We start from the raw sequence: 67,050 nt of genomic DNA on the forward strand, positions 1-67,050 counted from the left end.
AGAGCTCATGAGGGGACATAGGGAAAAAGGAGTTCCGAGAGATAGGAAGGCTCAAGAGCATTAAGACACTACTGTGGTCTTCGTCAGGCCACGTGCTGTCGAATGCTGCCGTCATTGTAAGCTTGGAATTCTCTTTTTTGCAAGACCAGAAACCGCATTACACTAAACAATCCATGAAACATGCATGCGTTAGCGTTGATGGTCTATTCTTCAAGAGATGTGAAAACATTGTTTTTTCATTCTTAATGTGTACTGTACAGCAAAATTGGGCTCAGAGTCTAGAACAGAGGTTGGCAACCTTTTGCACTCAAAGGGCCATTTTGAGCCAGTTACCATGGAAAAGACACCACTGGGAGCCGCAAATAATACTTTTTGACATCTGAAACGACGATGTTAGCCTTATCCTTATATATCCTCCTGACTACCAGTAGTTCAAATTTGTCCTCTGTAGAGGACATTTGTGAACCTAAATATCTCCCACCAAATGCCTCCAATCGCATTAACTCCTTTTGTTACTCTAAAGAGGACATTCAGTGCTTTCCAATGATAACAAATTTGTAGGGGTTAGAAAAAGTAAGAAAATGGCTTCCCTCAGTGCAAGCACTTTTTATGGGAAGAGGAAAAGTAATACTTTTTATCGACCACATTTTGTCTTGAAATGCTGTTGGCATTTTAATTATAAGACTCTTATGAACACGTTAAAGTGTTGTTTGAGTTGTTTTAAGTGTATTTGAGCCTGTTTAAAAAATGTAGTGGGATTTCAAAAATTTCTTTTGGAGGAGTCCAATTACTTCACATAGATTGGGGAATGTCAAAATAAATGTGATTGGACAACATTTTTTTTCCTGGTAGTCAGGAGGATATATATATATATATATATTGTGCACTAAGTTGGACAATTGATCAATAAAATTATGCCTGATTTCACACCCCAAAAAGTCATGTGAACTGTCATTTTTATAGTATTATTGGTTGTACAATTGCCTCACCTGTATGTGGTTTTGGTCCCACCTGCAGCATAAAGTCTTGATGGGGGTTTGTCTTCGCTCAACACTAAACAGAAGAGATGGGATTTAGTGATTTTTTTTGGGGCATCAAGGTGGTTTCCCTGTGAAATAAAAAAAACGTGTCCGCAATCATACATCACTTAAAGCCTTTCTTGGTCACTTTACAAGGAAATGTGTTGAAAATTTAACATTTCAACTCTTGACAAGAACTGGAGTGCATGACAAAACTAGGCCGTTTGTGCTCATTAGGGTCATGGGGAATTGGAGCCTGCTTCATCCCTTCTTGGTGAGAGGACAGGTACACCTTGGACCGGTTGCCAATCAATTGCAGGGCACATATTGGCAATCAACTATTCACAATTACACCAAGGGACAATTTTGAGTCTTCAATTGACCTACCATGCTTGCCTTTGGAATGTGGGAGGAAGCTGGAGTATCCAGAGAAAACCTAAGCAAGCACAAGGATGAAAAGCAAACTCCACACAGACAGTCCCACTAACCACCTCCTGGATCTCCTCAATATGAGGCAGATATGAGCTGAAGCACTCATCCACCGCGCGGCTATATTCCATGTTTATCTATTTTTCGTTGATTGGTTGAGACACAGTTTGATTTGCCTGTCAAGGAAGTACATTGTCAAACTCTCATTTGTAGTTTTAGTTGCCAAATCTGGTTCTTGGATTCAAGTTTGAAAAAAACCCCAAAACAAAACCACAGCCCAAGCAAGACTTTCAAGCTTAAAACAGTGAGAACCTTTCCAAACAAGATTGGTCTCCCCCGCAGAACCACAAACTTAACCAAGGAATGTAGACATGCGTAACACACCACTTGGGAGGATCTCAAAGTCGTCCAATGAAGAATCATCGGTCTCCGCTGTTTCCACGCTACAAGACAATAAAACATCCGTATCAGATTTGTGAGTCTCTCTGTCAACACATGCACAGATGCACACGTGCGTGCAAGCACATGTGCACACACCCAAACACAATGATGATCAGCTTCATCCTGTTTGATTTGGTCTCACTGGCACACAATTAGATAGGTGACTAGAGTTAGGACGTTGTGTCGCTGTGCTCTCTCCTCGCTTGGCCTTCCTTATCTATGGCACTCTTGGCAAACATAATAGTTGAATCCAGTTAAGATCGAGGAGTCATATGTGGTCAATTGGGCTAGGTAAAGTTGCCCGCCCAATGTGGGCGTGGCTAAGGTACTATTAAAACAAGGAAACGGACCGGTGGAAGTTCCCTCCAAAGTTTTTATTGTATAATTTAGTAAAAGCACGCGTGCAGAATTGGAGGTAATTGCAGCACTCAGACAGGTTTGGCAGGCAAAGGTGATCACATTGTTTGGAGAGTAAAGTAAACTATTTTCTCACAATGTCACTGACTGGTTGCTCTGTTGTTTCATACTGTACACAAGGTGCGAATAGTTTACTTTCACATCATGACAGAAATACGGTAAAGTATTAGTCACAGAAGCGCACTCACCTGCTGTCTTCGTAAAGAGCTACCTCTCTTCTGCGGAGAGACTGCGGACTTGGAGGCTCTACGTTTCTGGACCGGACGCTACTTGTCAATGGCTCTTTGCACTTCAAGATGAACGTGGAACGTGGGCATACATGCAAACAAAAGTCAACATTTTAAAGCCGAATATATGTGCTTGATTAGAGGTTGGCTAAACACACCTAAATACGGTATCAATTTGACCAAATGCTTATTACATGGTTGATATTAGGACTTATTATATATATGAGGCAAGCAAAATATTAAAATTCCCTCTCCCACTGATTATCATGCAGCACAGTTTAACACCATTGAAAACTACAAAACAATAGTAAAGAGTTTAAACATCAGATTTCAACAGGCAGTCTGTGACAGTCAAAACTTTGCATTATTCTTTTTGCAAAGATTTTAGACGACTTGTGTGTCTTGTATTGTATATATTACACTTGCTCGACTTGCCATTAGTTTGTACAGTATCTTTAAAACTGTCACAATTGTTTCAAGAGTACTAGAACCCGACAATGAATCAGAAAAATCAAAAGATGTCAATGTCAAAAGGCTGCTCACTATTGTCAAGCTACTGAATGTGTATTATGCTGCTTGTGAATGAGCAACTATTTTTTTGACAGTTTTGATAATAACTTAGCTTCCGTTCACATACCTCTGAGGAAAAGGAATTCAGTGAAAAGGGATAAATTGCATCCATGCGGCAAAGTCTGCGCCTGTTTGGAAATGGTGAATCTTCAGAACTGGATAGTTGACACTCCCAGCCAACCCCCCTCTCCTTACGAAGTGAAAAAAGAAGAATGGCGTTTCATTCGGAATTCTTTTGCCCTGTATGCCAATGTAGTTGGGGTCCATAATTACTTTAGTGCTCTGCCATTCTTTGCTGTGTTCGGCATTCACACTAAAGGCTCTCTCCTGGAGCTCCATCATTTGAGACCTCAGGACGTCTTTCTCAGCCAGGATGCAGGCGATCTGGGTCTGGGCCTCATTTCTGGAAAGGTATGCCTTGGAAGCACAGAAAACCAATTCAGTTGGATAACTTGCCAGTTTTAAATAACACACAGGCACACACACGCATTTCTCACATGGTTTTCACAAATAGTGACTCGTCATGTATTAGTCCTCGGGAGTAGTCCAATCTACAGGATATGTGGTGGGTGTCTTTCTGGTGTTGGGTGTCTGAAGAATTATGTCACAGTTTCCACCCTCTACTGAGACTTTGAATAAAAATCGACTTGTTTTGAGTCCTGTCCTGAGGAAATTAGCAACTGTTGAACCCACAAACTGTGTGTTGAATCCCATCTCTTCAAAGGTTCAGGAGCCACAGAATATGTTGCTATTTATTGAAATAGTCACATCAGGGTTGTCACGATCCTGTCACACGATCAGAAATTGGGGCCGATCACGTGATTTTCAGCTGATCAGTACCCGCTGAGAAAGATCGAATTTTTGAATTTTCTACATTTCTACATTGTGGTGATATTGGATTGGGACTCGGTTCTGTCCGATACTCAAAATCAAGTGACTTGTTCCCGGACTAGGGTGCAAATAAATGTACAGTAATCATGACATCCGGAATTTACATCCCATGGGAGACGTTTTTTTTGCATCAGTCTTGACTCATGCGACTCCCTCCTAGTTGCAGTCAGAACAGGAGACATTCAACCATGCGAACACAATTCTACCAAAGGTGAAGCTAGATGCTTCTTCCTGTGATTCTCACTCGTGTAAGAAACTCTTCACCAAGTCTAATTATACGTGTCAATGTAGTGTGACAATCCGTAAAAGAGGCACATGCCACAGACGCACACAAAGCCGCAGACGCAGTCAAACATTTTTCGGAATCTGACGTTGATAATGCCGTTAACCAAATGAACTCGGCTTAACGTTTGACTCAGGACATTCCTGTGGGGGCGGTATTGTTTCAGTTACCGGTAGCCGGCTCATGACACAATCTGGAAAATATCAATGGCTTGCTCACTGACATATTTTCAGAAATACATGGACAGTTCACTAAGAAAGAAAGTAAATGATACAAATGGAAAAATAGAAAGAATAAAAATATTTAATATTGGTGTATAATCATTACTGGTATAATTATAATGAAAAAAAAAATTTCAAGCATGTCAACGGTGAGTGCTAACAAATGACGATACACAAATTGGAAAAAAATTTTAAATTAATTTGCACATATTTGAAAAGTAGCGTTAACATCGCTTATTTGGGTGGCAGGTGAGCTGAAGCCTATCCCAGCAGACTTCATTGTAAGGTGGCAAAATCATATTCTGGTGTTAAAAACTTGAATAGATGATTGACTGAGTTAAAATTGTTCCATGACTTCTAGAGAGAGGCATCATCTCTAATTCAATTTATCTTACGGTGTCCTGAAAAAGTCTTACTTGGTCTCTCTCTGTCTGCAGCTCTCTCATCTGATTCTGGATGACGGTGCTCTTTTGTTGGTACATGTTACAATCCAGGGTCAGCTGCTTCACTTGAAGGGTCAGGCATTCGTTCTGATCCAAAAGCTGAACAATGATGCACATGATGTCGTGAGAATTTTGTGTGAACATTACGTACACAATTTGACGACAAAGTCAACACGATGCTTCACTACATAGAGAAACCACGTCAGTGTATGATTGGCAACAAATGTATTTGCAGCACAAGTTCCCCGATTCCATTCCTGTGCAGTCAAGCGTTCACGGTTTGTCTCCAGGGCAATTAGAGCTCCGGCACATAGCAGTTAATCAAGAACTCCCAGACTCCTGAATGACATTTTCCATCTCACAAGCCACATTGGTGCAAAATAACTACTGACACTATGTTAACTGTAGCAATGTTCCTCTTAGCATGCGTTGATTTTGCATTGAGGCAGTTCCTTTTTATTCAAGAGTGCCATATTTCGTTGGACGTCTAGGAGAAAACACGACTAAACACACAGCTATTAAGCCTTCCTATTGAGGGGGATGAGGACCTTATTTAGCGCCCAAAGCGAGTCATGTGGGCTTGGGCAGCCACATGAGTCATTAAAAGCAGAGCATGATGGAAGCTTGAAGGGAAAAAAAGGGGGATTCAATGAACTAATCATACTCGCAGTAGCGTGAAGTGAAGCCACTGGCAGCCATCTTACGTTGCTACTCGTGAAGCACGCCTAACTGGAGTACATTGATTGCTCTGCAGCATTTTTACTTAATTTATTTTCGACATTAGTTCAAAAAATGGTCAACCTGATGGAGGTCTCTGAAAAAAGAGCTGCTGATAATTTTTCAAAAATGTCAAGTCATGCAGCCTCCTCCTACACAGGCTTCCCATTACATTCCATATCCATCCATTCATTTCTGATCTGCTTTGTTCTCACAAGAGTCGCGGGGCGTGCTGGAGCTTACCCCAGCTGTCTTGGGGCAGTAGGCGGGGGACACCCAGAACCGGTTGCCAGCCAATCGCAGGGGACCCTCAGACAAACAACCATCCACCCTCACACTCACACCTTGGGACAATTTAGAGTGTTCAATCAGCCTGCCACGCATGTTTTTGGAATGTGGCTGGAGAGAAAACCCACGCAGGCACGGGGAGAAGATGCAAACTCCACACAGGAAGGCCGCACTCACCACTGGACCACCGGGCCGGCATGCAAATTTCTTGACTAAGAAAACAGTGGAGTTCAAGTTATTAAAAAAAAAAAAAGGTGGTTGTGGAAATTCTGATTAGCTGGTCACTTCAGAGAGTCACGACCACATTGGCTCGTGATTAAAAAAAAAGGAGAAAAAAAAAGAGTTCCACAGTCACACTAATGAAACTCACCTCTTTTTTCTCTCTGTGCATCTGTTCATTTTCTTCTCTATAACACTTGAGCTGACCTGCGAGTTCCACTTGGCTATCTATAGCCTCAGCCAGGTCCTGAGCCAGAATATCCTGATGCGCCTACCAAAGGGAAAGTGTCGATGAAATACCATCACGGCAGATAAAATAGTTTTTGCCTCTCATATCCAGGTCGGGACTTTTTTTTTCTCACTGGGTTTAGTTTCTCTATCTTGACTAACTGGCAGCGCAGACTCCTGACTTCCTCTTGCAGCAGAGACGCCTCAGCTAAAGAGTCGCATCTCAGAGAACGCCGTTTCTGGAAGTCACTCTCTGTTTGGGCCTTTTGCAGTTCTGTTTGCAGTTGGTAGATCTGCCACAACACAGTACATAAGAAACATAAATGATCATCGGAAGGTACGGAGACAAAACACCGATCTTGTGTTACGTCATATCTCAAGGTATCCTGTTGATACATCAGCAGCAGGTGTCAATGCTAGCTGCGAATCTGACTTTTGAATGTGATGCATCTGAAACCAAATATTATGAAGTTGCCAATTTTAATTTTAATGATCGGCTGCTCTACTACTTGACAATCCATTCATTTGTTTCAACAAAGAGTCCCAACCACATTGATATTGAAGCCATTCATCCTGACTGAAGAAGCAGACAATGACGATGAGCATTCATAGACAGGACTAGGAATGGGAGCTACTCGGATTGGATGTTACCCATTGCCACATTGTAGAGTGGGATTCTGGTTGTTGCAAACCCTTTTAATCTTAAATTTAAAACTCTTTAGCATTTTAGGAGTTCAAACAGCTCAAGGCAGGCACAAGTGCAGCTCTACTGAACAGTTAAATAGATAAATGTATGTGAAATGTATACGAGTGTATGTGTCTGTGTGTCAAGCTCTTTGGGCAGAAACTGTATCATGTAGATCCACTGGTATATGTGTAGTGCACTCCTTGCACAATTTTAATCAAATTGGCTTTTTCATCTGTTGGAGTGTAAAGTGTTTGCTTTTGGCGGACTGATGGCGTGACGATAGATGGAGTGGCAGAGCGATGAAATTTACTGCGGGAAGCAATGCGGGAAGAGTGATTTTCATGGCTCAGCTTAAAAATTTGATGGACTGACAATAACGGACGGGTTGCTATGCTGTTGATGAATGACAAATGATGGAACAACAAAAATTGTATAAATTGCCCACCCTCAATCATTGTTGAACAGTAAACAATATTCGACAGCATCGTCATATCTAACACATTATTTTTCTCAGTGAAATAATCCAATTTTAGCTTCTTCACAAATAATCAACTTTTTCAAGGCAAGTCAATCGCAAATTTTTCTTTCCGATGACATGTTCCATGTGGCTCTGCGAGTCTCAAACACGGCATTCTGATAAATAGTGTGTTTGTTGAAGATGAGTTATAAAAAAATAAAATCCACCATTTTTTGTCCATCTCAAGGGAATGCCATTTTGCCACTTGCTGTCAACTGCAAATGACATCAGAGTTGCACAGGGCTCAGGTATGACCTGTCATGGATTAGCTTCAGAAAACAGGTAAACCGTGATTGACCGCTCCCTGAGATGGCTAATTTTTTTTTTTTTTTTTTTGATTTTGCTGCTTAACTCTTATTCCACAAACACAATATTAGAATGCCCTGGTGAAACTAATGGAGGTGCATCGAACATACTCCCAAGAAAAATTGGGGGTTGGCTTCCCCTTTAATGAAATGCATTGCAATGTGCAAGACACTTTCAAGAAGCTTTCAGCAACATTCCTGAGATTTGACATTAACTATCGAGTACAGAAGTGAGTAACATTTGACAACACTGGAATAGGAATGACACTTAAAACAAAAGTTTTTTTTTAACCTTGCATGCGTGTATGTGGGGGGAAAAAAAAAGAATAATTAACCGGTCATCAGCCACATTGCATAATTGCCTCAGTCAGTTTTCAATATTTTTCAAAAACAAGAAAAAAACCACAATAAATGCTGATTCTCATCCCAAACACTTCACACTCAGTTGTGAAACATTTGCATGAGAATTGCATCCAAAGAACTACATCATCTGCAATAAGAGAAGCAATATTGAGGTCACCAAATCAGGGACCCCCCAGTGCCCTCAGAAAATCTGTCAATAAAAGGTTTCAGAACAAAATCAGTGGGCAGCTTTTGTAGAGTGCAACTCTCACTGGAAACAAATCTGGCAGTACAGCCAAAATTCTCTCCACAAGAGCCTATGAGGGACACGGTTGAACACATTCCATAAAGTCCACAAAGCACATGTAGAATGGTTGGGGAAACTCCCACACACCCTCAAGAACACTGCTCCTCCAAAATCTGAGACTTGATTTACCAGGAAGGCTGAGGAGTGTGATTGCCCTGTAGTTGGAACACACCCTTCAGTCCTTGACATTCCAGAGACACTGTCTCCGACGTCGACGCGATGTTGCAGAGGCCTGTCAACCAGGAGAGCTCCCCAGCATCCACAGCCTTTAGGAACTCCGGGCAGATTTCAACCACCAATGGGGCCCTGCCACCGAGGAGGTTTTTGAAATAATTCTCTGGCATTCGCCTCTCGACTTCAGTCACTAACTTGAGTGTCGAAATGCACCCTCACTTGACTTTTCAGACACATTAATCACCTCTGCAAGATCCCCTTCTTTCACCTCAAAAACATTGCAAAATTTGGACCACACACTCAATCAGTCTGATGACGAGTAACTTGTCCACACAATTGTCTCTTCCAGGCTTAACTCTTCTCATATTGCACATAGAGAACAGTGCTGCCAGTATCCTGATGAAATCTAATTGCCGTCCCAGCAGTGCCTCAAAGGCCCTGCCTCCATCTACCTCAAAGAACTGCTCATTCTTCGACAGGTGGTCCACCTCTGCTCTGGAGGAAGCCAAACATCTCCACCCATTGAGGACCGAGCGTCGATCAATGGGTGACCGTGCACTCCGCTCCGCCGCTGCATACCACGGACCGCGGAGCTGCTGCTTTTAAGAGAGGCTTGAAAGTGTACCTTTTTAGAATAGCCTTTATTAGAACGCTTTTTTTTTTGTGTTTCTTACTTATTTCATTTGTTATATATATCCAAAATGTAAAAAGAAATGTTGCTACAAGTGTTCCGTTCTTCAATGACAACAATATCACTTACGGTTTTCTGCCAATGTATAAATTATTGCATAAGCATAGTTACGGATTCTATCAGATCCTGAGTTATGCTGCAACTTCCTGTGATGGCATTATGCATTGTTTTTGAAACAAAATAATGGATGCAGAAGTTGAGAATTAATTTAAAAATCAATAAAACATGTCCAGTAAGTGCAATACAGATAACATTACTTTAATTCTTCTCGATTGTCAGGGAAACACTATTTATGCTGAGAATAATCGTACAAATGTGACCAAATGAAATGGTGAAAAATGGTGATGGTTGCATCCGCAATAGTCTTAATTGCAGCCAGTAAAGTTGCATCCATCCACTTTCTAGACCGCTGATTTTAGTTAGCAGGAGCCCTTCCTCGCTGGCTTTGGGCAAAAGGCAGGGCTGTCCTCTCTCTCTCTCTCTCTCTCTCTCTCTCTCTCTCTCTCTCTCTCTCTCTCTATATATATATATATATATATATATATATATATATACCTGTATATATACAGTATATGTACTGAAAGGATTTTCTTTCACAGTATCGGCTTTCATATTGCTGTGCACTTTGTTACAGCTGCAGCGCTATATTAATCAGGATGTTGTGTCAGTGCTGCTTTTCATGGTTATAGATGATTCGAGTGAAGGTTTGGAATACGTGACTGCAAATACTGTAATGATGTTTTGTTGAGTGTAAATGAGAGACTGTATACATTTGGCTGTGGTTGAGGAAGAGGGGGTGCCAAGGTGCCACGAGCAAGGGGGGGACCCCGGCCGCTTGACTGGAGATCACAATCGGCACTTAAAAGGGCCCCCACAGCAGGACGACCACTTCCAACAACAGAAGACGGCCAAATGCGGAAGACCATATCCACATCAAAGGAAGATTCACAATAGAATGACAATTCACACCTAATCTGACAGATCCAGTTGATAACACCCGGATTGTCCTCTCAGACCATTTGCCCATGCCTGAAAGTACACACACACACACACACACACACACACAGAATGCCCTGGTGAAACTAATGGAGGTGCATCGAACATACTCCCAAGAAAAATTGGGGGTTGGCTTCCCCTTTAATGAAATGCATTGCAATGTGCAAGACACTTTCAAGAAGCTTTCAGCAACATTCCTGAGATTTGACATTAACTATCGAGTACAGAAGTGAGTAACATTTGACAACACTGGAATAGGAATGACACTTAAAACAAAAGTTTTTTTTTAACCTTGCATGCGTGTATGTGGGGGAAAAAAAAAATGTGCAAGACACTTTCAAGAAGCTTTCAGCAACATTCCTGAGATTTGACATTAACTATCGAGTACAGAAGTGAGTAACATTTGACAACACTGGAATAGGAATGACATTTAAAACAAAAGTTTTTTTTTAACCTTGCATGCGTGTATGTGGGGGAAAAAAAAAAGAATAATTAACCGGTCATCAGCCACATTGCATAATTGCCTCAGTCAGTTTTCAATATTTTTCAAAAACAAGAAAAAAACCACAATAAATGCTGATTCTCATCCCAAACACTTCACACTCAGTTGTGAAACATTTGCATGAGAATTGCATCCAAAGAACTACATCATCTGCAATAAGAGAAGCAATATTGAGGTCACCAAATCAGGGACCCCCCAGTGCCCTCAGAAAATCTGTCAATAAAAGGTTTCAGAACAAAATCAGTGGGCAGCTTTTGTAGAGTGCAACTCTCACTGGAAACAAATCTGGCAGTACAGCCAAAATTCTCTCCACAAGAGCCTATGAGGGACACGGTTGAACACATTCCATAAAGTCCACAAAGCACATGTAGAATGGTTGGGGAAACTCCCACACACCCTCAAGAACACTGCTCCTCCAAAATCTGAGACTTGATTTACCAGGAAGGCTGAGGAGTGTGATTGCCCTGTAGTTGGAACACACCCTTCAGTCCTTGACATTCCAGAGACACTGTCTCCGACGTCGACGCGATGTTGCAGAGGCCTGTCAACCAGGAGAGCTCCCCAGCATCCACAGCCTTTAGGAACTCCGGGCAGATTTCAACCACCAATGGGGCCCTGCCACCGAGGAGGTTTTTGAAATAATTCTCTGGCATTCGCCTCTCGACTTCAGTCACTAACTTGAGTGTCGAAATGCACCCTCACTTGACTTTTCAGACACATTAATCACCTCTGCAAGATCCCCTTCTTTCACCTCAAAAACATTGCAAAATTTGGACCACACACTCAATCAGTCTGATGACGAGTAACTTGTCCACACAATTGTCTCTTCCAGGCTTAACTCTTCTCATATTGCACATAGAGAACAGTGCTGCCAGTATCCTGATGAAATCTAATTGCCGTCCCAGCAGTGCCTCAAAGGCCCTGCCTCCATCTACCTCAAAGAACTGCTCATTCTTCGACAGGTGGTCCACCTCTGCTCTGGAGGAAGCCAAACATCTCCACCCATTGAGGACCGAGCGTCGATCAATGGGTGACCGTGCACTCCGCTCCGCCGCTGCATACCACGGACCGCGGAGCTGCTGCTTTTAAGAGAGGCTTGAAAGTGTACCTTTTTAGAATAGCCTTTATTAGAACGCTTTTTTTTTTGTGTTTCTTACTTATTTCATTTGTTATATATATCCAAAATGTAAAAAGAAATGTTGCTACAAGTGTTCCGTTCTTCAATGACAACAATATCACTTACGGTTTTCTGCCAATGTATAAATTATTGCATAAGCATAGTTACGGATTCTATCAGATCCTGAGTTATGCTGCAACTTCCTGTGATGGCATTATGCATTGTTTTTGAAACAAAATAATGGATGCAGAAGTTGAGAATTAATTTAAAAATCAATAAAACATGTCCAGTAAGTGCAATACAGATAACATTACTTTAATTCTTCTCGATTGTCAGGGAAACACTATTTATGCTGAGAATAATCGTACAAATGTGACCAAATGAAATGGTGAAAAATGGTGATGGTTGCATCCGCAATAGTCTTAATTGCAGCCAGTAAAGTTGCATCCATCCACTTTCTAGACCGCTGATTTTAGTTAGCAGGAGCCCTTCCTCGCTGGCTTTGGGCAAAAGGCAGGGCTGTCCTCTCTCTCTCTCTCTCTCTCTCTCTCTCTCTCTCTCTCTCCATGTGACGAAATTAAGGATCTACACAATTTGAATATAATATTTTAATTTGCTGCAGTAACCAACATCGTTGTCGTCCGATGAAAAGCATGTAAAAACACGAGGAAAACATTGTGTAAAATACATTGGGACAAAATGCCAAAACAAAAATTAAAATGAGAAAAAACAAATATATACAAAATAGAGGGAAATGCACGCACGCACACACGCACGCACACACACACACACACAAAGAGAGGAACACCCTTTTTGGGGAATTGTATTAAAGGTGGGTCAAGGAAAAGGTGTCTTTGTCACTCTGCCTCGCTACCCTCGTGGTTAGAAGTTGATGACCCATAGCTCTGTTTAGAATAATTGGCTTGATTTATGCTGTATTAGACTATTTGTTAGCCTTTAAATACGTTTATGTGTTCCTGACTCAATACACGTGTGCATGTGGTCATTCCTGAGCCCATCAACGAGCACCGCGGAAATCCACCAATGTATTTGATTACTGGTCAAATAGTGTGGAAATTCCGCCTTCAATATAAACACACACACACATGCTTTGGCAGCAATATTAATTTACTTCAAAAAAAGTAGTTCTAGTGGTTCCATGATTACGTACTAGTAAGCAGGTTCCCTCTAGCGCCACACAAAATGAAAACTGAACGAAATGTCCAAATTGTGTGAAACATAACAGTGGCTTAATTTTTCATTTTTTTTTTTAGTCAGCACAGTCCATCAATTAAATACAGTACAATATGTTTGCAATTAATGTTTTAGAACTGTTGGTTTTCAAATATATCTTAAGATAGAATTGTACAGACATTTTTAATACACTAATATATTTTAAATGAATCATCATTTAAGAGTAGGTTTTCATTTTCCTGAGTTTTAGCTGGATGCTGATGTTCAAATTCTGCAAACACACTCAAATAAAATATGTACCGATATACAAAGTAAACATTTGGGTGGCATAAGTGTCAGAACACCCACAGATAGAGAGATTAAAGCACTTTCTCAAAGTTTTTAACGACAGATAGCAAAGTAATGATGACAGACTGCGTTGCACACGGGTGCATTCTTTTGATGTTTGACATCAAGATCACCATCACTCTTAGTTTATCGGCCAATATCCCCACATGGTTTTGACAATCGGATTTGGGTAAGTGAAAACTTTCATTGTGATTTATCATTGTGAAGATTATGTTGATTCTGAAAAGGTATTTGGCACTTGGGCTGCATTCTTGGCAGAGTAGCGAGCATGAAACATATTTTCATTTGTTTTCTGAGATGGCATGCATCCAAAGTCAACAAGTCTTTATCATCACATCTAAAAATAACTCATCATGGACTCAGCAATTGTTCAAATTTGATCTGTGACAGTATCGATAGATGATGGTGTGTCGCTATCGATATGACAGAGCAGATAAATTGGCCCAATAGCTGTATTTTAAGAGGGTCTATTTATTTGGAATCCAAGACATTGGCGTTGACTACCAACCTGTAAGTTGAGATCATGGAGGCGCATGCTCACAGCTGATTTCTCCTCAATGGCTGCAGTGTAGCGCACATACAAGTCGCACTTCTCGTCCTTCAATTGGGTAACTTCACGTTGCAGTGAAGACAAATGTCTGTGTACGCGCTCATATTCCAACTGAAGGCATCTGGACTTTTCCTCGTGCTCCATTATTTGTTGAATCTCAGCCTCCAGAGAGGCACACCGAGCACTCATTTTTCCAGCCTCGCAACGAGCCTCTCGAAGCTCATTCTGCATCCCGGTTACTGCTCTGATAAGGTACTCTGTCAGTTCAGAATACTTTATCAGGCCTGTGCGGAGAGTTGAGACATGGGGCAAATAAGACGTATGGAAATTTAAACTCATTTGGCAGTAGCAGACATTTAAATAACAAACCGCTGAATCTTGAAGGTTCTGAGCTGGGTTTGCGTCCAGTAACTTGAGTGTAGAGGGTCGGGTAGTGGATCATCAGGCTTTCCAGCAAAGCCACTGCACCGTTCCTGCCTTGGGTCCGCAGCAGATCCATCATATGGCCTGCAAACAGTGTGTGGGTTGGCGGGGGGAAGGTTCAGGGATCGGGGGAGTCATCCTTATCGCATACCCTTTGTCTCTTTATTTCAGCTTAATTTATTCGGGTCAGGCAATTTTCAATACAGACCTGGCAGCACACAGTAGTGTAAAACAAAAAGTTTCAACTTGCGTTATCAGCCAAAGCAATCAGATGACTTTTAGAATATCTCAGTAGTATGACTATTATAATGCAATTATGCAGTAACTCCACTTACATGTCAAAATAATTTGCCAGTGAATGTGTCTTTGTTTTGAATAGAAATAAGATGAGGTGTGCATTATGGAGCAGACTGGAATTGATTGTCAGTGTGGATTTTACAAGTAAATAGCAGCAGCAGCAGCAGCATCATCTTACTTGTTCTCATTGATCGATTGGTGAGGTTGTGGCTGGAGAGGATCTCATCCTCATCCATCTCGGTGAGCACCCTGGCCTGCCTGAGGTATGGAATCACGATGCATGGTCGCACCCCCAAGGACAGCCGATGGCGATTGTCATTGATGAGTTCCCACAGTTCCTCTTCGCCCATCTCCTTCAGGTCGGGACCCTCGGGCACACTCTCTCCTGCCATCTTGAGTATGCTGAGTAAGTCGGCAAAAAATGTTGCTCGTAGTCGCCGCTGCTCAGTGACTCATTACTGGAAATAGACAAGAATGACAGCGAGCCTGGTAGAGACAGGCCAATGGTATAAAAGGCACAGTCTCTCCACACCCAGTGGGCGTTTGTGTCAAATCAAGTGTACAATACGTGTGTGTGTGTGTGTGTGTGTGTGTGTGTGTGTGTGTGTGTGTGTGTGTGTGTGTGTGTGTGTGTTGACATGTGGGAAAACCTGTAATACAAGACTTCTGCACAGTAAGGACAAACTACATACAGTATAGTTGACAGATTCCCTAAACTGCGTTGCAATCATAAACTTACATGATCACAAACAACCACAAAGCAGAACATGTTTTCATGATTAAACAATCTTGGATTGGCCCGTATCAGCTTCCTTCCCCTCAGCACCACGACTCTCCCCCTATTACAATACCTCATTGCAATCCAGCAGGCTTGTGTTTTGCCCACATCATATTCGGTGTCAAAAAGATTAAAACACAAAACAATTATGATTGGAGAGAGCACACATGAGCTGCACGTCTCATCCATTCACATTTTAGGTGAGTTGTGACTTGTATTAAAGCATTAAAAAAAATGTTTTGGCATCATTTATGTTTGTTGAATGGAGTGACACCTCAACAATTGTTCAGCTCTGCATGTATGAAGGTTCTCTGTTAAATTAGATGTCAGTCAAGTTTGTCTCGGTAATTCCTCATTATTGAAGTCAATCAAACAAACATTCCAGACAGCTGACTGGAGCAAACAGAACAGTCAAGTGCAAAGTCCTCGTTGCAATGAGGAAATGCGACTGGAGGCATAACAGCTGTAAAACGACAGTGTAGGTTCAAAAGGTTTCTCATTTTGTTCGCTCACCTGCCATCCTTTTGTGTGAGCAAGCTATTTACTGTGCTGTGAATGATTTATGCAAACAAATAGATGATCTCAAGGCAATCTACTGTAAAGGAAACAGGTACACAATCACTGCCGAATTATGGGAACACTCAATAACAGAGAGCGAGAAATCTTTTCAGAGGATATTTTAACACTATCAAAACAAAAATAAAAAAATCCAGATCCTATGAAATTGCTGAACTAGAATTCCATGTGTCAGAACTAAAGTTGAATGCACAAAGCCCAGGTCAACCGAAAAATGTGTCTGCAGTTGGCTGCACATAAGGCTGTCCCGTTATGACCCATGCAGCAAATTGTGCAAGACAAGGGCTCGGTGAGCATTTTGACTCATTTGTCAGGACTCGGAGTCTGGTTGCAAACAAAAATAAATAAATAAATAAAAAACATGGCCGCTACTGGATATGTTGGAGAGATGCTCGTCTGCTTTCAGATTACTGTTGAGGTGCAAGCCATCGATCCCCCACAACCTTAGTTCGAGAGGTGCAGAAGAAGAAACAAACAAAAAAACAAAAACAAGAAGGTCTGTTTGTATCCTGCATATGCTCTCTTCACAAGGCCTTGAGTTTATTCTCACAATGAAGAACGTAGAGTATGGCCTCTTTATCTCACCAAGTACGGTCTTCCTAAGTACACAGGCAAGAATGTTAAATCGAAATGCTGTTCACTTGTTAACTACCTCGCCGCCTCTGAATTATACCCGTGAGAGCAGGACGAAATTCATTTTGGGATGTTTTCCTAGCTACATTTTCACAAGTATCCAATGATGCATTCTTGGTTTAAGGTAGCTGACAAGAACAACATCCATACGTAATTGTTTATTTCATTCACGGTCAAGAAAACGAATTGAGAAACGGATTTGGCATTTTGAGTCCAGGAACTACTTGCATGTACAGTACGGCTTGGCATGCAACCCATTGGAAATACACAAGCAGAGATGAACAAACATGGCGAAACTCAGACACACCCAAAGAACCCTACTTTGTTCATGTGGTAAAAGGCACACATGAAGGCTTAGGGGTTCCGTTGTTGTATTTTTCGCTTCATAATGTGCCACGTATTTGCAATGGGAGACAGGTCTGGACTGCAGGCAGACCAATCTTGTATCCGTACTCTTTTCCTATGAAGTCACATGTGTAGAATGTGGTTTGGATTGTCTTGCTGAAATAAGCAAGGGTGTTCATGAAAAAGACGTTGCTTGAATGGCAGTATATATTTCTCCAAAACTTGTACGCACCTTTCAGCATTAATGGCGCCTTCACAGATGTGTAATTTCCCCATGCCATTGGCACCATCACAGATGCTGGCTTTTGAATTTTGCGTCCGTATCAGTCTGGATGGTTCTTTATCTCTTTGACCCAGAGCCTCAGGCCCAGAGAAGCTGACGGCGTTTCAGGATGTTGTTGATAAATGGCTTTTGCTTTGCATTGTACAGTTTTAAGTTGCACTTACGGATGTGGCACTGAACTGTATTTCTTGATATTGTTCCTGAGCCCATGTGGTGATATCCTTTTCATATTGATGTGAGGAACAAAAGGGCACAGACATTCAACCAGTGGCGGGCCGTGCATTTCAACCGTAGGCCTTCAGTGACGTCACATACATACACAATATAGGCTCGTCAAGCAGCACTTAATTTCAGGAGCATTTAAAACCATCAAGTATGCATTCACAATTAAGAGCAGGAAACTAAATTTACAGATATTGTCAAAAATAAAAAGATGATTTAAAAATACGAAATAAAATGCCACCCAAATTACGCTGTGTGATCTTAAACAAGTCTGTCCAATAAATTGCGCAATGTCGCAGTTTCATATAAGACACCAACCAAACAATAACAAAACAAACCATTCTTTGAAAATAAACAGATCATTTGCATTTTGAAAATCGGCGATACAACAGCAAATAACTGAAAATGTTGAGCAGCTGAGATTGAACGAACTTTCGTGCACGAAGGTGACTACAATGCGCCATTATAAATTGCAGGTGAGCAGATTTATTTGATACATTTTTGTATCTTTGTCATTTTATTTCATTACCATGAATTTAATACTAACGAAATAAAATGACAAGAAGAAATGTAAAATAAAATTCATTTACTCACCAATGTAGTGCCTGTTCAGTGAGCTGCAGATCTACGCGAGTGTCCCCAAACGTTTTGAAACGCCCCGTAGCTTGTAAGTGCCCAGCAGTGCTCTGATGATGTTTCCTTGCTGCATTGGTAAAACAATCCAGTGTGGCCCCAAACACCAAATCGGTCAGTTGCAAGCAATAGGCATTCACAGCAGTACAATTTGCAGCGTTTCTCAGAGGCTGTGAGCCACGGGTACCGTTCATAATTGCTCGTCTGAAAATTACGGACAAACCCTTTTCCTTGCTGGAACAGGCTAGCTAGCGCAGGAGTTGGGCGACCTCTTCGCACAATATCCAGCATTTCGTGGAAGGTCCATCTTGAAAATTGTGTGGAAAGTAGTTCTGCAACCAGATCAACGTCTTCTCCTTTGGCCATTTTGGGTTAAAATGCAGTGATAGCCCTCGCAGGCGCAAATCCAATCTTTTTTTTTTTTTTTTAAAGAATCTTTATTGAACAAGTCAGGATACAATTCTCAGTAAACAGAAAAGGCACTAACCCAATCACCGAATGCGCATGGCCAGTCTCGACATAAGGCCTTCTAGCTGGTCCTAGTACGCAGACGAGGCAGATCACGAGTCTTGGGACTCGTGATCTGATTGGCTATTGCAACCTGACTGTGCCCGTTCACTTACAGCACACAGGGGCCTGCTCTGTTTAATCTGAATGCCCCGAGCAAGTTTAATTTACCTGGCAACACAAGCTATCTGAAATATGATTGGTTAAGAACTCTACCATAATAAATAAGTTATTTATCGAGTGGCTTTCAATGTTATTTAAAATAACAATGTTATTTAAAATAACTTTGAAAGCCACTTGACTAAGTGGAAATAATATGACGTAAAGAACACAGAGAATAATTTTGTTTACATATTTATGAAAATAAAATAACAAATTAAATTTATGTTATTGTTTAGGCCAGCAGAGAAGGCCTTGCTGGCCCTGACGGAACGCCACTGCATTCAACTGTGCTTTTCGGCCTTGCCGCTTCCATGCAGTGATTTCTCCAGATTCTCTGAAACTTTTGATGATGAGATTTTTAAATTCCTTGCAATAGTACAATGTCCTGAAACTATTTGACTATTTTCTCATGCAGTTGTTCACAAAGGGGTGAACCTTGCCCTATCTTTGCTTGTGAATGACTGAGCAATTTAGGGAATCTCCTTTTATACCCAATCATGCCACCCACCTTTTCCCAGTTAGCCTGTTCACCTGTGGGATGATCCAAACAGGTGTTTGATGATCATTCCATAACTTTCGGATTTTTTTTTTACCACCTGTTCCAGCTTTTTTGCAACATGTTACAGCCATACAATTCGCAGATTATTTGCTAATAACAATAGCATTGATCAGTTTGAACATTAAACATCTTGTCTTTATAGTGTATTAAATTAAATATATTGAACATGATTTGCAAATTATTGCATTCTGTTTTTATTTAGGTCTAACACAACATCTCAACTTCATTGTTATTGGGTTTGTATCATGATTCACTTTCCTGCTTAGTTGTTCAGTCTGACATCTGGTGGCGGCGCTGCGGCATTAGATTGATAAGTGAAAGGTTTTGTCCATCAAATCCAGCTGCATTTGATGTAAAAATTACATGTTGTTTGCTGCTGATGACAAATGATGATAGACACGACAGTAGAGAAGTGACACGATACAATCTTTTCCATTGTCTTTCTGATATGTATTATCATACCGCCCAACTCTAGTGGTCAGTGGAGGCCAGTCTCCGGCCACAACCCCTGCGGGCGCGTCATCTCATTGCCACAATTTAGCAAGTCATTGTCTCACCCTGGCCACCCCACTGAAAAAGTTTTGCCCCGCTACTTTCTATACACCACCATAAAAAGTCACTACTTTTGTTGCTAGTTACATTTTGAAAAATAGTTGCTAAAGGAGTGATGAAAGTTGCTAAATAAGGTGACATTGTCACGTTGAGTGATTGCAACCGGTGTGACAAGTGGAAAATAAATGTGCTGTGCCTTCTTATGACGAAGGGACTTTTTATGAAGACATGTCTCTAATAAAAAATGGCTTATGTTCCCTTTTGAGTAAAAATATTTATTTCTGTGTATCAATCAGAATATATAAAATATACATGTTCTGGAAACTATAACTAACAATAAATCATTCAAAATAAATACATGTTCAGCTTCTTTCCTCTCAATTATTTTAAATTACATAAAACATTTTTGACTACAGACCGCCATCATAATTCCTTCATCAACTTAGATATCTACAAACTATGATGTTACCTTTTATTACAATGCAGAGATCTGCACCAAATGTATCAGGATGTGCCGCACATATTTATTATTTCAAATTGCATTCAGATTGGCTACTACTGACTTGATTACACATACATAAATCAATAAATAAATGTAATACTGCATTTTAAACTGTCTGGTGGCTTGTTTTTTCAAATCATCGTCACAAGCACACGCACACCCACACACGCAAAACACATCTGAATGTAATTTTAATAGTGCATGAGAGCAGTACAAAGCAGGGCAACAAGTCATCATTCAGCCATTCAGATACAATCCCTGATACAACAACGCAGAGTATGGCTTTAAATGCATGCTTCTGGAGCACATACGATGTGAGTGATAAAAATACATTTACTCTTATATGAAAGTAACAGTTCCAGTCAGACTCTATTATATTCCAGAGAAGTTCAAGAAATTCAGTGTTCAGGTACAACAGCCATACAGTAATATACAATTGAAGACTCGTGTTCCCAGTGCCTCTGCGGTCAAACATATTCTTTAGACATGGTCCAGTCGCACGTGCAATCAACTTTGTGACAAATAAATAAGCCCACGTGTCCCCCCCACCCCCACCCCCCCAAAAAAAAACTGTCCATAGTGAGACTGGTGTTCTCTGAACCTCCTGAAAGCTTTGTCAATTAAGTGTAGGAAAAGCACACGGCTGATACCCACTGTCTGCTCTGTTCGGGCTAACAAATGCGATCATCAGTTGACTAGGTTTCCTAGAGTCTTTACATTCTGAATGCCCCGAGCAAGTTTAATTTACCTGGCAACACAAGCTATCTGAAATATGATTGGTTAAGAACTCTACCATAATAAATAAGTTATTTATCGAGTGGCTTTCAATGTTATTTAAAATAACAATGTTATTTAAAATAACTTTGAAAGCCACTTGACTAAGTGGAAATAATATGACGTAAAGAACACAGAGAATAATTTTGTTTACATATTTATGAAAATAAAATAACAAATTAAATTTATGTTATTGTTTAGGCCAGCAGAGAAGGCCTTGCTGGCCCTGACGGAACGCCACTGCATTCAACTGTGCTTTTCGGCCTTGCCGCTTCCATGCAGTGATTTCTCCAGATTCTCTGAAACTTTTGATGATGAGATTTTTAAATTCCTTGCAATAGTACAATGTCCTGAAACTATTTGACTATTTTCTCATGCAGTTGTTCACAAAGGGGTGAACCTTGCCCTATCTTTGCTTGTGAATGACTGAGCAATTTAGGGAATCTCCTTTTATACCCAATCATGCCACCCACCTTTTCCCAGTTAGCCTGTTCACCTGTGGGATGATCCAAACAGGTGTTTGATGATCATTCCATAACTTTCGGATTTTTTTTTTACCACCTGTTCCAGCTTTTTTGCAACATGTTACAGCCATACAATTCGCAGATTATTTGCTAATAACAATAGCATTGATCAGTTTGAACATTAAACATCTTGTCTTTATAGTGTATTAAATTAAATATATTGAACATGATTTGCAAATTATTGCATTCTGTTTTTATTTAGGTCTAACACAACATCTCAACTTCATTGTTATTGGGTTTGTATCATGATTCACTTTCCTGCTTAGTTGTTCAGTCTGACATCTGGTGGCGGCGCTGCGGCATTAGATTGATAAGTGAAAGGTTTTGTCCATCAAATCCAGCTGCATTTGATGTAAAAATTACATGTTGTTTGCTGCTGATGACAAATGATGATAGACACGACAGTAGAGAAGTGACACGATACAATCTTTTCCATTGTCTTTCTGATATGTATTATCATACCGCCCAACTCTAGTGGTCAGTGGAGGCCAGTCTCCGGCCACAACCCCTGCGGGCGCGTCATCTCATTGCCACAATTTAGCAAGTCATTGTCTCACCCTGGCCACCCCACTGAAAAAGTTTTGCCCCGCTACTTTCTATACACCACCATAAAAAGTCACTACTTTTGTTGCTAGTTACATTTTGAAAAATAGTTGCTAAAGGAGTGATGAAAGTTGCTAAATAAGGTGACATTGTCACGTTGAGTGATTGCAACCGGTGTGACAAGTGGAAAATAAATGTGCTGTGCCTTCTTATGACGAAGGGACTTTTTATGAAGACATGTCTCTAATAAAAAATGGCTTATGTTCCCTTTTGAGTAAAAATATTTATTTCTGTGTATCAATCAGAATATATAAAATATACATGTTCTGGAAACTATAACTAACAATAAATCATTCAAAATAAATACATGTTCAGCTTCTTTCCTCTCAATTATTTTAAATTACATAAAACATTTTTGACTACAGACCGCCATCATAATTCCTTCATCAACTTAGATATCTACAAACTATGATGTTACCTTTTATTACAATGCAGAGATCTGCACCAAATGTATCAGGATGTGCCGCACATATTTATTATTTCAAATTGCATTCAGATTGGCTACTACTGACTTGATTACACATACATAAATCAATAAATAAATGTAATACTGCATTTTAAACTGTCTGGTGGCTTGTTTTTTCAAATCATCGTCACAAGCACACGCACACCCACACACGCAAAACACATCTGAATGTAATTTTAATAGTGCATGAGAGCAGTACAAAGCAGGGCAACAAGTCATCATTCAGCCATTCAGATACAATCCCTGATACAACAACGCAGAGTATGGCTTTAAATGCATGCTTCTGGAGCACATACGATGTGAGTGATAAAAATACATTTACTCTTATATGAAAGTAACAGTTCCAGTCAGACTCTATTATATTCCAGAGAAGTTCAAGAAATTCAGTGTTCAGGTACAACAGCCATACAGTAATATACAATTGAAGACTCGTGTTCCCAGTGCCTCTGCGGTCAAACATATTCTTTAGACATGGTCCAGTCGCACGTGCAATCAACTTTGTGACAAATAAATAAGCCCACGTGTCCCCCCCACCCCCACCCCCCCAAAAAAAAACTGTCCATAGTGAGACTGGTGTTCTCTGAACCTCCTGAAAGCTTTGTCAATTAAGTGTAGGAAAAGCACACGGCTGATACCCACTGTCTGCTCTGTTCGGGCTAACAAATGCGATCATCAGTTGACTAGGTTTCCTAGAGTCTTTACATTCTAGGAAATTCATCCTAGAAATGCATTTGCATAGAGTTCATGTCGATGTTAAAATAAGCAAATAGTTGTTCTTTCACCCCCTCCCTCCCCCCTCAAAAGTGCTGTCAATTCAAATACACAATTGGTTGACGAATATGACCACGCAATCAAGAACGTGATCAAGTGGAGGAAGCGAAAGCGAAAATTATTGAACCAATGATATCAGTCTTTCCAAAGTCATACCGAACAAAAGAATATTTTAAAGAAATGTACACACTAACCTTAATTGCAGGTTAATCATGAATGCAAACATTCTGCAAAATGGTTCATAAAATCGCAAACACAGCTATAGGCTTGATTCGTGTGATTTCACAGAATCTCTCTCACTGTTTTTGGTTTTGTAAACAATAACTTTCAAGGAATTTCTCACTGAAAGCCTTCATGGAAAAATACTGTATATACATTGCAGTACACTACGTTTAATAAATATTTTGGCCCTAAGGTATAAAATGAGAAAATTGAACAAAGTGTGATGGCAAACTTACAAACATCCAATCGTGTAATTTTTAAATTTTGTGAAGCAGCATTTGTTTTATTAGATTGTCTAAATTTCGACAGTATTTTGGATCTCAGGGCAACAAAAGTAAAAGGCGACCACTGCCGCAAGCCAAAACTCCTGAGAGTAAAGCTATGTATTACAATTACAACTATGTTCTTATACTTATCAGGGGTGTCAAACAAATTTTTGTCATAGTTTTGGGTTCCCTCGGCGGACCATTATGAGTGTGAATAAATGTATAATTACCTCATATTATTCCATATACACAACAAACTGATGGATAACTAGCTTTAAAATTACAATCCAGGAAAACAACTTTGTTCAGCTACTTTTCAACTCATTTTAAAAGTGTGTTTGGTAACAAAAAAAAAAACCAAAAAAAACAACGCAATATTGTAACATTCGACTTGAAAACGATGACCCATTTTGCTAGGAAGAAACATGAAGTCGAGGCACGTGATTTGCCTTTGTGGACCACATAAAATGATGTGGCGGGCCGGATCTGGCCCCCGGGCCTTGAGTTTGACACATGTGCTTTACATCCCTTACTTACTCTATAAAACACTGTAGTAACGTTCATCAGATGAATTATTTGATAGAAATAATACAGCATACATTCAATTACAAATCTACACTGTAATGCAAGCAGATTTGTTTAGGCAGGTTGCAGGTGGGTTACTGGCAGACTGTTGGGTCTGTGCAAATCATACAGTCAGTAAACACATGCACATTTCCATTCCATGCCAGCTGAGGTTTTGCACCAGCGGTTGTTACCACCTCAAAGTGCAGTGAGAGTACGGAAGATTTGAGTCAGGCAGAAGACAGATGCAGTGAGGGCAGTGCACTGTTTAGCTAACAGTTTGGTGCTCAGGTCATGGCAGCTATGCTTTCTGCCGGCTCGCTCAGCTGCCAGACAGAAGTCCCTGAATGAGCGTGCCACATCTTGCAGACCGGCAACTGCTTCTGCATTCCTCCGCTGACACCTGTCACAACTCGAAAACCATATGCATGCTCCCGCCAACTCCACTAGAGTCCGGAAACTATCAGCCAGAGAGTTGAGCATTTTCTCTGGACTCTGGTCGATGGCCACCACCTTTTGGCAGCATGTCGTCAATCGCCTTGCCTCGGTTTGGAGTACTTGCTTGTTCTCTGTAAAGTGGGAAGCACACATTTCTCTTGGGTGGCAACCTCCTCGACCAACTACAGAACGGTCAGCACTGCTATTTTCCAGGACAGAAAGGAGCTGGTCTACGTCCGCACGTAAAACTTGGAACCCAGTGGGCGGTTCTGGGTAACGTTGCTTTCTAAGGCGATTAATGGTGTCTTTTTGTGTTTGAGTGTGGAGATACTCTGCATCGGATAGTGGTGAGAGGAGGGGACTGAGCTCAGACGTTGGGGAGGAGGGTTGAATGTGTGGATAGGGGGAAGAGTGTGTGGAAGAAGATGTAAGAAAGGATGATGTTTGAGGATCGTTCATAAGTGGAAGGGGTAATCTTGAATTTTGCGTTTCACCACTGCCCTGGCATGAGAACTCATAGACGGTCAAGTCCTCTTCAAAGCTTCCCTCTCTGTTGAAGCAGTTGGTGTAGACTGCTGGGCAACCACAAGCATCCATATTTAATCCCTCGACTACTGACTCACACTTAGATGTTAGCACAGAAGTGCACCCAAGCTCCGTTTTCAAGTTTAGAGTACTCCCTAACTCTGATGATACTTGGGGTGGTTCTTCCCAGAAGGTAAACACATTACAGCCTGAAGAAAGTGGGTACGATGACTCCATTGTTTGTTCTGCTGGGCTACAAAGACCCATCAAGGGCCTGTCAGTACTGGTCCGTTGTGCAATTTGTGACTGAGTATGAAAATGTAGACCAGGCCCATTTAGATTTTGTGTAGTCACCACCATCGGAAGAGGGCTGTGGGTTGACCGAGTACTTACTTTATAACCTGGAGTGCTTTCACCGGGGGTGGTATCTTTCATCTTTGACTCTGGGGGTATGATTATAGGACCAGGAGTGTCCATCGTAAGGCCTGTAGAATCTCTTCGGAGGCTACTGAGGATGGAAACTGGGGGCTCTGTTATTGGCCGCAGAGTGTTCATGTCGGCTTCAAGGAGAAGTTTATGCTGTGGTTCACGTTCGACTTGGACAGGTAAGGATGTACTTTCATGGTCTACTAACATCTTTGTAGGTGTTTCCTTAACTTCTGACACGAAACTAGAGTTAGAGGCTGAGGCTGTTTCAACAAAGAATTCACACTCTACCTCAGATCCGGTAACAGTTATATCGGAATCATCTGACTCCACTACCTCTGTCTCTGTAGCTCTTGTCTCTGTGATTTCTGTGACATCATGATTGTTTTTTACAATGTGCGAACTTGGAATGTTCGCCTTGCTGTCCCTTATAGGACTTTGGGCTTCATTCTCCCACCCGACTCGGTTCAGGGTCTCTTGGGAACGTGATAAATAAAGAGGCAACTTTTGAATCTTTCCTCGAAGTGTGGAGGCAGACAAACGGCCCATGATGCTAGGGGAACAGGACTGGAAGATGAAATGAGTTGGCAGAGGAGGCTCTTTGGCAAGCTCATGGGTCATGGCAGTGTTCGCTTGAAGTGAGCTAGAATCAGCACTTGGAGAAGCACTTGGAGAAGCACTTGTATCGACAACAGGAGTCATATATAGAGCATTTAAAATCTCAGTTTTCAATCCATCCCCTGAAGTAAATGTAGGGGATGTAGGGACACTTGTTGCAACTCCAAGCTGAGTTGTGATGGAGTTTATAGTGTGTGAGTATTCAGAATGAGGATTACTTTTTGTATGGGCTACAGTAGTTGAATTGTTGAGACATTTAATGCTCATCTCAGATTGATCCCTTCCTGTAGATGAAATGGCACCCGTGCTGCAAGTTAAATCTGTTGACCAGTCATGTCTGTCAACATCTTTTTCAATATCAGTATTTGTCAAGTCATCATCATCAAAAACATCAGAATTTATGCTGTCCGTAACCTCATCACTAGCAGTTGTAGCCAATGTAATCACATCAGTAGGTTCATCTTCATTTTTCGTGATTTCTAAATGTAATTGTGAGTTGTTGACTTGGTTTGGTTCCTCCTCAGAGTTGGATGAGGATATTTCGGTAGAGGTTCCTGTGCATTCTCTATGTAAGCTTTGGGATTTGTGACAAAGAGGCAATGGAGTCAGAGGGGATGATGGTGGAGGCGGTGGGGGGCAAAATGATTCAAGTGTTGAGTCATCTTCAGGCATTTCATCTTCTGCGTGCGAATTGTGAACAGGGGCAATCTGGTGGGCACCCTTGTTATTCAACTCTACCAGCCATGAAGTCAATGTGAGAGCTTTGCCCTCACCTTCACTGCAGTTAATTGGTCCTTTTGAATTGTCTTTGTCCTCAGTAACCTTCACTGAGAACGTATCTGAAGTGAATGGTCCATTCCCTGTCACACTTTGCTCCTGATCTTCCTCTTTTTTTCTCTCTTCCACTCTCTCCTGACCTCTTTCTATCTCTGGTCTTTCACCTCTACCCTCCCCCTCAGAACTCTCCCTGACATCTAGATCTACACGACAACGCACAACAGTGATAGAAGGAGCTGCTATCCTAATGTGATCTGTGAGAGATTTTGATTCCATTGCATCAGGTTCCATCTCCATTTCACGTTTCCTGTTCCTGGTTCCTGTTGCCAAAGTATCTAGAGTTTGCTCGTTGGTTCCACTATTGGAGGGAATGGGTTTTGACTCAAGCTGTACTGGTTCCCCTTCAGAGTAAGTCAAAGAGAAGACAGTAGGACTTGGGTTATCGGTTTGTTCTGAAGGTTCAGGCTCAGAACTCAGTGTATGGGCATCACTACCTTTGGCCACAATGTTTTTACTGAGCATGGAATGGACCCGGTCCTGCATCGATGGTGGTTTGGGTTCTGGATATGACACCCTGGAGGTATAATCTGTTTCCATGAAGGAACGACGCTTACGGGATCTTTTTCTCAGCTCATCAAATGCTTTTTTGCCACATTCCTCCTTGTCCCATTTTTGGAGTTGCTCTTCTGATTTTCTATCTTTCTTTGCATCTCCCACAGAGACTGTGATGTCACTAAGATTGAGGGAGTTGGCACCATCCATTTTCATCTCAGTATAATTATCTGTAACAAAAAAAAAAGACAACAGGAAAACCTTTGTTTAAAGGACTATTTCATGCTACTTCAACAGTCAACTATCAGTACATATGCAATTATATCTTGCCTTTGGCACAATGGCAATCTGATTTCTTATGAAATGTGAGTTATTTTGGTGGGTAGTTTTCTAACCTGAAAGTAAGACTCCTCGTTCACTGAAACCCCGCCTCTCCCCGTGTGGCTGCTACGCTCTTTTTATGACATCATCCTAAAGCCGCCTGCTCAACACCGCCCATGACATCAGATGTTAGTTGTTTATTTTACCTTTCATTATAAATCGCAAACACGCTTCTGTGAGCCATAGCCAACGCCAAAACAGAGCAATAGCAGCCTGAGGCAAAGAGTACACACGATGAACTTTTCTCGAACATAACGTCTACTCTCCCGACTGCTGTCAGGACCCACCCGGCCCCCCTGCCTTGTGCCTCACATGAGGCATTCAAAAACACTTGAAAAAAACATTGCGTTGCAAAAATAACATGACGTGTTACCACGACAACAACGAGCATACCCTAAACTTCTCACAGCCAAGCGCTCATTTTCTTCCCCAAATCCAGTGCCTCGGAGAAAGTGGGTATGTGTTTAATCTGCAGATATGCTCCGAGATGAGTTAATACAGGAAAACACCACTTTGGGGTACTGTCTTCAATGCGGAAAAACTGATCTACAAAATATTTGTTTTGTCTTTTTTTTTTTTTTTTTTGATGGAGACCATTGCTTTGTTGTGTCTTGGACGTTCAATTGTAAACTTTTTATCTGAAAACAAAACACTCTCCTCAAAGCATGTATGCTACACCCAACATAAGTGTGTAAGTGTGTGTTCCACTTTCTATGTTGTAATTTTGAATTTTGAATTGCACAGCACTTAGAGTTGCATTTTTCTGTATGAAAAGTGCTAAATAAAGACTTATTGATTGATTGATATGTGGGAACAAGAAAAACCTACACAAGCATGGTCGAAAGTGCAAAGTCCGCATCTAGTAGTGTAGTCCAATCCAATTTAAACCCCAACTCTCTGACTGTGATTTTGCATCAAATATTTATGCTAATATTTATAACAAGAGTTAGAATTGGAATAGCTAGCACACTCACAAATGGTTCTGGGAGTTTGGGTTTGAATTACACTTCCGGCCTTTGCATATTCACCCCATGCTTGCATGGAGTTTCTCTGAGTGCTCTGTGTTCCTTCCACATTCCAAAAAACATGCATGTTAGGTTAATTATGCACTCTAAATTGTCCATAGCTGTGAATGTGGGTGTGAATGATCTTTATATGCCCTGAAATTAAGTGGCAATCAGTAGAGGATGTATCCCACCTCTCAGCAGCTGTTATACACTCCAAGCACATGTGCATTCCTATGTAAGACAAATGTTATAGGATGAGCAGCCCAAAGGTCTAGTGGTTAGCGCGTCGACCTCACAATGCAGTTAAGATAAGCTTTATTTGTCCCGCACTGGGGAAATTTCCAGTCTACAGCAGCAAAAGAGGTACCGGGTTCAATTCCAGCTCCTGTGTGGAGTTTGCATGTTCTCCCCGGGCCTGCGTGGGTTTTCTCCCACATATCCAAAACATGCATGGCAGGCTAATTGAACACTCCAAATTGTCCCTAGGTGTGAGCGTGAACGCGGGTGGTTGTTTGTCTCTGTGTGCCCTGCAATTGTCTGACAACCGCTTCAGGGTGTCCCCCACCGACTGCCGGAAGACAGCTGGGATTGGCTCCAGCACTCTCCGCGACCCTTGTGAGGATAAGCGGATCGCAAAATGGATGGATGGATGGATGGATGGATGGCTTTCGGATGGCCACAATTGAAAGTGATGAAATGTATTAAAAAAACAAACAAAAAAAAATTTTGTTTTTGCAGCAATTAATTTGACTGATTGAATCACACATCAACTATGGTTACTTTTATGAATTATGAATCAACATTAAGTCTCACTTGAAATGTTATAAAAATGTTCACATTAGTAAAAGGGGCCTTTATGTCTATCGTACATAACAAACCTACTGTGGCAGTTAGGTCAACCCTGTAAACCTGAAAATATTCATCTGTATGTGATTTCAATTGAGTTGAATCCATAAGTAAGCGATTCTGGACACACAATCAAATGAAGAAGTCACTCACAGACACCTGATTATGGAAAAAGTATCACCTTTGAGCTCCATGCCTGGAACTGTGTCATCAGGTGAAGTGAAGCCATCTCTGGCATCAAAGAACTCCTCATCAGAGCTGCTGTCTCCAAAGCCAGGTGGTGGCTGTAGGATGGGAGCTGACCGCAGTTCATGAGCTTGATGGCTTTCGACCTCCGTCCTCTTCCCGTCTCCTCTCCGTGTTTCTTTCGCAGGCCGGGAAAGGCTGCGAGCACTGTCAGGTGTGATGTTGGAGCAGAGTTTGTAGTAGCAGCTGGCATCTCTCTGGTCAAAGTTGAACACAAAGTCTGAGTGGGAAGAGGCCGAGGACAAGGATGGGGACTGTGGGTGTCCCCTAAAACTGCTCTTCCTGCTTGTTTGTGTTACTTCACATATTCGTCTATCCTCCTTGTTGTCATTCAGCTTATTTCTCCTTTTCCTCAAGTCCTTTTCTTCATCCTCATCATCATCATCGCTGGCCTCCGGAGGGCTCGGGAGGAGGTCCACAAGACGAGAGAGCTCAGCGAAGCATATGTCGTCTTCAGTGTAACAGCTGGCGGACTGATTGGTAAGGTCAATGTCAAGAGCGGTGGGGGCAGCTTCAAAGTGTTGGGGATCAACTATGTCAGCGGGCCTTCTGTTGCCCCCTTCATCGCTATTGTAAGATGTGACGTGAAGGAGAGGATGGGAATGAGCAGGTGGAGGAACAAGTAAGTTGGCCTTCGAGTGGTTGTGAGCGTAGGGGTGAATTTCAAGGGTTGAATAGATTTGAGCATGATTTTGTGCTGAAACAATTGGATGCATGGAGGAAGAGGAGCATGAAATCAAGTCGTCTTCCTCCAGGAGGTCAAGGGAGTCACTGGAAGGGCTGGTAACAATCCGAGAGTCGGTATGACATGAATCTGATGAAAGCTGGTCTTCGGCTACCCCACTTTCCAACTTAGTTTCCTGCATCTCATTTTCAAGTTTCATACAATCCTTGTCTGCATGGCCAATACTTTGGGCTTCTTTGTCCTTAAGCAGTTTGTCCTCATTCTCACACTCAAGTCGATGACTTTCTTTTTCTGTGTTAGCAGCGCTCTCTTCTTTTTGCCTCTTGTCAGATGATTTGTTATTCCTACATTCACTGTCATACTTGTTTTTCCTGGCGCGCCCTTCTCGTCTTTTCCTTGCCTCTGGGTCTGAAGAGGAGCCAACACGTCGGCGGCGTTTGGCATTGAAAGACGGATGGGTGACAGGCGACTCCATGTCTAAGTCAGATGAGTGGTCAGAGTCGCTCCCACAACGTGAAACATAACCTGTTGACCCAAATGCAAAATTGCGCTCAACATCTGAATGCATCCAATCCTCTGTTTTACCGGTAATTGCTTCTATGAGCCTAATGCGACGTCTGGAAATGTACACTCTGATTTTTTTTCATGAGCTGCCCGCGTACCTTCTTCAGCGGACACTCTGTGCTTTTTTGGGATGTCCATCCAGGGAAAGATGTTGATATTGGGGTCAACAAATACTCGACAGTATCCCGCGATTAGGCATGACATATCCTTCGCTGCAACTGTCTCCAGTAGTAGTGTTATGGGCTGAGGATGAGAGAAAGCAGTAATAATGGTACAAAGAAGGAGGGGGTTTGAAATATAAGAACACATACTGCAATGTCAGAAAAGATTTAATGATCAATCACAATGAAAATAACTGTATACATAAACCATTGTGCAATGCAATCAATTTCTTCTGAGCTGCTGCCGATAACATGAAATGAATTATTCAACAAATGAATGTAATGAATATAATATAGAATACAGAATTTTATCTTCATTTTGAACTTGAAGAATTTAACACAATAAAATTAAACGCGGCAAAATCTGAGGCAGCTATTAGTTAAGAGCACAACACCGATCGCGGCGGTGTCGCTAAGCATGACTATTGTGCACAAATACAAAAGAAAAGCATGAAACTTTAAGGGTTTGCTCTTTATGGCCGAAGCTTTCATTTCAGATGCAAAGGCGTTCTGAGGTTGACCTCTGGGATCAACTGGAGGTCACTGACCTCCAGCATATGAAATTTCTATACATGAAATGTGAAACATCAGCTCCTTCTTCTACTTCATGCATTCTCCAGGTGTTCCTTGTTGTGCCAACAGAATGTTTTGTTTTACTACCTTGCTTTCTTTCATCTTTGTTGGTTCACTGTCTGTGTCACATTGGTTTTGTATTTGTAGTATACAGTGATCCCTCGCTATTTTGCGGTTCGTTTATCGCGACTTCAGTGCATCGCGGATTTTTTCAAACATAAAAAAAAAATGCTTTTTGAATTTATTATTATTATTATTTTTTAATATACATGGAGTACAGTATTGTATATGTTGCTCTATGTTACTCAGTGTTGTTTTGCAGCTCCTCGCGGACCATTTGCGGACTTTTTGCGGACTTAAAAAAAAAATTTTTACCTGTATATGTTAATTGGTCGCTACTTCGCGGATTTTCATTTGTCGTGGGTGGTTTTGGTCCCCATTAACCACGATAAACGAGGGATTACTGTAACTGTGTGACAATAAGGAAGAGGCAAGAGGCATTTCATAGTCAAAAAACACTATGAAAAGAAGATGAGAGACGGTTGGAAAATTAATAAATACAATTAATCTTGGTTGTAAATGTACTGTAGGTTAGCGCTTTGGATGGCAAACAAAATAAATGGATGGCTAATGCTGTATACAGAACGTTCAAAAGTTTGTGGTCATTGACAAATGTCTTTATTTTCAAAAGAAAGGTGTTTTTTTGTTCCTGTGAAGATACAGTGATCCCTCGCTATTTCGCGGTTCGTTTATCGCGGCTTCAGTGCATAAAACATAAAAAAAATATATATTGGGTGGTTTTGGTCCCCATTAACCGCGATAAACGAGGGATTACTATAATCCCGAAAAATGCATCTGTCCGACAACAGGGTGTCCTCAGTTTATTGCAGTTCAGACATCACGATGTTATGAAATGGCATAAGAATGCATGCTAAAAAATGAGCGTTCTTTTTGAATTTTAACTAGGTAAATGTATGCATACATATTTACACACAGTACACCCAATGCATGTGAGTTAATCCTCCGGGTCTTACCATAACATCCTGCAGGTATATTTTAACCAAGCTGACCTTGTCGGACTCAGGAACGAGCTCGAGGCGTGTGATGCTGTTAAATTCTGTGAGGGTGGACAGGATGCTAAGTTTGTGGTTGATCACCTGACTCACTCCATAACGGGCACCCACCAACAGTGTCACTGTGGACTCTCTGTCCTGGAGCTGAAGATAGGGAGAGGGGGCTTGTGAACCACATTGATGTTTTGAAATGCACATACCCGTGTTGTACATCACTCATTAGGTTCAAGGCCAGGATAAACTGGAGGCTATCCGAGAATGTGACTTTGTGTAAGGTATACCTCAGGAGTCCCCAACCCCAGGGTCATTTGGTACCGGGCCGCACAGAAAGAATAAATAACTTACATTACATCTTTATTAACCTACAGTGGCACGTGACCTGCGTCACCGGAAGTTGTTAGCGCTCAGCAGTCTGCAATTGCAGCTTGTGATCGGAGCTGTCGCGCTGTATCTTTTATCGTTATCATTATTCTCATTCAGAGTTTGTTTCGTGTACAATTCACCGAGGGCACGGCAAAGAATAGGAATCTAGAGGGCCCAGGGCAGCACTTTAAAACGGTACGTGTGAGCTACGATAGTTAACAGGTTGCAAAACTGTGTCACATGCCTCAGTGTCAGGCTGTTGCTCATCATGGCGTGCGTGTGTATGTGCGTGCGCGTGCGTGGTAACGGGTCGATCGCGGGAGGTTGGTTGATCGAAAAGTTGATCTTCGGTCCAAAACGTTTGGGCACTGTTGGTCTACAGTATGTCACTCTTGACGCAGGTCAGGGCGCGCTTCTCAGTCACGCGATAGGTTACCGCTAAAATGAAACCCAGGAGCGAGCAAAATGAGTAAAAAAACAAACGTCTTTGGAATGTTTCTTTCTGGAAAAGACCAAGCCAGGAGACAGAAGAGGAGCCTACGACTTTTAAGAAAAAGCGGCTACATTTAATAGACAGTATCAGGAGTCCTACTTAAAATATAGATTTATCTCAACGGGAGATTCCCACGCACCAAGCCCACTCGGCATAAGATGCGGCGACGGTGAGTCGTATTTTTCATGCACTTTGTATTTGCGGTATATCTTATTTTGGAGACACGTTTAAACATTACCATAGCGACCAGAGAGTGATGCGGCCAGATAGGAAGTTCCTCGTGTTATGATTCGTTTTTCTTATTACGTTTAGAAAACACCACAGTATTCATGCAGGTTATATCGTATTATTTTGTTGTATTTATCCGCCACACCTTTAAGGCCAGTCCCTGAAAGTATTGTCTGATATTAAATCGGTGCGTGGGGCAAAAAAGGTTGTGGACCGCTGGTACACCCTACACCCCTTGTCAGCCAGGGAACCTAGTAATTATAATAATAAGCGCCAACCGCGAGGTTACTGTGCTGCAAACAATACAAATATTGATATATACATGAGTAAGATTAAAAAAAATTGTAATTCTTACCATCATAGTTGCGCTAAAAGATTTCCCACCATAAGACTTGAGCTCACTCAGCTCTTCCAGGTAATTTATGCGTGCTTGGTTGACTGTCAGGCCCCTCTGTTTGGAATCATATTGGGATTGGCTCTTCTTCAGCTGAAAGCTAATGGCCTTCATCAAATCTTTTTCTCGCATGTTTCTCAGCAACGTGGATGAAACAAAGTTGTCGATGCCCCACGTCTTACTGGAGCAAACACATCAACACATGACTTGACCGGTCAAGAGAAGCAAAGGTGCAGAAATACTCCAGAGATATTTTAACATAAAAATTTTAACTCCACTGGTTGAAGTTTACAATGTCAGAATCAGATCAGAATCTGAATCAGAATGGTGTGAATACATTGCATGCATTGCAATGTTATCTTTATGAAATGAATACGGAATGTGTGTATCGTTACGTGACTATCTTCAGGCTCGTCTTCGGGGACAGTCCACAGCTTGCCAGCCTCTCCTGGATGTGCAGGGCGGCAAGTCGCAGCGCGGTGTTACACCTCATTTCCACAGCAAAACGCTCTTGCAGGACATCATTCACTCCCTTAGGCAAACATAAACACACCAGTCAGCCTCATATTTTCTGATTTACACCCATTTGCTTTTATCCGAAACGGGATGGATTATTGCCAGCCTCTTCTGTCTAGTTGAAGAAAGCTACCAAATGTTGTAGCTTGTACAGTACAGGAACAGCCTGCTCACATTGGTCTCCCACAAATTATATTTATATTTATTGATTTTTAAATCAGTGAATGTCTGCGGCCTATTATATTTTCCTAAAAGGCTCTTTTCAAGTCTCTGACTCAGACCTTATGAATGCTGGAACACTGACAGGAGTTTTTTTTCAATGTGTTTAACAATGAAACCAAATCTAAGAGCATATTTCCCCATCCTTCTTAATAGGCGTTAAACCTGTTGCCTACCTGTTTTAGTACCTACAAAAGTAAGAAACCAACCCTGTATCACATTACGCTGCTAAAAAAAAAAAAAAAAAAAACGACAACAACAAAACCCCCCAAACAAACAGGGTAATCCAGTCTGGAGAAAATGCAGCCATTAAAATTCTCCACAAGTACAGTTGGATGACGTGCTAAGCAATACACCACCATGCTGCTTAAAGTAGTACGTCATACCATGTTTTTTATTTATTTATTTATTTTTTATCAAAACTTCTATATGGTGAAATCACATCTTAAAGTCCTCATTCTCACTTTTGAATAAGTTTGTTTGCACTTTACCGACTCTCACAACCAGCTCCAACATACCACGTGTACCGTATTTTCCGGAGTCACAGTTTTTTTCATAGTTTGGCCGGGGTTGCGACATACTCTGAAGCGACTTATGTGAGAAATTATTAACACATTATTATATCATTTCACATAACTTATTAGCGTGTTCTTTGTGCTATAGTTATCTGAATAACTGTTGATATGTTACATGAACATACCAGTCACGTTCTCAGTTCCTTGTTTATGTGTCATGTAACGTTAGCATGTCGTACACTTATTCAGTCTGTTTTATTTTTATTGTAAATTGCCTTTCAAGATGACATGTATGTTCTTGGTGTTGGATTTAATCAAATAAATTTCCCCCCAAAATGCAACTAATACTCCAGTGCGAATACATATGTTTTTTTTCTTCTTTTTATGCATTTTATGGCTAGTGCGACCTATACTCCGGAGCGATTTATTATCCAGAAAATACGGTACAGTTAGTTGTGTATGACTCTATAATGGTTGTCAGGGTCAGGGTCAAATAACTGCTGCATGTCTTTGAAGAAATAATATTTGGCAAAGGACAATTAATTTGATGGAAAAGAATGACAAGCAAAATTAGCTACTGTATATCAAAAATGTCCGTTTTAGCTAGCCATAGAGATTCCTGGTTCCACAGTATACCTGCAGGTAAAGGTACTCAAAGGCAGTCTGATCGTCTTGTAGCAGAGTCTCAGGTAGTTTTGGAATGAAGCAAACACGGAATAGACATCTGAAGTCACGGGACTCCTTCTTCTGGACCACCTGAACTCAAACCAAAAGGTGCATGTATTATATGTATTTTCTCGGTTGCTTTGGTTCATTTCTCAGATTTGCAAAAAAGTCAGTGCATTTTTCCAAACAATTCACACAAATAGCAAAATACCATGGTTCCCCTGCAAAAGCTATTTTCTTTCCAAATACAGTATCCTTCTGAAGCTACCCCACACTAAATAGTTGTGTCACTGAACATATCGTTGCCATCAGAACAAGTCTTCGTGTCATTGTGAGTATGAACAGTGCGCTCGTCTGGAGGGATGTTTTGATGTAACGTTTTGATGACAAATTCATGACTTTTCACTGAAAGTCACACGCTCGGGGTATGTGAAAGCTTGATTGCAAGAGACATTCACTTTTACTGTTTCCACTGTAAGTTGTTAACAAACCATCTCATTGTCATACAGAAAGGAACAAAAACAGCACTGCAGACCAGAAATAGTGGAAAGTGGAAATGTGAACATGGGGCAATCTCCTTTGGGAAAATTGAACATGGAACACTGTAGAAATTCCTACTTCTTACTAATTTTGGGCCACCAATTCCCATTCACATCACAACAATTATCTTCACTTGCTATGAGCTATTTCGGAAAACTGGATGATCATCGATTGAGCTAATGCTTCACCCATTTCTATGCATTAGAAAAAGTCCAAATTCACCTGGGGGAAAAAAGGTGGTCAGGGAAATGTATCGAAACACTCCTGACATTTTATGACAACTTTTTGTGGGGTGTGAGACAATTCAACAGAGACCCACAATAATAAAATTTTAATCAACTAGAGCCAAAGCATTTGCAACTTGTTCAAATAAATGAGAAATTGTTTTTTTTGTTTTTTTTTCCCCAAAGTGACACAATTATTTCAACATGGAACAAGTAGTTTAAAGGATTCCACTCTGGATATAATATACCAAAGCAACTGGGGAAAAACTGTAATTCACAGCACAGAGGTCATAGAAGCGTTGCTTGTACGTAGACGAATTTCAAAACATCCAATTGGGGAAGCGGGTCAAAAGTGTTGTCGGGATACCTGTTGGATCTTCTCCTCATCATGTAGTAGAAGTAGTTTCGTGACACTGTATAGTTGCTCGAGCACCAGGGAGAAATGTTCAATATTTCTCAGAGAAAGTTTTTCCTTCAGCGTCATCACAATATCCTGGTGCAAAGAAAATAATCATAGTCATTAAAAAAAAAAAAAAAAGAAAGACAAGAAGCAGTTTGATTCACTTTTTTTTTTTAATAACAAACTTGTATTTTAGATAAATAAAGCTCAACCTTGGGGTGCCATGAGCGCAACACTAATGTCACAATATTTAGTGACAATTTAGACAAGTATTGTCAACACAATTGGCCTTAGCCGACCCAGTCAGGCAAGGCCCAAATAACTGAGGGCTCCAAAGTTTCATTATCCTCACTGAGTACAATGTGATGTGATGTGTGCCAAAAATATAATAATCTGCATTGTGACGTCGATCGCAACGCTAGCCAACGAAGAAGCAACCTGAAGCTGCTGCGATTGCCAAACTAAAAAATGAAGGACCAACTGGTTTAGTGTTTATATCGTGCAGCACACATTCACAACAATGGAAATGATAATGAAAGTGACAAGGACTTGTTTATTCAGTCGGATATTGTCTCTCTATCTGGGCCCACGCAAAATGAATATCCAATTTTACAGACCATCAAAGCAGTCCTTCATTTGTAGTGTGTTATTTACACATGAAATTCATACTGTAATTTCAGGAATAAAAGACACTACTTTTTGTCCTATGCTTTTGAACCATGTAGCTCAGATGTGTCAAACATACGGCCCACGGGCCGGAACCGGCCCCCAAGGAGGTTCGATCTGGCCTGCAGGATAATTTAAAAGTGAAAACATTTATTCAAGACAGAGAATGAATATTTTTAATAAAATGCAATTCATGGATTCTCCACTAGGGTGCGCACTGTTTTGATCAGAGTAGAAGACAACATTGTTTTGATCAGAGAAGAAAACAGCAGTCTCAGTCTGTCACTGAGACAGACCCAACACAGCCGACGGTATCAATGCGTCAATGCTTCTTTATACCAAAACAAAGGAAAGACATGATATTTGTGTTATTTATAGCAGGGTATGGTATAATGTTAATGGTCCGACCCACTAGACATTTGTGAAATTAGTTTGACACCCCTGATTGTAGCTTTAAATGTGACAGAGTTAATTTATGGCTTTTTACAAACAAGACATTTACTGAGAGTCTCGTCACATTTGACCAATGAAATTCGCTTGAACGCAACCCAGTGGACTAATGAAAATGTCAAAGGTTGCTCTCATACAGAATCTTCATATCAGTCAGCCTTGTATTCCAATTCGAATGAAACCGAACGACCAAACTGAATGAAAAGGCTGTTTCCACGATCGATTCCGATTTGCCGTTTAAGCGCCACTGCATTCGATCAGAACAGCCATTTTACAGCCATGTGACACGTGTTGATCGATCTAAACATCACATGATCTATCAAAATGGAGTTCATTCATAGATTTAGCCCAGTAGTTGTGATTGATTTCACATTTATTAAAGCAACAGCGTGCTCAAAACAAGCTACAAGCAGTTAAAAAAAAAAGTTATCCCGTTGCAGACGAGCTCTGCTAAGAGGCTGCCATTTTCAAGTGCGTAAACGACGACGTTAATACAGATTTACATCAAGACAGAGCATGCGCACAAGTGTGCATTTGCACGCTCGTAACGCCCGCTGTAATTGAGACGTCATTATTATCATATCATCCACAGTCAGGGTTTCATGAAATATTTATGTGCATATTATAATGACATGCACCATTTTGCATACCGTGCTTGAAGGTCTATTCATTCAAATCATATGTGGAAATCTCTGTTATGTTTCTGTTTGGTTACGTTTGGTTTGTTCCCTTATGTGCCCTTTTTGTCGCCAGCTGTTCTCGTTATCAGTGTCCCTTGTGTTTCACCAATCAGCTCCATCAACACTTTGTGTCTTGTCCAGGTGTTTCTGGTTGTCTCGTTACTCTGCTTGTATTTACTTCCCTGAGTTCTGTCAGTCTTGGTTGGGTCATTGTGAGTTGTGAGTGTCTGTGTGCTCTGCTCCTGTCACGTTTTGTTTTCTATCACAGGTTTCTTTTGTTACTTTGGCTCTTGTGATTTCCAGGACTTTGTTTGAGCACTTGTAGTTAGTAATTTTCCAGTGTACTCCTGTTTGTATTTTTGTTAAATCCATTTTGGTCAGTTCACCCTGCCCCTCCCTCTTGCCTGCTTTTTGGGGACCTCCACCGCCACGTTTGTGACAATCTCAATGACAAGAATCTCCATTTTTCACAATTCCAAATGTTGCTTTTCACCTAGTTTTGTTGTATTATGAATGTATTGGGCAAGATAAGCATTTTATTTCATCAAACCATGACTGTGGATGGTATTATAAACGATGACTTCTCATTTTGTTTGCTGGCTATGATGTGAGAGTACCAAAGTTTAAGATTTGACATTGACTGTAAGAATCAAACCTTTCCTTAAGACAGGGTTGGAGAACTCCGGTTCCTTGAGAGACATATCCTGCCCGTTTGAGATCCCGCCCTCTTCTAACACACCTGATTCAATTGTTCCTGATCGTTTTACGCCTCTACAGAGCTTGCTGATGAGCTGACCATTTGAATCACGTGTGTTTCAGCAGGGAGCGATGGAAAACAGGCAGAATACGGGTCTCGGGGAACCGGAGTTCTCTACCCCTGCATTGAGAAATATTTAAGAGTTTGCATTTAGGTTAATGACAATTTGTTTTTTACATATACATGTAATTTGTACATACATTAGCCACTGCGTACTAATAGTCACATGTCGCCACGTAATTAAACGGGATATTATGTATATTATTAACCCACGCAAAACGCAGCTATAGTTCCACAGCATCCCAGAACCTTTGTCATATTTTTGTTGTCACATGAGGCAAATTAGCAGATGATCTTAGACCAGGGCTGCATTGCACAGATGGCTGTTTTTCTGTGTTTATTGCACTTGTTCCTATTTCTTAAACTCAAATCCGTTTATTCTGACTGTCAATTCCTCCTTCGCACATGGCAATTCCAATTCCACGTTCCTCTATCTCTCTCTCTCGCTCTCTCGTCAGCCAGTCGGCTCCCCCCGCAGCTGTAAATCGAGTTGTTCAAGAGCAAATAGCTGATGAGTCTTCAGTATGAGGGCAGACTTGGAACCTTTCATTGGTCCACTGTGACGTGTTCAGTAATTTCATTGGTCAGATGTAACAAGAATAGGTAAATCTATGAACAGCTTGATGCTTGTCAGTAAAAATTCAAATTTCTAAGTTTGGGGGAAAAAAAGTAGTGGTTTATCATCCGGACAAAATGGTGAGATTGTAGACTGGACTGCTACACCAGAGCAGATCTGAAAAAATATATATAATTTGGGGAAATTTCACATTTTTCAAGAAATTTAAAATGATGGCGCAGTTAAAATAGGTGGGAAAAGTCAATTACCGATTTTATCCCTTGATGAGCCCTTTAGTCCAAAGAAACATGCAAAAACAGACATTTTCGAACTGTAGCAGTGCCACATAATTCTTTGGAATTTCACAATCTTCAAAAAATTTTAAATGGCGTCCTATGGTCAAAAATGGCATGAAATGTGAGTTTTGTTGTTTTATCTATTGGATTAAAATGACGTGGTTACATTACAAAATCCCAAGTTTTGGTAAAACGGGACAGTGTAGTCTGTCCGTATGTAATAATATGAATGTAAATCTATCTTGTACCTTGACTGTCGTGCTGGGTTCAAATTTAAAGGCCTTGGTCTGCCCATTCTCCAGATACACCTTCAGGACATTAGGCAGGAATAGCAGCGAATTGCCCTATAATCCATACAAAAGTAGATGTCAAGGAGACGTACTGTATTACATTATACCCATCTTTCTATACTAAAACAATGACTGTATTTGTGTAGCACTTCTAAAAAGCACATGTTGACAAAGTGCTTTCACAGTAAAGACACCATTAACGTGTGTGTGTGTGTGTGTGTGTGTGTGTGTGTGTGTGTGTGTGTGTGTGTGTGTGTGTGTGTGCGCGTGCGCGCCAGGTACTTGTGATTTAATTTGAGTTGGACAGGTCACATTAATGCTGGGAAAAGGTTTCAAGAGATTTGTCTTAGTCTCATATTTTCAACACCCAATTCATCAGTGTGTCGACTTTTTAAATCCACTCTGTCACCTTTAAGAATAGTACCGACTGCTAGTTTTAACTTTAAGAAGCTTTTTTTGCTTTGCCCCCATACTGGCCTGTAAAAGTGACTTCCTGTCCATCTCATGCATTGATTTGCTAATTTCTCATGGCAAGAGTACAGTAACTGCATATATCATTGTATGCCATTGTTATATTTAAAATGCTCTCAGCATTTTCCCTGCAAATCCCTCTCCCTAACATGGGTCTTCACGCCCTGCACGTTATTCACAGTCATTATTCGGAGATGAGGCCACAATATCGACTTGCATTTTCTCTGAAATTAGTAAATGGACACTCCAGTCTCTGTGGTATTTTCCATCCAGCGTTTTTCACATCCGGTAACAGAGCCAGGCGTATGATTAAAAAAAAAAAAAAAAGCGATCACTTGTCTTGAGTGTATGAAGATACCATACACAACCGAGTTTACGTCCAGGCAAATATTCACACACAAAGAGAACAATTTATTGGACTTTTTGAACCACTTACTACATCTTTCACTCTGACATAAATATGTTGATCTGAAATGCAATGCTGCTGCTAGGAATAGATCCAATGGATGGCCGGGGGTGGGGGGTCTGACCACCAACTGTGAAATTTGTCAGCCAGGTGTTTCAGTATACTCTGAAATTGCCCATATATCTTTGCTCCTAAAACAAACATTTTACATAACCAGACCTCAGCATCCCGTGCTATGCAGATCTGTAAAAAATACGACGCTATCTGAAAACACGCATTTACAGAGGGTGAGCCTATAAATAGTGTCATTGGAATTGTGTTCACACTAACCTGAGAGTGGCCATTAACCTCCACCTCCTCAGCAAAGTGAACTTTTACAGGATTGGACTTGAGCTTCGCCCTCTTTTCAGCCGTGATAAATGATGACTTAGGACCCTGAAAGATATACAAGGCACTAAAACGTTTGCAGAATATTTTCCTAGTTTAATCAGCACTTAATATAATGCAAGTCGGCGGCACGCAGGCTATGTACTTTGAGTGACAAGATAAAATTTAGAGGCAAGCCATTTTCCCCAATGTGGGCATTCAGCACTGCCGGTGAAGCAATAGGCAGTGTTATTATGCTATGCGCATATACAGTAGTGCCATGGTGAAGCCACATGATTGATATCGCTCCAGCCTTTCATTTTCAATGGTGTCTGCCCTCATTTGGGTCAGGAGTGTGCTGGAGCCTACCCCAGCTGGAGAAAGGCGGGGTACAACCAGGACTGGTCACCAATCAATCACAGGGCATATACGGATAAACAAACATTCATACTCACATTTATAACTACGCACATTGACCTTAATTAACTTAATTAACATGCATGTTTCCAGAATGTGGGAGAGGAAGCCAGAGTGTCGAAAACAAACGCGAGGTTGGTGAGGCCAAAGCCATGATTTGAATCCCACACCTTAGAACTGGAGCAGATGTGCCAATGAGGACATCTCCGTGCCACTTTAAATATGAGCAATAATTCAGAATTATTTTATAATCTTCAATTAATTAATATTAAATGCTTTTAATTCGATTTAATTCATATTTTCAGAAGCACAGTAATACTACGAATGCATAGATACACTATATAGAAGCTGAGAGTCATGAATTGAGTAGAGGTTCAGCCACATTTATTTAGCGATCCCCTTCACATGAGTGAAATCATAAATTTGCTACTCGGATACGGATTGGATTGTAAAGCTTGGACACTTGCCCACCAACACACACACATACAACCAACATACACACAAGGTGGCCATGTGCTGCCATGTTAGGACCTTGGTGACAGGAGAGCTGTGCAGTATAATACTCAACCTCAAGCATGTGATTTATAGATTTGCTTGTAATAAGAACATCCATCAGAACGTTGGACATTGCATCCACACCAGATGAAAGGACACACACATTCAGTATACAAGGTGTGTCAGAAAAGTTCAGGGACTTGTGTGTGCCACAAAACATATATTGTATTCTAACCCAAACTACCAAAGGTGGGCATTCCGTCAGTACTGACAGTCTGTCACAAACGGATGCCTGTTTTGCCGATCAATGCGCCGAATGATGGGAAACTGACGGACTAAGCATCGACGGAAGTGGGTTTATTTCCGTCACCGGAATTGTTCCTTAACCAGTTGAGGACAGACAGACGTTCACAGTCTGCCACTGACGGACACCCATTTTGTTCAAAACAAACGGAAACACGCGCCACGTGTCTTGCGTGTTTTATCGTGGGGGTGAACATACACCGGAGCGGATAGGATTGACAACCGGCTCATCTCATTCCTCTACTTCCTTACTCAATCTGTTTACATGCTATCACTTCTCACCAGGAATTCCCTTCAGGAGGGAGGAGGTAGAAATGTTTTAGGGTTGTGAGACAAAGGCTCCTCGATGTCGTCATTTGATGGAGAAATCTTCTGAAGATGACATGACGTCACTGACATGTCATAAATGCACCGTCTGCATGTCAGCATTGTTACTATCACCGCAAATGTCCACTTTATGACGTTATGTAGTAGGATTCAATTGAAGTCAAACACCAAAACAGTTGCGCCTCACAACTTTGCATATGTGTTGATGCTCGTATTCCCTTCGATTTGCTGGCATGACAACAGAAATCTATCTACAATCTCCGAGTCCAATATTTTATGCATGTGTATTTCCATTTAAACCTTTATGGTTATGGTTTTCTGTTAAATCTTGGTGAACTTATTCATTGTGAGAATAATTTTTAAACGATTACTTGCAATTTGGGTCAGGTATGCCGGATGTATATATCACTTCCCTGACCTGGCTGTGTGTGGTATTTTTTTTTTCCTCTTTCCCAAGCTCACGGGACTTATAAAGAGGACCTATTTTGAAGAAGTGGACAACATTCAGATGTTTGAGATGATAGTGCTGGGGACGAACCCAGAAGAATCTTTTAATGAGTGCATGAGTGTCTGGCAGAGAAGGCTGGGAAAGTTTATTTGACCTCGGCGGGATGACATTGAGGGGGAAAACATACTTTTAAATTTGGATGATGAAAAATAATAGAAATATAGTTTTTATCACACCAGTCCTGGAACCTTTGTAATACAGCTCAGATACTACACTATGTTGATCAACCACTTGTCAATCAATGTGGACATTTGTCCAAATGAAATCTGTTTTGCAAATTCATGTAACACAATTTAATGCACACTCCAATAAATTGCTGAACCCCAGAAGAAATATGCTGATAAATCTTCATAGAATCAACCCAGTTGGAGCTCACACACAATCATCAGGGAATCATAAGAAAAAAAACATATCTTGTGTGGATCAATGGTCACAAAAAGTCGACTAAAACTAAATAAGGTTTTAATAATGCAATTTCTACATTAACCTGATGCTGTATCGTTGTCTTGTGCTACTGACAATCCTCTCCTTAGTATTTTGCTATAAAAATCGACTTCAAAAGAAGAACCAGTTTCACACGGCATAGGTTGTCACACAACAATTCAACTTCAATCAGACTCTGCTTGTGCGTATGATATTGGTGAGATAGTGTGACTTACCAGCATTGTTCTGAGTATAGTCACAGACAATGACTCTTGACACTCTCTATAAAGAAAAAAAAAATGGAGAGGAGCTGGTAAAGTTGATTTAATAAAGATATACAGCCTACCTGCGCATGCATTGTGTGGGGTGGTTAGGCCAAACAAAAAAGATAGTGTGTTTCCGGTAACATGAAATTTCAGCATAGGGTCGGTAGGTCGGACAAAGTTTTTTTTTTTTTTTTATCTTTTTTTTTTTCCCCCCCATCAAAAATTTAAACAAAATAACCATAAAACATAAAACAAGAAGACATTGAACCCGCCGCTCCGCGGCCAGCGCCGCTGCCACCTATTTAGTTTTCTCCCCGCTCCGGACTCGGGGGGGCCGGGGCGCGCCGCCGCCTCCGCCGCCGTCCTCCTCTGCCGCCGTCCTCCTCTGCCGCCGTCCTCCTCCTCTGCCGCCGTCCTCCTCCGCTCTCGGTTTTTACTCGGCCCGTGGTGTTCATCAAATAGTTCGCTGAATTTTTTCGCTACATCAATGGATGCTATTTTCTTAACATTACGGTGCGAGCATGCGACTGAAACACAGAAAACGCGGTTCAAACTGTCGTCGGAGATCGCGGCCGCCGCCATGTTTCAATGTTGTTGACAGACAACAGGGCAAACGACGCACGCGCTCAACGTGAATATCGCGAGAGTTTGCACCGATGTAAACCCTCGACACAAAAATGCAGAGGGTTGTTTGAAAAAAATGCCGACCGTAACGCTTTTTTTCGACGTAGAAATTCTCGGTCGGTCGGGTTACCGGAAACACACTACTTTTTTTTCTACGCCTTAAATGAAGTTGCCCGTGTAAGTGTAGACCTGATAATTTCAGCAGCTTGCTCAGGGGTCAAGTCATCGACAGCAACATTATTGATCTTCACAAGCTGGTCGCCAGGGAAGAGCCGGCCATCTGCAGGACCGCCTGGATACATAAAATGTCCTTGTACTGGGTGACGGGTCTGACTACAGATGCCAAAATCAACAAGTTATTTGGATGTGCAACGACGTGGCCAAGGCCAGGCCTTGCCAAGAAGACGAGGCAAATGATCTTCGTCAGAGGAAAGGAAATTCGGATGATCAGGAACAAGCCAGGAACCAAAAGTGTGAAATGTAGGCCTGTTTAACTGATTACAAAGCTGCTCCACTCTCCGGAAGCCATGACCTATTCTGTGGTATGAATGGCAACAGGTCAATTGTAACCACTTGGCATTTTCCTATTCTGCCGGTCTCTGTGTGCCACTTGCATAAATCGATGAACAAAGATATTTTGTTCACGAATAGATAATAGTTTTCTGGTCAATTCATTGAAATTGCGTAATTTCCTATATAGCACCCCTGTTGATCTCGGGTGCCACTGAATACGCAGATTAGAGAACATTTTGAATACAATTCAACTTGGGCACTAAATTATTGTACTTTAAGAAATCGTTGATGTAGGTCGTATAGTTATTCCATCATGGAAAATAATGGTTCAAATCATGGAACAAAAGGCCAACAGGAACATGTTATGACCATTATGGGTGGAGGAACATGATTGTATCCGTGAACAAAGAGCAAAGGCGATTCACATTTGACGTTTCTTGTCATACCTTGGGTGACCTCTTGTACCAAGATAGGTGGCTGGGAAGAAAGGGTGAGGCCATGAGATTTGAACTTTGGGTCCTTTTGGATCAAAACATTCAAGCGGAAAGGATAGTTCCTCCTCTCTGTGCAAACGGACTCTGCCGGTCTCCCATCTATTGCAACTCTGTCTCTGCAAGTGGTCAGAAAAGAACACATTGTTAATTTGCAGCTGGTTTTCCTTTTTTGTGCCGAGTGCTCAAGCTGTTATATTGCACATGAGGTCAAAATGAGGTCCCTTACAGCTATTCATATGATGTATGTACAAATAAGTTTTTATGGCTAAATTCATATGTTGCACCGTTTAATCAGGTGCATTTTGTCTTCCGGAAATGACGGTAATCGTAGCACAAGTCAGTGTAACGCCATTGTCTCGCCTCTTTGCATGCAACCCGCAGAATAGCTTGCCGTTTGTTATGGATCACGAGTCTCTCACGACACATAGAGCTAATATGTACCTCCCTATTATTTGTAATACCAAACGTACTGGTAGGGAACATGCTTCAGATAACAAATTAGATGTCCAAAGTTTTACCTGCTCAAAGACCTGCTGCCCAAATCTCGGGAACGTCTCAGCCATCTGCCCACCACCTGCTCCACCCTGCTGGTCCTGCGGGACGGGGAGCGACTCCTGTCCTGCAGTTCCATTTACCTGAGAAGAGGTCAACTTCGCTAGCGTCACAATTACGATAACGTGTTACCGTTTCAATTAACGTTGAATGCATAAGATTGGTGTCGAGGTAATATTAGCATACAATATGCGGTCATAATAACCACACCTAAAATGGAAACACACATACACAGTAATTCATGCTGTATTCAGAACATGCTATACTCATGAAGAGCACTTTAAAATACTAAAATAAATGAATAAATAAATAAAATGACTGAAATGATGGATGACTAGATGGATAATCTAGGCTGTGGTGTATCCCACAGCTGCAGGAAGCAATCTCTAGCAGACGTGCTTTGCTGATGATGGGCATTAGCACCATCCATTAGAGGGAACAGGCGGATGAGGCGGGAAAGGAGAGGATGAGATGCCAGTTGACAAAGACGAAAGCCGAGAAGTAAGGAGGACAGAAAATGAAAAAAAAAAAAAACAATAACAGTTGAAGGAGGCCAAGGCTTTGGGATGGAAGTGCCAAGTGACACAGTGTTTTGCCTGTGACAGTCTTGTGTTTCCTTTTTATCCCAACTATGTTATTCTCTGACATTTGTTTGATCCTTCTTCACTCACTCTCTTCTCAGGTTACAGAGACACAAAATGTGTTTACCACGCTTGCTTGAGGTCCCATTATTTATTCATTCGTACAATCCCATAATGATCTTCCAAGCAATACATTTAGATAACCACCAGGGTTCTAAATTAACACTCGCCAATCCGCCAAACGCAGGTTAAAATTAATTTTGGCACATAGTGATTAAAACTCATGATATTGTCTGTTTAGGACAATTTTAGGACTATTTCTGTGCACTATTAATTTACATTGACCGTTTCTTAAATAAGTTGGTTGGTCCTGCGTTGTTAACTCTAGGAAGCGGGGCAGGCAGGACGAAGCTGCGCTTTCCTGGCAAAACAGAGACTTCTGTAATGGGTAACACGTGTTGTGATTCTCACTCCATTGTTTTAAGCTATGGCCATGTAAAAGTTGTCTTGTTTCAAACTGAGTCTGCAGATGACTTTTACAGGTGGTTTTATGTGGTGAAAAGGATGCTAAACTATGTTAAATGCGTCAAAGATTATGCCTCATCTATCTGCATATTGTCTCCCTTGCGACATCACAGGTGCATTATTACTTGTTCTTGTTAATTCAGTGTTCTCTGTTGCACATTTTGGCAAATATAGGAGTTATAACATATGGTCTTTTTAGTGCAAACTTTGCTCGAGAAAATTACCGTATTTTCCGGAGTATAAGGCACCCTTCAATTAATGGCCTATTCTAACTGTTTTCATACAGAGGGCACACCACATTATAACGTGCAGAGACGCTACAATAGGGGTGGAGCTACGCTAAAGGGAATACAATACAATACAGCTTTATTTATATTGAGCTTTCACAGCCGCTGCAGCTGTAACAAAGCATTTTACAGAACATTCAAAATACTACGTCCAAGAAAACAGAATATTGAAACATATAGAAGGTGCATCAGATTATAAGGTGCACCTATGCCTTTTGAACTGAATGCTTTTACGTGTGCCTTATAGTGTGAAAAATACGGTCCCTTTTTTTTTTTTTTTTGTCAATTAAAAATGTGAAACAATGACTGCAATTTTTTTTAGATTGTTTATATTTTTGTAGTGGTATTTATTTAATTAGAACAACACTGTTTACTTTCTTGAATATGTTTAACTTTACTTTTTAAGGTATATGTGGAAGGAAACCAGAATAACAGGACAAAACCCTTGCAGGCATGGGGAGAGCATGCAAACTCCACACAGGAAGCCCGGAGCCCGGATTCAAACAAAACGGATTTTAACCCCTGAATTGTGAGGTGGACGTGGTAACCAGTCAGTTACCGTGCGACCCTTTTTTGGGTTAAACCAATTATGATCCAACTTTGAGTTGTACCTCGTTTTAGTCGAACGCAATGTTGATTTAAGACAGGGGCAGTCTCTTGACAAATATATTTGGGAGGAAAACGCCAAATGACTTGTTAAAACCAGCAGAATTAAAATTGCATTTTGCGTTCTGAACGCATCAAAGTCACAGTACTGGCAAATGAGATTACAAAGTACTGTATGTCTACAGGCAAAGACAGAGACTTTGTGCGTCACCCACGCTTAACCAGATTAGAATGAGCTTCTCCTTAACCTTCGAGGTCTGGTTAGGGCAACGGACTAAGTTAAACGGTATCACAAACTGTCTGTGGTTCACTACACACTTCCCTTTCACTGTCTGCCCTACTCACTATTTATTGCACATTCTGCTAATCGTCTAATCTTGTCATTCGTCTTTTTATATCCACCTACAAATGGTTTCGGATTCACAGACCAGCACACACCTGCTCTCAGCCCTTTGTGTCAGGGCTCCATGTGGGAGCCACTTAAAGTCCCATCCTGCTATTTCTCCATCCATCATTCTGCTGTGGAGGACCAGTCTTCATTCCCTGATGACAAACACAAAGTCATGAATCCCATTGATGGGGAATAGAAAAACAAACACTCTGGAATTAAAAGGGAATAAAACAATCCAGCGCTCCCATGTTGCTCATTCTTTATGCGACCACCTATCCTAACCATTATTAAGATGACTTATGCCACATTCCAAATAAGTCAGCATTTTAGAATGACCTTTTTTTTTTTTAAATTTCTCAATATTCCATTCTTATTCGTACTGTGTCAATAAAACATATTAGGACTTCAGTATTTTGTTAATTATGCAAGCACCTTAGGTGGTCTGATTTTGAATTGGCTATCACTAGTTTAACAGGGTCAATCACAAGCATTCAAATTTCAATTACGGTAGAAAGCTCTCTCCCTATGTGATTACAGCACTTAGCACTGCATGCTGCTGCAAAAACGGGAACACTTCCCTCCAAACGTCCCTAATCAAATGTTTTATGTTTACATGGAGTGAGAGAGAGAGAAAAAAAAAGTGAGCAACTGCATGAGGGAGAGCGAGAGAGAGATGAATAGAGCAGCAGCAGGGTTGGAAGAAACTGCAACAAATGAAAGATACATAAAAGAGAAAGCAAATCAAATGGCACACAGCTTGGCACAGAGAAAAGTCAAAAGAGTGGGATGGTCTACCAATCAAAGAGTAAAGGAGATAAGCACGGCAAATAATCAGGAATTTGGGAAAAGAACCGGAGACAGCTAGCGAGGCAGGCGAGGGGGGGTGAGGGGGCACGATGGTCCTGCCAGGCTCTTTGTGCTGTTTGCTGAGTCCCACTTGCCCCAGCTCCAAACACCATCCATATTTAATGAGGACCTCGCAAAGCCCCGGGAGAGGTACCGTCAGGCCAACTGTCAAATACAGACTCTCGACTTTTCCTGACTATAACTCTCTCTTTAGTCAGTCCTTCTGTTGTCTTTCATTGCTTTCCTTTATGACACGTACAGTGCAAAATGTATTCACACAGTTGGCTTTTTTTAAAATCTCTGTAAAATGACAACCTCCGATTTAAATGATTTTTTTTTATCTAAATTGTTTATGATGGATGTGCACAAAATTATCTCCATATATTATAAATACATATTTAAAGAAAAAAATCAAAAAAATTGGCATGGCATATTTATTTCATAAATATGATTAGATATATCTATATATTATATATAAGGTTTTATAAAACCTCTAAAAAGCTCTGATGCAACCGAACACATTCAAAAGTCAAACACTGTAATTAGTGAAATGAAGTCCACTTGCATGTAATCTAAGTGTTGCATGACCTTTCAGGGTCAGGGTTCCCGGTCTTGTCTTGAAATTATTTTCCAGGACTTTTTAAAAAACAATAATGGATAATGTGAATTGTATTTTTCTTGGTAAGGTAGGAAAAAAAAGAAAGACTGAATATCATAGAAAGTTGTGCAAGTAACTGATCCACTGACCCTATCGATATGGATATGATATTGGTAAAGAATATAATTGAATTGGTTGTTGAACCATTTATACACATTTGTGATCTCTCATTTTTCTCAGAGGTGTTTCCTGGCAAAATGAAAATAGTCAGAGTAATTCCAATTTATAAAAATTGAGATAAACATGATTTTTCAAACGACAGGCCAATATCCGTGCTCCCGCAATTTTCAAAGACAACAGAGAAATTGTAGTTAGGTTAGACCAAATCTTAGCGAGACACAATATTTTAAGCAATAGTCAGTATGGATTTTGAACTAACCACTCCACATCAATGGCACATATGGAATTAACTGAAGAAATATCCACTACAATCGATAGGAAAAAATTACAACAGATAGGAAACAAGTATTTTTGTTGACCTCAAAAAGGCTTTTGAAAATATTGATCACACCACACTTAAAAAACTGAGCAAATATGGTATCAGAAGGGTTGCACTTAAATAGGTTTCAAGTTATTTAGAATATAGAAAGCAGTTTGTGTAGATATATATCATAAAATCTGATTTGCATCGTATCCATTGTGTGTAACCAGAGGTCTGTCCTTGGGCCAAAATTGTTTATTTTGTATATGAATCATTTGGTTGGTGTAGCCAGACTGCTCAAATGTATTCTGTTTGCAGATGATACTACCGTATTTTCCGCACGAAAAGGCGCACTGGATTATGAGGCGCACCTTCAATGAATGGGCTATTTTTTAATTTTTTTTCATATATTGGACGCACTGGTTTACAAGGCGCAATCTACAATGCATTCACTAGATGTAGCTACGCTCCTTCCGTTCGACTCGAGAGGCGTTCATGACCGCCTCCGAAAAACATAAATTAACATTACTTCAATGAAACTACGAAAATTGACAATAATCAATTAAAGCAGATAATCAAGCGTGGAAACCACAAAATAAATTATATAGCCTCCCTTGGCATTTCCTTAAGCGTAGCTCAAATAGAACGATCAGATGTCAGTAACATATTGGAGACTGGACTGTCTCAGAAGTGTTTGTTATTTATTCCTTTGTTGTGTATTCACAAACGAGGAAATCACAAAATAAATTCTGTAGGGGGGCTATAGAATGTATTTTGTGATTTCCTCCCTTGATTTTCTCTTTTGATGCATATTGTCAATTTTCGTAGTTTCATTGAAGGAATCGTTAATTTACGTTTTTCGGAGGCGGTCATGAACACCTCTCGAGTGAAACGGAAGAAGAGAAGGCACGGAGACGTACAAAGACGTACCCGTATTTGTTGAGACTGTGAAAACCATTAATAAAGCGTGCGTTTTCAAAAAACAACACCACAGCTCTCCTTTTTTCGGAGCTGCAACAAAAACGTATTCAATAAAGCAGCGACACAGTTCACTGAACCAACAGCAAGTTATAACATTGGAAGCATGTCTCCAGCAAGGAGCCATCTTGGGGTCGACATATTACCGTAATGACCATACACAAGGCGCACCGGATTTTAAGGTGCGCTGTGAGCTTTTAAGAAAATAGAAGACTTTTCGGTGCGCCTTATAGTGCGGAAAATACGGTACTTCATATTCTTGTGAGGAAGCTATAATACAGGTTCCGAATGTGGTTAAACAAAAGATTAAAAGAAGAATAATGTGGTTTGATGTACGTCAAATAAATTATCATTCAATCTTGAGAAAACAAGCTGCATGATATTGAGTACCAGAAGGAGAGACACTGGTGCTCCAATTTGTTGGTCTTGATATGAATAAAGTCAGAGAAACCAAATTTGGGGTGTTTGTCTGGATGACATTTTGAGTTGGAAATCATATATTCAGAACATAAAGGTAAAATGATCAAAAACAATGGCTCTCTCAAATGTCACAACACTAATTTAGGATCTCACTTGGTTGTTGACATCAAAACGATGGAATACAGCTGAATGGCAAAGGAGCTGCTGATGGATTGGAGAGAGGGCAAACCCGTGGCACTGCCACAGCCAGGTTGACTAGTCCAGGGGCATAACACTGGCTAAAAACTGCATGAAAAGTTCTGCTCTCTGTGCACAAACCCAGTATGTTAATAGAGCCGAATTCCGAATAAAGTTTTTCCTCATTCACGTTTTCTGTTTTTTCTGTCGGACAATGGGGCAAATATAAGGGAGTGAGTGAACTGGAAGGCTACCTGTTAGCCATTGTTATGTTGAAGCCAGTGTATGTTCGTTGCGGCTCTAATTTGTTATTTACATCTTAAAATAAGAACGCACATTTGAGTTTGCAAAAAGGCATGTGGAAGGCTCCCCAAAAATATGGAGGAAGGTGCTCTGGTCAGATGAGACTTAACAATGACATTTTCAGCCAGCATTTGATCACCCCAAGAACAGCATTATGTTGCGGGGATGCTTTTCGACAGCGGTCAGTGTGAAAATGGTCTGGGGTTGAAGGAAATGGAGCGATTTTCCCTTGTGGGATGGACAAAAATCTCATTGGCAAGATGTGGCAAGCTCATTTCGAAACTTATCTCAAACGCCCATGGCCATGACTGCAGAGAAAAGGTGGCTCTATAAATTACTGACTTTAGAGGGGTGAATAGATAGGCGCATGCCGATTTAGTTTTTTTTTTTTTTTTTTAAACACACGTATACACACACACACACACACACACACACACACACACACACACATATACAGTGATCCCTCGATTATCGCAGTTAATGGGGACCAGAACCCCCCGCGAAAGAGGAAAATCCGCGAAGTAGGTACCTATCCCCCGTACAGGTATATGTACATGTGTATGAGTATATATAAAATTTATAAGGCCAAATTTAATATTATCATGCATGTAAATGTAAATGTTTGTAGTAATTAACATTTACTATATACTAATATATATATATATATATATATATAGTGTTTTAAAACATTTTTTTCACAATACTTACAATACCATATTTATAATTTCATATACCAGTGGATGAAAAAAGAATATATGTGATCATTTTCCGTCTTTATAAACACAAACATGAAATATAGATGTAGTACTGTATATGTTGCTCTGTGTGACTCGCTGTTGTTTTGCTGACTTTCGCTGCCTCTTGCAGACCTTTTGCGACGTTTTCGCAATTTTATTCATTTATTTATTTATTTTTAATGAATATTTTTGAAAAAGTCGCGATATACCGAAACCGCAATCAGTGAATTGCAAAGTAGCGAGGGATCACTCTACATCCATCCATCCATTTTCAGATCCGCTTTATCCTAAGGGTCGCGGGGGGTGCTGGAGCCTATCCCAGCTGTCTTAGGGCAGTAGGCAGGGGACACCCTGAACTGGTTGCCAGCCAATGGCAGGGCACACAGAGACAAACAACCATCCGCACTCACACTCACACCCGCTGGGACAATTGAGAGTGTTCAATCAGCCTGCCATGCATGTTTTTGGAATGTGGGAGGACACCAGAGTACCCAGGTAAAACCCACGCAGGCACGGGGAGAACATGCAAACTCCACACAGGAAGGCTGGAGCCGGGATCGAACCCATGATCTCTGCACTGTGAGGTCGACGTGCTAACCAAAAAAAAAGCGTGCGTGCGCGTGTGTGTGTGTGTGTGTGTGTGTGTAGTGTGTACATGCATGCAAATTCATCAAATAAATTTGAATGAGAGAAATCGTTAAAATCATAGGTTCCAATGATGCCAAATGAGTCAAAAGCCAAGAGCATAAATACTTTTGCAAGCCACTGTAAGTTTCAACATAATTACGTCAACTGCCACTTTTTGCAGTTTGCTGATGAGATTTTAGCTTTTCTCAGTCTAACTATTAATTGGTTTCAATATGCCACTCTCCCATCTCCACACAAAAGCATCAGAAAAAACATTTCAACAGACAACATTTTCGGGAGTTACTTGAGTCCAATCTTATGTCCCGAAAGAAAGAACGAAAGAGAGCTGAAAAAAACCCGGAAATACTGTGCAGTTGTAAATGACCACCATGCATCCCAGTGTGCATTGTCACATTGTTTACAATTCTGTATGATTGAATGTAGATGTGATATACTGTAATACTAATATAAAATACTGCTTGACCTGAACGCTGTACACAACAAATGTATTCTCATCCATGCAACAAGCACATCCCATGATGTTTTTTTTTTTTTTTTTTTTTTTTTGCGAATGTAGGTTTTATGAGTTTGAGTGTGTTTGTGTTTCAATGTGGGTGTGTCTTAGTCAAGGGCTGCATGCATTAATAATGCATTCGGATAATGCGGACGCTTCACTTTGCCAACAATTTACAGGCATGTCAGCGCACAGACTAGGAAAGTAGAAAGAGGGAGACATAATATGTGATATTCCTAAGAATATAGCGAGTGACACAAAAAACAAACAAATTCTTCTTCATTATACAAAATGTGTTGCCTTTCTTTAAAACTTTCAGGGCGACTTGCTCAATAGCAATTTCGAGTACAGTCGCTTTACTGGGTCTTTAATTAAAGAAGTGTTCACTATCCAGAGAGACTATGAGACACAACTAGTGTTTAAAGTGTATGTATGGGTCGTTGCTGTTTCACATACTGGAAGAACATATGTAGCGTAACAGTGCTATTCGCACACATGGGGAGATGCTAGTTGAGGTCTCTCAGGCATTGGCCCCTTGTACTGTAGATAAGTTGTGTTCTCTGTTTAAAATTAAGAAAGAAAACCCACAATGCTGACCGAAATATGACAAGAGTAATTTTTGTTGTCCAACAGAATTAGAATAATTTCATTCTAATATATATCTTAAAAACTAAATAATTATGAAACTTGCCTGGACAAAAATAGTAAGACTTTTAACTTAATATTTGCATTGTGCGCACCACAGAGGAGGTAGACGGAGGAGTCTTGATTATCTTCTTGGGCCGCCGCGCTGCAGGGGTTCACTGCACAGCAAAGATTAGCATTCAGAGACGTGCGGAGAAACATTATGAATTAATGTGAAATATCAATTATGATGCCTCTGTATCGGTACGTGCATTATAAAGAGGCCCACAATGATATATTGCCCTACGGATTTTTTTTTTAAGCACACCCCTACAAAACACACAGCTCAAAAGGTGCCTGAGAATATCCTCATGCATCCAGGTCATTTCATTTTCAAGGAATAGAATCGTTGCATTGTTGCAAGAACTAATGAAGCCTGCAAGGATGAGAGGCGAAACGTCTTCGAAGGGAATCAGCGCAAGATTCGCTTTAAAATAGAGTTTCCATCACTTATACATCTGTTGTCAACTCATGTTCGAGTGAGTCAGCACGTAATTTAGAGCTCGCTTTTTGGGATCTCAGTAAAAAATCTCAATCTTTGTCAGCGACAAGGCGAAAGTAACGGAACTATTCAATCACATTTTGCAATTTGTGGGAACAGTTTTCATTCGTGATATGATTGCGACAGTCCTGCGTTGCGGATGCGCTCGCCTTGAAAAGGCTACAGTTGCTAGTCAGCCTGGTTCTGTCAAGCCCTCCAAGGCTTTTTCTTGACTATCGTGTCATGTTGTTTGTCATTCAGTTGAATCAGGGGTGTCAAACTCGTTTTTGTCCGGGGCCACATTTTAGTTACTGTTTCCCTTGGAGGGCCGTTATGACTGGAACCATATAAAGAAGTCAAGAATAATGGTTTATCAAAGTATTGTTCAAGTTACCCTAATGAGGGGCTTACAATATCTCTCTTATTTATTACATATGAGAATTTTTACATTTTGGTAGAGATCTTTGCAAGCATCATGGACGTTGACGTGTTTGATTTGCTTTCGCGGGCCACATAAAATGATGTGGCGGACCAGATCCGGGCCGCGGGCCTTGAGTTTGACACCTCGAGTTAAATAATAGACAGTGGTTGGTGGCTCAAAACATTGTTTCCTAAACACGTCTTTGTTTCCACGAGATGTGATCATCGACAGGTATGCAACATATGGTCGCCACCTCTGATTTGTTGGTGATTGTCCAATTTTGTTGAGTTCGATCGTATCACTTGGTATACAGCAGGCTGCAGCCATGCACAACTGGAAGTTAGTGTAAAAAAAAATAAAATAAAACAACAAAAGTACATTTTTAATAAAGTGTTGATATTCAGCCAAATAAGTCAGATCATACAGTATACTAGGTGACATACAATAAGAGATGGAGTATGCTCTTGACAGACAATCATAAGACATTATAAATAATGGTAACCACTGCAATGGGCATTTTCCAAGGATCAACTGAACATGCACATTTTGGGACTTTGGGAAGAAAGCACAGTAGGCCTATATTTATGGAGAAAGAACAACAGAAAAGTCAGAACTGAGCAAACCTGCATCCCTATCAGTACCTTCTTGTGGCACCACGTTCTATGTGTTGTGTGACACATACAGGAAATAATTCATATTTACACCAGCAACAGCATGCCAAACTAGACCCATTGACATCACATTTTGCACTCGCCTGACCTCATTTTGACAATTAGTAACAATGCTCGTTTTCTTACTGTATTGTATCATTATGCATTTGTTCGAAAAATATAGATGAATCTCCATGAAAACAGTGACAGGCACACCCAGAGCCTTCATTGGGTATTAAACTTGATAAATGCAGTTGCATCAAAAATGTATCCGAGCCTAAAAATAACATCATAAATTAATAAAGACTGGGAAGGCCTTCAGAACTTGGCAGCTCTCATTTCATCTCGTGTACAAGTGTCACCGCTTATTTGGATTCCAAATCTGGTCATGACAAATCGACAACATTGAAACACATGCTCACGTCTTGCAGCGTAAATATGTACACACATGGTTTGAGCACATGCAATTGCAATAATAAAGGTTGCTTTGTTCAGGGAGGAATGATGCAGCAAAATATTCCGAGCAACATGGTTCTATGAAATGCATGGAAGTGTCTGCGCGCTCAAGGTACCGTTGGTCAATGAATCACGCTATTGATTTTTTACTCGCTGTGATTTATTTGTGTAGTCATCAATTCCTCTGAATTCACTGAATGAAGAAGTAGCTTACTTTCAGAGAATGTACTGTGTTGTTTTTTTCCTAAAGCTTTCTCCTGTCAGTAGTGAGACATACAGTACGAAGGCTTAGGTTCAGATTTCTTATAACCATCCAGTTTTTTCAGCACCACTCATCTATCTGTCCGACTGCCTGTGAGATGAGAAATCCCCAAATAAATCTGCCATCCTCCCAATGTCTTTGGCATGGCTTCATCACATCAATCAGTGGATCTAAACATGTTAAATTGAGCAGTGCGCAGTCACAGCCCGTTCTTGCCTGCATTATTCCTGAGTAGCAGTGTACTTAATCACTATATGAAACTGTAATGTGACTGTATTTCTTGATTGTGATAGGTCTGAAGGAGATAAGCTCTCCATTGTGTAACTAGTAAGAGACACTTTGTTCACAAATTAAGAGTATCCACACACTGCTGGAAAGCAGAGTTTATTGACACCTTTAATGGATAGTCAGTGAGTTAGTTGGCTACTGTGCTGGTGGAGCCTCAAAGGGATATGCTCCTCTTGCCTTGGCACTGAACTTTAACTTTTAGGTAAAAACATCCTAAAATAAATGTACAGTATTACTCTTTTATTTGTACTTTACCTTTTTGTTCAACATTATCAGCAATTACCAGCCCCGTTTAACGCGTGCACTATCCTTCGAGGCGACACAGGATTTCGAAACAAACACACTGTTATTTTTATTTTACTGTTTTTGAACACAAGCTATTGCAGTTTCCGACTGTCTAGTTGTTATTCAGTCTTGTTAATGAGAGTTAAAGACCTTACCGTGAGGGTTTGTGTTTCTAATCCCCTCCAGTAAGCGCGGGGGGTGGAGATGGTGCGGCGTGGTTCACACTATCCCGAACGCGAAATAATAACGACCACAAAATAAAGACAAGTAGATTTCAAAATGAAAAACTATCATTCTACAGTCGCCGAAGGCAATCCTCCATGTTAACGCAAAGGACGCACGTTACCAACAGCGGGACAGCGCGCGACGCTGAAAGGTGAGGCGCGTGCACGCCGCACCGTAATACTTTCTCTCTCTCTCTCTCTCTCTCTCTCTCTCTCTCTCTCTCTCTCTCTCTCTCTCTCTCTCTCTTCAACACCCCAGCACTATGAAGACCGCTACCAGAATCAAAACCTTGTTTGTTTGTCTGTTTAAAAATAACTAACAACTCAATTGCCTGAAAGGGGGGGGGGGGGCATAATATATTTGGATAGCCATTCTTTAATATGTTCAAACATGTCAACATAAGTGCTTCCAAATTCTGTGGTGTGCTGTGACTGCATTAAAAAGCATATTTGGTTAGCCATTCTTTAATATGTTAAAACATGTCAACATAGGTGCTTCCAAATTCTGTGGTGTGCTGTGACTGCATTCGATTTTGTGTGATGACGCATATATTATTTTTGTCCACTTGAGGTCGCCTTCCTCACATAAAAAGCGGTCCTTTTTTATTTTTGCTGGTTAACACAGTTTATCCCCACGAGGCTCCCGGCGCGTTTTAGCCCCGCGGTAGGCGGGGTACACCCTGATCTGGTTGCCAGCCAATCGCAGGGTACACATAGAAAAACAACCATTCACACGCACAATCACACTAGGGACAATTTTTAACCTGCCGTGCATATTTTTGGAACGTGGAAGGAAACCAGAGTACCTGGAAAAAAAGCAACGTAGGCACGGGGAGAACAATGCAAATTCCACACAGGAACGCCGGAGCCGGAAATTGAACCATGCAACTCTGCACTGTGAGGCGGACGTGCTAACCAGTCGATCACCGTGCCGCCCCAGGAAACTCGATAAACATATTGACCAACATGACAGCTGAGTTTAGGTTGTTATCATGCCATAACGAATCATTCTGCTGATAGGAAGAATTACAACATGCAGACATACAGGATGTCAATTCTTTCATTCGCTGCACGAAGAACGAATTCACTCACATATCAGAGATTTCAGAATTGATGGGACAGCTCCATGAATAGTTTGGGTGTGAATAGCTACCTAGCTCAGGATGTAAGCATTTGTCATCATTTCTCCAACCCGTCACAATTTCCAATTCTTCTCATCACTTTTTACATGAAACACACACTGTATTCTGTTGTTTAACATTTTCTTTATCTTACTCTGGGAAAACATACCAATATAGATAATGCTGTAATAAAAGAACACATAATTTAGCAACATTTTATCATACAGTAAACGTGTATTGTAATGTACTTTATGGACGTGTTTGTAGTTGTGATGACCTGAGCAGCCACAAGATGTCAGTGTTGCACAAAACATTGTCATCATTCTGTTTTGCCTGAACACGTTCATGTCGAAGTTTCCCATTTGCTGGGGCATAAATGTGTCTCGTGCAGCTTTATATTAGGACGTCAACCCCAATTTCCTCCCACAATAACGTTATCACACAGACCAACAGGACAACTGAGTCTAGGTTGGTATGCCATAACGAATCATTCTGCTGATAGGAAGAATTATAACATGCAGACATACAGAATGTCAATTCTTTCATTCGCTGCACGAAGAATGAATTCACAGACATATCAGAGATTTCAGAGTTGATGGGACAGTTCCATGAATAGTTTGGGTGTGAATAGCTACCTAGCTCAGGATGTAAGCATTTGTCATCATTTCTCCAACCCGTCACAATTTCCAATTCTTCTCATCACTTTTTACATGAAACACACACTGTATTCTGTTGTTTAACATTTTCTTTATCTTACTCTGGGAAAACATACCAATATAGATAATGCTGTAATAAAGAACCCATAATTTAGCAACATTTTATCATACAGTAAACGTGTATTGTAATGTACTTTATTGGACGTGTTTGTAGTTGTGATGACCTGAGCAGCCACAAGATGTCAGTGTTGCACAAAACATTGTCATCATTCTGTTTTGCCTGAACACGTTCATGTCGAAGTTTCCCATCTGCTGGGGCATAAATGTGTCTCGTGCAGCTTTATATTAGGACGTCAACCCCAATTTCCTCCCACAATAACGTTATCACACATCCACTTCTAGTCAGGCCCATTTGGCCAACATGCCATTCAGGTCTAATTTAAGTCAGCTTTGGTCATGGAAACCTTCCCGTCGACGTGGTGGTGTCTCTCTCTCTCTCTCTCTCTCTCTCTCTCTCTCTCTCTCTCTCTCTCTCTCTCTCTCTCTCCTTAACTTGGTCAACAGCTGGTAGACAGAATTTAGAATTATTTTTAATTTTATTTTTATTTCTTGAAGGTTTTTTTTCTTTACTTGGTGTCTGTTTTGTGCACACAAAGTTTGTCTCTGTTTTTCATCTGAGAAGTGAGAGAAGTAGAATCATGCCTGCTAATTTGGGCTGGGTATTGACAACAACTTCACTGGACAAAGCACATCACAATACAGCGGTCACGACACGATATGTTTCGCGATAGATACAAGTGTATCCCAAGATATGGTCTTCAAGGTGATACGTATTATGATAATTTACATTATTTTACATACGTTTTTATGAAAACAGTCAGATGTATACCCATATGGACCATTGATTTTGCTGGAAGGCAAAATATTTTCTTTTTCTACTGTTATTAGCGCCTCCGGTCCACAGGCAAAGCCATGCCTGGTAAAAATGCATGCATCATGCACAGCAAGGATTAGCTTTCAGTGATGTGCCGGACCACTTTATAAATGAATGTGCTGTAACGATACTGATTCCTCTGTATTAATTATGTGTATTATAAAGAGGCCCGCAACGATATATTCCTTTATGGATTTTTTTTTTTTTTAAATTAAGCACACCCATATTGTTACTAGAGGAATCATTCTGCTGTGCAAAGATACGAGTAGTAATCACATTGTATCCTATGGTGGAAATAACCACAATTGTTCCAAACTGATCAGAACAAGAACTTTAAATCATATAAACACATGCCAGGATTGTAAGATTACACCAGTCCTTCTCAAACTGTGGGGCGGACACCTTGGGAGGTGGAGGGTAGGGGAGGTGTGATGCCGGTGGGACGCATTTGACCCCAGGGTTTGTGTTTTTGATATACTGGAATAAGGTGTAATTTCACATCCACTGCAGTAGGTGGCAGTGGCACTCACATTGTCAGTGTGTACGCAGGGAACATTATCTCTCAGGTGTCGGGGTTTCTCTGCACCGAGCATGTGTACACAGAACACTGAGCAGGAAATATGAAGTACAGTATAGTAAAACAATCCTTAAGAGACCCCATGGAAAATAATATTTAAGAATGAAAACAAAGGCATAGAGAGACTTTAATGAAGTTATTTTTTGTTGTAAATGAAACGATTTTCTTTCTTTTTTAGTCTTTAATGTGATTAAGGATACGTTTATGTAGATGTGTACTCAACAATTTCATGGACAAATTATACACTTGATTGTCGCGGCGGAGAGATGGAGGGGCGTAGGCTAACGGAAATCTGTTGAGGAGCACTGAATACACAAACAGCAGTACAGTGTCATAGTGGTTAGCATGGACTGGGGTTAAAATTTTTCCTCCCACATTGCAATAACATGCATGTTCTTGGGTCATTCACTAACACATTATAAAGCGTACATAGGAATGATTGTGAATCATTGTTGACTGCTCTGCGATTGGCTGGTGGCAAGTCCAGGGTGCCCAAAATCAGCTATGATGGGTTTCCACTCACGTGACCCCAATGAAACAAGCGGCTTCGAAAATGAATGGATGCCAAATTATCCAAAGGCAGTCACTACTCAAAATACTTCAACATACTGACGTTGACCATTTCGAAAAGTACAATATTTTCTTTGAAATTGAATTGCTCTAATGCATTGCTTCACCATTGATCTGCATTTCACTAGCATGGAATGGGATTAAAATTTTTCCTCCCACATTGCAAGAACATGCATGTTCTTGGTTCATTCACTAACACATTATAAAGAGTACATAGGAATGATTGTGAATCATTGTTGACTGCTCTGCGATTGGCTGGTGGCAAGTCCAGGGTGCCCAAAATCAGCTATGATGGGTTTCCACTCACGTGACCCCAATGAAACAAGCGGCTTCGAAAATGAATGGATGCCAAATTATCCAAAGGCAGTCACTACTTAAAATACTTCAACATACTGACGTTGACCATTTCGAAAAGTACAATATTTTCTTTGAAATTGAATTGCTCTAATGCATTGCTTCACCATTGATCTGCATTTCACACTATTGAGCTAATGACTAATGATAGTGGTTTACTCAGTTCTGTGAATATCTAGATTGAAAAAAATCTCTTCCATGCTGTTGCTCTTTTTATATAATGTATTGTCATGTGGCACTTTAATAGCTGGACCCATTTGAAATTTTGTTGGCTCTTTTTGGGGGCAGCATTTGAATTATGTTTCGAACTCCAAACAACCCCTCTCCCGCCTTGTTTTGGCCTGCTCGCTGAGCTTCTTCTCAAGATAAAAACCTCTTGATTTTCAAAGCCAACCGATCGACACTGAGAAGGTACATTTTTTTTCTTTCAATGCCGTCCTAAGGAGGGGAGATGTTTTTTGTTTCATGGCTGACATGAAAGGAGAACAGAGGATGCTCTGTCATTAGCCTTATTAGCTTCATTAGTGCAGTATGGACGAACTTCAAATGACTGGCTTCCAGTTATTTACGTTACCATAGAAGCAACACGAGTAGTTTTTCATGTTCTGTGTTGGAGACTGTGAATGAAAGTGCTTGAAATTGAAGACGGCCAATCCATTTCCGTTCTCACCACTAGATGGTAGAACCACTCAGGAAAGCGTCAGAGGAAATGAAAGCAAAATATATCTTGGTTTCAGATGGGATATGTGTCATAATTTTTTCAAACAACATATCCAAAAGCTATGAGCTATAAACTGTATGTTCAAACATAAAAAGAATTGATATAGTCACTAAACTACTGGACTTCAGTAGAAAAAAAAAAACCCATCACACGTTTTGAGTGAAATAATCCAGCAGTCTCGTACATTAAACACTCGTCATACAATGTGTAGAGCTAAAGGATTTTAAGAGGCACAAGTAAATAAGAAGTCCTGGGTATCATATGATACTGCATCCAGGTGTTAGGAAATGCCAATTAACATTCCCCAAAATGCAAACAAAAGATTGATAATATCTGTCCTGTGACTGGCGGGTGGTCAGCATCACGGATAACACACCTTGTGCGGAGATCTTGGATGACCAAGTACTACTGTAGTCCCATTGATGAAACTGGAGTGTCAGAAAGAGCATACAAGCAGGAAACCTTAGGTACAATTAACACTCTGAAATCTGGATGGCAGAGTGAATATTAAAACAATATGACAATTACACTTTTTTTTTAGAGGAAGAAGAATAAAGAGCAAATATTTTCGTCACTCACTTTGCTGTCACAGAACATCACCAAACATTTTTATAAAGCACGATATCGTGTACGAAAGCAGCAGTACTATGTAAATATACACACGTGAGTTTTCCAATAATCTTGACAATGCAAACGAAATCATTTCGTCTTTACCAATAAGATGTAAATAATTTAACTAGCATCTATTTTAAATTATATCGCGATTGATTTGAAATCCGATTTTACTCTGGAATCACTGGGTCCCTGACGTCGAGAATAAAAGGACAGGCAAAATTGTGGATGAAATCTGGATGGCAGAGTGAATATTAAAACAATACAAATTTGACATGGTTCCCTTGTATCTTGACCAGGGATCTCCAAACACTGTGCAGTAGATGATGGGTAAACGCAGCAGGTCTGGTTGGGTTTGAACTTGTCTTTTATTCATTCCATCACCTCCCGTACCCACACCTCCACCATGGCCCGGTTTCTCCTGGCAAGCCTTAATCTCACTTCCTAATCGGCTGCAGACATGAGGCTTTGCAATTCCCCACACTGAGTTGCATGGGATATGGCCAAGTTTCAGAGGAAATGCAGGACTACTTGCATTTGACAATGGGCTAGAGATAAATAAGGTATGGAGAGCTCAGCGGGCTTTTAGATCATTGCACAGATCTCCCGGCTTGACCTTGAAACCATTCATACTGTACTTCTGCGAGGAGATTCTGCTCAGACTGCATTCACACATTTGCCATCCAAATTCATCTGAGTCCAGCATCAAATAAATATTTTGAGCCTGTGAAGCCCTTTTATACTCTATACTCTAAGTCAGGTAATTTACCTTTCTAAATTTACAGTAAGTGATAATAAGAATACACAAACTGCTGTTCTCAAAACCTGACACTCCATTTCACTGAGGGTCATGGAGGAGAGGGAGCAGCTGAAGTTGGAACTCGGCCCCGGAATAGTTTGCTTGCAGCTCCCAAATCAGGCCATGGTGTCAAGCTGGCGTCTCCCAAGAGAAACTGGCTGGATACACCAACCACATTAAAAGCAAACGGAAATTTGAAAATGCCGGTCACGTTGTTTGTGTCAAATTTCTGGCAGCACTGAATCAATGGTTCTGCACATCTTGGTCATTCTCATTCATGTCAGTGACGGATCACAGCAGAGAACCTAAAAATGATCAAATAACCTTTGATAGTTTGAGCAGAATATCAGGGATCAAACTAAGCTTCATGTTATGCATAGATGAAAACTTGGTGTCACTCTGAGGTTTAATTTGAACGAGAGTATATTTGAAACGTTCTCTCTCTCCCCCATAAATTTTAGCATGGTGGTTCAAATACAGAACTTGTGGGTCCCAGTCCTTGACAATCTGGTATGTTCTTCTGTTTCTCTCATTCTTTTTTTTCTTTAGTTTAAAAAAATATATGTATATTCACAAAGCATGAAATGATATATGGCGGCTCCTTTGACAAAAAGAACTAGTGATGTTTGACACTAATCAAAAACTACCTACTGCATGGTACTGTTGAACTTAACTTTTTACTATCGTTTAGAGCAGTGGTTCTTAACCTTCTTAGAGGTACCAAACCCAACCAGTTAATATGCACACT

At 40.8% G+C, this 67,050-nt stretch overlaps 2 protein-coding genes across 3 annotated transcripts in view; both read right to left on the reverse strand.

Moving 5' to 3' along the window:
- The window catches only part of card14 (caspase recruitment domain family, member 14), a 22,358-nt gene extending 7,004 nt beyond the window's left edge, over positions 1-15,354 (reverse strand). Inside the window, exons 1-11 of the mRNA XM_019889519.1 lie at positions 15,023-15,354; positions 14,494-14,631; positions 14,083-14,408; positions 6,528-6,686; positions 6,317-6,436; positions 4,915-5,040; positions 3,377-3,520; positions 3,171-3,293; positions 2,495-2,595; positions 1,833-1,891; positions 990-1,053 (exon numbers count right to left, since the gene is read on the reverse strand). Coding sequence (XP_019745078.1) covers positions 990-1,053; positions 1,833-1,891; positions 2,495-2,595; positions 3,171-3,293; positions 3,377-3,520; positions 4,915-5,040; positions 6,317-6,436; positions 6,528-6,686; positions 14,083-14,408; positions 14,494-14,631; positions 15,023-15,236 — 1,574 coding nt within the window. The 5' untranslated portion in view covers positions 15,237-15,354. The remainder of the gene's footprint in view (positions 1-989; positions 1,054-1,832; positions 1,892-2,494; positions 2,596-3,170; positions 3,294-3,376; positions 3,521-4,914; positions 5,041-6,316; positions 6,437-6,527; positions 6,687-14,082; positions 14,409-14,493; positions 14,632-15,022) is intronic.
- Positions 15,355-24,191: 8,837 nt separating this feature from the next.
- Positions 24,192-60,125, reverse strand: frmpd1a (FERM and PDZ domain containing 1a). 2 transcript variants are annotated; one of them, XM_019889507.1, is made up of 17 exons: positions 59,890-60,125; positions 50,574-50,678; positions 48,103-48,219; positions 47,537-47,700; positions 46,767-46,869; positions 45,924-45,969; positions 43,179-43,283; positions 41,930-42,025; positions 38,184-38,309; positions 37,023-37,142; positions 35,532-35,668; positions 35,098-35,317; positions 33,620-33,802; positions 31,950-32,094; positions 30,538-31,812; positions 28,065-28,352; positions 24,192-27,971 (listed from the first exon to the last, which is right to left on the reverse strand). In XM_019889507.1, the coding sequence occupies exons 3-17, from the start codon at positions 48,213-48,215 to the stop codon at positions 24,985-24,987; spliced, it is 6,108 nt and encodes a 2,035-aa protein (XP_019745066.1). In that variant the 5' UTR covers positions 48,216-48,219; positions 50,574-50,678; positions 59,890-60,125; the 3' UTR covers positions 24,192-24,984. The 2 variants fall into 2 exon arrangements, with proteins under 2 accessions (XP_019745066.1, XP_019745065.1); XM_019889506.1 differs by having other exon boundaries at positions 24,192-28,352.
- Between the last annotated feature and the right edge of the window lie 6,925 nt (positions 60,126-67,050).

The sequence above is a fragment of the Hippocampus comes genome, unplaced genomic scaffold (genome assembly GCF_001891065.2).
Source record: "Hippocampus comes isolate QL1 unplaced genomic scaffold, H_comes_QL1_v1.1 scaffold86, whole genome shotgun sequence".
NCBI classification, from domain to species: Eukaryota; Metazoa; Chordata; class Actinopteri; order Syngnathiformes; family Syngnathidae; genus Hippocampus; species Hippocampus comes.

Excerpts from the sequence above, each read along its gene's own strand:
- frmpd1a (XM_019889506.1), bottom strand. The coding sequence starts at position 48,215 with ATGGAACTGCAGGACAGGAGTCGCTCCCCGTCCCGCAGGACCAGCAGG. Across the intron at positions 43,284-45,923 it reads CTATACTCAGAACAATGCTG|GGTCCTAAGTCATCATTTAT; the intron begins GTAAGTCACACT and ends TATATCTTTCAG. Across the intron at positions 33,803-35,097 it reads CTTTTAGCGCAACTATGATG|CTCCAGGACAGAGAGTCCAC; the intron begins GTAAGAATTACA and ends CCCTATCTTCAG.